Source organism: Pseudopipra pipra, chromosome 1 (genome assembly GCF_036250125.1).
Source record: "Pseudopipra pipra isolate bDixPip1 chromosome 1, bDixPip1.hap1, whole genome shotgun sequence".
Classification (NCBI taxonomy): domain Eukaryota; kingdom Metazoa; phylum Chordata; class Aves; order Passeriformes; family Pipridae; genus Pseudopipra; species Pseudopipra pipra.
Genome location: NC_087549.1, coordinates 10,882,390 through 10,954,478, shown reverse-complemented (window position 1 = coordinate 10,954,478; position 72,089 = coordinate 10,882,390). Strand labels below are relative to the sequence as shown.

General features: G+C 39.8%; 1 long non-coding RNA gene across 1 annotated transcript; it reads right to left on the bottom strand.

The window, feature by feature from the left end:
* Positions 1-14,309: 14,309 nt before the first annotated feature.
* LOC135415976 (uncharacterized) lies at positions 14,310-31,976 on the bottom strand. The gene is made up of 4 exons (XR_010431383.1): positions 31,820-31,976; positions 27,940-28,048; positions 15,454-15,540; positions 14,310-15,071 (listed from the first exon to the last, which is right to left on the bottom strand). It is a non-coding gene; the product is annotated as an uncharacterized LOC135415976 (long non-coding RNA).
* Between the last annotated feature and the right edge of the window lie 40,113 nt (positions 31,977-72,089).

Genomic DNA, 72,089 nt, shown 5'->3' with positions numbered 1-72,089 from the left:
AGTGTACTTGGGAAGCTCTATTTGGGCATCATCTATTGGCAAAAACTCTGATGAAACTGATGAGGATATTGACTACTTCAGGGCTGTAAATTCAGTCATTGCATTGCCAAAAGTGAGAAATGCTCAGAATTTTCAGACATTAATTGATAAAATATGTCCTTAGGATGGAAATTAAGTCTCTGCAGGCTCCCAGCCTCTTACCGATTGAAAATCTTCACTGTAACTAACAGAAGATTGTCTGCTTAAGGGCTGGTCTCAGTTTGACAGCTCAGGAAGGAAGCAGCTGAGATACACAGGGCCTGTCCCAGTGTTTGTGACTAAATTCCACAGCAGCTTTTGCCCCAGGCTAAAGCAAGAGCTGAAGGACTGTGAACTGGAAGGCAAGAGGCTTGGCTCACCACTGGCAACACCTCCTGCACTGGAGGTGCTCCTGGAACTGGAGCAGCTTTTCGTCTAGTTGATGCTGGCTACCAGTTATTATGGAAAATTTACCACTTCTTGTGGAACGACATGAGTGAACTAAGAGGGCTGCATGGGGAGTGGGCAGAAAAGGGATGTCTTGGTGCAAGAATGGTGTCAAAGTTCAAAACACCTGCAATAATAATAATAGCAATAGCAATAACAATAACAATAACAATAATAATAATAATAATAATAATAATATAGTGATTGCAAAACATTTCAGTCACAATAAATGCTCAAAAATACCTGGTCAACTGGCATGAGCAAATTCTTGGAAAAAGAGAATGAAATAAATTTTACTTAGTTATTAACGCCCCTAGACAGGTGTCAGACACACTCACAGGCCTTTTGCTCTCCCTGAATATAGAGCATTATGGTTTGACAATCCAGTATTGGTGCTCTCTGCAGCCATATTCTCAGCCATAGCTGTTTGCACTCTGGCTCCAAAGGCACTGTGCCTGTTGGAAAAAAAATGCTGACAGAGACTGAGGGAAGAGGCATTACACCAGCTGCTTGGCCCCATGGTACAAAACATGCCTTAAAGGATGACAAAAAAAAAAGTTAATTCTCCACTAACTTTTGAAATCAAGAGCTACAAGCTGAATTTTCCACTGCAAATCCATGTTTGCTTTTCAATTTTATTCACACATGGAACAAGTTTGGACCTGTTGCAATCACTTCTTTTCATATTAGTGGTGTAAGACCCCAAATCTTTAAAAAGAAAGCATTAGTTTGGAAATAAAACTCCAGTGTGTTACTTCTAAACTTAGGAATTTCTACCACTTGGTACGTAGGTTTAATTAAAGAGCAACTAACCTCCACAAACACTGCTTCACCTAAAATGGGAAGTTTAATTAATGGTTGTGAAGGAGTTGAAGGGAAAATCTAAGGGTACAGTTTACCTTGACTCATACCTGGTCTTTCTCAGTTATAGATCTAAACTCCTCCAGCTTGAATAAATTCTGATCAAGACTCTGAGTCTTGGGAAAGGATCATCTCTTAATACCCTTAGAAATTAGTGTATTTGTTCTTGGTTTTCAAAAGCGTTCTTGGGTTTCTTAGGCTTTAACTGCAAGGTGATTTATTCCAGTTCTAGCTACTGGTAGTCAAAGCTTGTTTTTTTTTCTCAATCCCTACAAAATTCCAGGAGTTCAAAACTCAGGAGGTAGGTTTCCACAGCCCTGAGATTCTTGAAATAAAGTGTTTCAATTTTCCATCTTGTTTCTGATGCCTTTAATTAAACTACATTTATTGCAAGGCACTGGGGTGCAGCTTGGCCAAGTTAATTGTACACTTCAGAAAGAGAAGAGACAAAAATTGAAATGATGCAGAAAGATGAGAATTTTTTTTTATTGTATCTCTTAGAGAAAAAAGAGGAGACCATAAGGAACAGAAATCCAAGAGGACATAATTTTGATCATAAGTTTCCTGCTTTATTTTGGGGGGGAAATGAGGCCTTGTTATCTGTACTGAAAGCAAAAACTTGGAGGGAAGCTGGTTTTTCATTTAAATTTTATTATATGAAAACACAAAGAATATAAAATGGCCAGAGATCTGTGGAATGAAGACTTATCCATTCCATTTCTGACTCAGTGGTTTTTCACTTGCAGGAATGGAGTTTGCCTGATAAAACTGGAGCCAGTCCAAAAAATAAAAAAGAGGTTGTTTCTTGTACTCACATCTAAGATTTATAATATTTTGGCTGCTCATTCTTGGTAAAAATCAGGGGACAGCTATCACATATCTTGCTATTACACATGCATAATTTACCTTAGGAGAGATAAGATTGGATGGAAGTTATTTTTATCTTTACATGGCAACAAACCCCCTTGCACCCACCCTGCCAATGCAATTTACAGAGAGTTAATAGGATTTTGATTCTTCGGGAAGGGAAGGGAATCAGCAAGGCAGAAATGCTTGAGAGATGAAGTGATCCTCACTTCTAATCAGAAGAACTTAGACTCTCCAGACCTCAGCATGGCGCCAGCTAGAGAATTTGACACTATCTGTGAAGAACATTAGAAGGGTATAAACTTGAAATGTGCACCAAGGAATCTTAAAACTTTCCTCTATGTGGTCTTGGGTGTAGCTTTTGGCATATAACAGAGATCTCTAACAGCTTCACCAAGTGCCACTGCCTGATGATTGCTCTGGAATGGATGTTACAGCTAACACTGCCAGAGTACAAGTTATTGTGGCTGTGTCTGATCTTGACTCCAGCTGCAGGGGGAGGAAGGGAAGTAGGTCAGCAAAAGACAGCTCAGATTTATTTGACACACTCAAAAGGGTGACAGCATCCCTCTGAGAGCACCCTTTTTATTACCTGATACGTTTTTTCTGGATTCACAGAATAATTTAGAAGAGACCTCTGCAGATCCTCTAGCTTCACCTCCCACTCCAAGCAGGACCAATTGGACCCAATAGCTCAGTGGAAATCTAACAGGTAATTTCCAATGTAGAGGATTGAAAGGACTGCTGAAAGTCTGAGTTGGTTGGTTTGTTTTTCAGTATTATTGCATCTCCTTGGGATTATTTTACTGGATTATGAGGTGCCGTTATTGAGACAGATGCTCGGCATTTACTTACCTAGGGTATGGACAAGTTCTCCTAAAAATCCTATTTAGGTCTTTTAGGAAGGGTTCTTTTTTGATCCAGCTGACAAATGGCAATAGAGGTGTAAAGATAAGGGTAACAGCATAACCTTTAGTTTCCTAGCAAGAAAAGGAAGCACACACTGGTTTTCAAAATATCATATTTTCTCAGATTTCCTGTTTTTTATCAGGTCAAATGCAGAGCATGAATCCTAAATTCAGGGACCCTGAGTTTTGATCTCCTAGGTGTTTGCACATATAGGAGAAGGGAAAAATAAACACAAAGGGACTGGAGTCCTCCATTTTAGTACTTTGCTTGCAGGTAGTCTTAAATTCCAGTTTTAGAGAAGGGTAAGAAAGGTGCTTCATATATTATTGAATCAGTTTACCCACTTTACACTTGAATTCAAAGAAATTACAAATACAGTGCTTAAAACCATCACTTCAACACCTATTTTAGCCATAGATGCTCACAGAATGTGTAAATGTGATCTGACAGCAGGTATAAAAGCCTCAGCACACGTGTGGTTGTAGGATAGAGTAGAAGCAACCTGGTCTAAGGGAAGTGAGAGAGAGACAGCCCTGCAGGCTTTCAGTCCTTACACAAACAGGCACAGAGACTAGGCAGAGATTTTTAACACTTTCTTTGCCTCTGTTTTCAACATGGATAACAGACCAAGGGAATTTCAGCGCCCTGAGCTGGAGGACCATGACTGTGAGAATGATCAACTCCCAGTAGACCTTGAAATTGTGTGGGATCTGCTCCTCCATCTGGATTTCTACAAATCTATGGGGCCTGATGGGATTCATCCCAGAATCCTCAAAAAGCTGGTTGATGGCATCTAAAACCTTTCTCAATGATTTTGGAGAGATCTTGGGAAATCAGAGATGTCCCAGCTGACTGGAAGGTGGTGAATATTATCCCGGTTTTCAAGAAGGGCAAGAAAGGAGAGCCTAGAAATTACAGGCCTGTCAGTCTCACATCAGTGCCTGATAAAGTTATGGAGAAGATTATTCTGGGAAGTATTGAAAAATGCCTGAAAGGCAACACAATCATTGGTCACAGCCAGCAGGGCTTCACAAGAGGAAAGCCCTGCTTTTTGGATAAGGATCAAGCACACAGTTGGATGAACACATCATGTGGTTGGTGAGCAATTGGCTCACAGGTTGAGCACAGAGGGTAATAGTGAATGGGGTAACACCAGACTGGTGACCTGCCATTAGTAGGGTTTCACAAGGCTCCATCTTGGGCCCTGTGCTCTTCAATATCTTCACAAATAACTTGGATGTAGGACTGGAAGTGATAGTGATCAAGTCTGCAGATAACACAAAAGTGGTAGGAGCTGTTGACTCCTTCAAAGGCAGGGAGACCCTGCAGAGAGACCTCAATAAATTAGACAACTGGGCCATCACCAACAAGGGTAAGTGTCAGATTCTGCCCCTGGAATGGGGCAACCTTGGATGTTCGTACAGACTGGGGAATGAGATACTGGAAAGCAGCGCTGTGGAACAGGACCCTGGGGGCCCTGGTTGACAGCAAGTTGAAATATGAGTCAGCAGTGCCCTGGCAGCCAGGAGGGCCAACCATGTCCTGGGGGGCATCAGGCAAAGCATTGCCAGCTGGGCGAGGAAGGTGATTGTCCTGCTCTGCTCTGCACTGGGGCAGCCTCACCTTGAATATTGTGGCAGTTTTGGGCATCACAATATAAGAAAGGTATTAAGTTCTTAGAGATTGTCCAAAGGAGGGCAACAAAGATGATGAAGGGCCTTGAGGGGAAGTGGTGTGAGGAGTAGCTGAGATCACTCAGTCTGTTCAGCCTGGAAAAGAGGAAACTGAGGGGAGACATCACTGCAGTTACGACTTCCTAGTGAGAGGAAGAGAAGGGGCAGGCACTGATCTCTTCTCTGTGGTGACCAGAGAGGAAATGGCCTGAAGTTGTGGCAGGGGAGGTTTAGGTTAGATATTAGAAAAAATTTCTTCACCCAGAGGGTGGTTGGGCACTGGAAGAGGCTCCCCAGATGGCCTGACAGAGTTCAAGGAGCATTTGGATAAGACTCCTGGGCACATGGTGTGACTCTTTGGGATGGTCCTGTGCAGGGCTCAGGGTTGGACTCAATCCTTTATTCTATGATCTGAATGGGTATTGAAATCCAACACCTGAACCCTGCTTTATCCAATCCAAGATATGTTTCAGCTGTAAGTACTTTGAATCCAAGCAATTCGTGCAAACACTGGTGCCTGTTGACACCCAGCATTGACCTTTCCCCACCCTCTATGTGCTTTATTATATAGCCACTACAGCATTAAAGATCAGTCTTTGTTTGACAGATGTTGCTCACGAATTTTGTCTGTCTTCATGATCAATGTGCAATGCCCTCCTGGCCCTGACTGCTTGGGATCATGAGCTGCTGGAAGGCATTTTTCTCTCCATGGTTGGCTGGATTCCCATTTAGCACTCAGGTCTCCAGTAGCAGCAGCTGGGACCTGCCTGGAGGGGAGAGGCTGTTGGTGCATGTTGATGATACTGTATCCCAGCTAAGAATCAGCATATTGACCTCCAGACCTGAAGGGTCCATACAGACAAATATTTTGTTTGAAGACACTCCAAAGCATGAGCCAATGTAATCTTGCATGGATTTTTTTTTTTTTTTTTTTTTTTTGTGGATCATTTTAAAGTCATGGATGGAATTACTACATACCAAAAGACATTTGATTTTTTTTCTTTTCCTACAGATGCATCATTTAACTTCCTTAGGAGAATCTGGAATTATTTTCTCTGAAACATACTGACTTAAGCACACCTATTTTGTATGGAAAGAAAGTTAATTAAATTTCCCGAACAAGAGCCTTCCGCTTGCTTTCATGCCTTGATTCAGAAATTCAAAGTCAGTGAGCAACTGTAATAGAAACAGTAGTCTTTATAGGGAGTTACACACATATAGTAGCTCTCTAATTTGTTTGACAAGAAGGGTTATATTTTTCATTCTAGTGTCAGCCTTGCTTTCTGCATTATAGCACCCATGCTATATAGCACCAATGCGTTATAGCACCATTCACAGGATGAATAATTTTATTCTGCAAATAATTGCAGGATGATTTATCCTACAAAATATCTGTTGTCTCCGTAAGGCAGAGTTGAATCAAAGAGGAGCTGAAGCCTCTTGCGATTCTTTACCATCAATACAGCACTAATTTGCCCTCCATTTGCCCTTGCTGCTGATTGCACAAGGTAGCCTGTGCCATCTGCACATGAATATATTTGGGAAATGGCTAAGACTGTATCGCTAGATAGGAAAGGAGGGAGGGCGGACACCGAGATGCCTGTAGGACATTCCTAGTGCTGTGCACAGGCCAAACCCCAGGATAGAGCTGGAAGGTAGATCGTCAAGTGTATGGGAAAACTGAAACTTTTGCACTTGGGAAAATGTTTCCAGATCTAGGAGAACTTGGAAAGACAGAGGTATGTGTTTGCCATAGTCATGATGATGCTCTCTGGGCATTTCTCTCCAATTTCATTTTTCTTTGCATCTCTCTCTGTGCTGTCTTTCTACATAAACATCTACATATGTCAGAGACCTCTTAAAGGTTAAAGAAGTCTATGCTGTGTTTATTCCACCTGTCAGTGCTACTTTAAATGTAAGATTTTCTGCCTCCAGTCCTGAATCATTCTCCCAATGAACAACTCGAGGAGCAAATGGACTCAACGTATCTGAGCAGGGGGGCTTAACAAAGGTCTTTGACTAAAAAACCTTTGAAACAGTCAAAGCAAGTATAACCAAGTGTTCCCCTATAGGCAGAAAACTACTGTAGCTTCATATAAACTGTAACTACTCTTCACTTATTTCATTTTACTCCCTGTTTGCACCCTACAACCTGTTTAAGGTCTGATTTAATTTCTGGAAAAAAATATAAGAGAGGTTATTTCACAACATTAGAGCAGCAATACCCAAATGCAGTCTTACGAGGGTAAAAGCAATCCACAATTGGAGGCATTGTGTAGGAATATTAAAACTGTATTTCTGTTAGGAGCATTGTGAAGAATGTGCAGCACATGTGACAAGTGTGGCTCTTACTGTGATAACAACGCTGTGAAGCCGGACTCAATGCAGTGTCACTCTGTCCTTAATCTCACATAAGCCTGCAAGGCCATTTTTATTATATTTGCCACACAACACTAATGAAATCAATTGCATAAATAACCCTTAATTTTCTGTGGGACTCTAGTCTTTATTAAAAACAAGGTTAATTACAGTGGTGAGTTTTTAATATGTTGGTGCTTACCTTCATTTACAATGTCAAGGTCTGGGATTCTACCGGTCAATTAAGCTGCATTTTCAAATCTGTGGCAGTCTCTTGATTGACTGATTAGAGTTTAGAAGTAGGTGTTTGTGTAGGTTTTTCTCTCTTTTCTGAATTTCAGCAGGTCCAAATTCCATAGCCAGCAGCTCTCACACAAGAAATTGTTGTTGGTTCATTTGGAGCTGTGAGCCTTGGATGTAGGGGGTGGGAAACAGCAGAGACTCTCACTCTGGTGTGAATCTTATTATGCCATTCAGTTACTCCACTTTACTCTGAAGCAATCAAATGCGGAATGTGATCCATGAACATCAATAGAAATTGGTCTATAAATAGTTCACCTTAAGCTACTGCAAGTACCTAAAGGACGTGACAGTTCCTTTCTCTGTTCCAAATGATGGAAACCCCAGTTGGTAAATTTTTACATGTTAGGTACTCACTGGGGTGTGTGTGTAGGGCACTCATGATATATGTTAAATAGACGACTTACATACTATTTCCTCTGCTTAGGGACCTACCTCTCCACTTGCTTTACAGAGAATTTGCATCCTTAACTTTGGTCGCAGTGATGTGACACCTTCACAGGTCTGCAAGGAGAAGTGTGAATTACTCTCCTCATTATGTCTGAGTGTGACTGAGGGACATTTGCACTGCATTATACAAACTGCCAGATGATCACTGTCCTACAACAAAGACATAGGATGGGAGTGAAGGACCAGTGTCCGACTTTATTTCCAGCTCAAAGCACTTGGGAGCCATTTTTCTGCCCTCCTCACTTCTCCAACATCACAAGATTGACCTTTCATCTGTAAGGTTGTTAATTATGGAATTGTTTAGATTGGAAAAGACCTTTAGGATCATCAAGTCCAACCATTAACTTAGCATTGCCACTAAACTATGTCCCTAAGCAACACATCTATGCCTAGACACATTCACAGATCTTTTAAATACTTCTAGAGAAGGTGACTCAACCATGTCCCTGGGCAGTCTGTTTCAGGGCTTCACAACCATTTTGGTGAAGATTTTTTCCTGCAGAAAACTGCAATTCTGCTGACATCCCTCCTTATTTCTCAAAGAACTGAAAATTCTATAATTTCATGATCATTTTGCCCAAGACAGTTTCCAGCCATTGCACCACCCACCTGTCCTTTTCTGTTCACAAACAGCAGGTCCAGAGGGGCACATCCTTTAGTTTCCTCCCTCTCTAGCTTTGTTAGGAAATTCTCTTTCACACACTCCGGGAACCTTCTGGACTGCTTGCTCTCTGTTGTGTTGTATTTTCAGCAGACATCTGGCAAGCCTAAGTCCCCCACAAGAAAAAGGGCCAGCGATTGTAACACTTCTTCCAGCTTCTAATAAAATATTTCATCTGTCTCTTCATCATGGTTAGGTGGCAGAATCCCCCTGTGATATCTGCTTTGTGATCATCCCCATCATCAAGCTCTAGACAGGCAAAACACTCTCTAACATACGGGGCTACACCATCGGCTCTCCTTCCTCGTCTGTCCATTCTAAAGAGTTTATACACATCCACTGAAGCACTCCAGTTGTGTGAGTTATCCCGACATGTTCCTGAGTTTAAAAAAATGGTAACCCCCGAGGGAGTGGTGTCTCTCTTGGTGTTGACCCAATCAGCACCCCTGCAAAATTTAAACATATCACACCAGACCAGAAAAGAAGGATGATGAGGTAGTTGGAGAAGAAGTGGCCATGTTCTGAGACCACAGGGAGTGAGAGTGGGGGCTAAGAGCCCCGCTGAGGGGCCACGGCCCCCCAGCCCCTGGCTGGGGTCATAGAAACTTGTAAACAGTGTTAAACTGGACTGAGTTCTGTGACTAGAAAAGCTGAGGGAATTTCTCCACTGTGAGTGGGCAGCAGAAGACAGAAAAGAGGCGGCAGAGGCAGTGCTGAGTGGAAGGCTATGGCTGAAAGCCAAAAGAGATAAGAGGGAAGCAGCAAAGAAGGCATACAGCAATGCAGAGAGATATCCTGCAAGGAGAGAGAGCCGGCAACAGAGCAGAGAAAGCTCAACAAAGACAGTTTTGGGGGTAAGAACTGAACCAAACCCCCCAAACCCTTTTGAGACCCCTCCTAAGAGAAGGAAGTGGACTCCTACTGGATGGAAGTCCTAAAATGCAACATGCAGCAGAGAGAAAGAGGAGCTAAGAAGCTCAGATGTCCTGGAAGCTGGACCGGGACGGCCAGATGGAATGTGGAGGAGGGCCTTGCCTCCCCCTGCTGCTGCCAAGCTGGCAGACTGAGACAGAGCAAAGGAGCTCTGATAGAACACTTAGGGCAAGGACTGAACTGAAAGCTGTCCTAAATGTTCTGACTTGAGGGAACTCAACCCCTCGAGGAAGGGACCCTCATGGGGGTCTTACACTCCATGATATGACGTGGTGAAGCGAGCCTGTCCCTGCCTTCGCAGTCCATGGGAGAGAGACCTTCGCTTGGAGTCGAAGGGCCGAGAGGGGTGAGAGGAGACCCCGTTGTGTGTAATGGAAAGAGAGATCCAGCTACAACACTCCAAGCTACAGCTGCTGCATTGAGGAGAAGAGACTGCTGCCCTAAAGGTGGAAAGTATCTTTCCTTCTTCCCTTCTGAACTTTTATTTGAGGGAAAAGAGATTTGATCCAATGTAAATACTGTTTTGTCATAGGAGAGATAGTTAAGATTATGTATATAATGTATTATAATATTTATTCGTGTAGTGATTGTAATACAATTCCCTTCCCCCCATATTGAGTCTTGTGTTGTGTCTGGAAAACCCCTCTCACACTGGGGTGAGTTGTGGGAGGGGAGCCTGGACCCAGGAACTGGATTTTTGGGGGTCTCAAACCACGACAGTTCCTGTGTTTGCAGTTATGTCATGGTTTTCCTGCTGCACAACTGCTTCCAACTCTTCTTGTTCGTTGACCATGCTGCAGTTGGGCTTTTGAGCCCACCATCTTTTTTATGCCCTGATTTGTATGAGACTGTTCCCAGGTTCTTCTTTATTTTCTGACATCAATAATAGAATGTCGTCACAGAGAAATGAGATGCTGATCTTGGTTGATATTTTGTGAGCCTTGTATTTTCTGCCTTTTCTGCCTGACCTTAAGCTCTAGAAACTTTCTCTTCTTAACGAGAAGAAAATATTTCTCATTTAGTCACAGGATGCTGGGAGCTGGATTTTGAGTGAAAATACTGCATAATAGTACACTGGTGACATAATGAGAAAACTCACTGAGTGTAGCATTCATCTCAGCCTTTCTCAAATCTGTTCATGAATCCTCAGCTGCTTTGAGCTTGAAACCACAGGCCTTGTGCTTTCTTCAGCTGTAGGCAGGAGAAGGGCTGAAGCCCAGCAATTAGCCTCCCCCTCTACCTTGCAGTTGCAATTAGGGAAAGCATTGGCTGTGGCACGGTACCCACCTGGAGAGAAGAAGGTCACTGCTGTAGCCCTTCCACATTCATTTGCACACCTGCCAAGGGCCAGTGACAGCGTGGTCCACTGGTCACAGGCATTACCCAGTGACAGAAGGCTGTAAGCTATGAAAAGTCTTTAGTTACAAGCCTTTTTGTGAATTAACCCCAACAGGCAACTAAGCACCACATAGCTGCTCCCTCCCTCCCTGTCTTCAAACCGAAGTCCCAGTGGGAAGGAAGGGAGAGAAAAGGAAGATAAAAAGTGAGAAAACTCATGGCTCAAGATTAAAAAAAAAAAGACAAAAAAAATACAAAAAAACCCAAACAAAAAAAACCACACAAAACCCCCCAACTTAAAAATCACAGGAGAAATGGAAGAAGAAAGCAAGCAAAACAAAACAAGCTATGCAGAGGCCATCACTCACCACCTCCCATGGGTAGCACGATGCACAGCTAATTCCTGAGCAAAAGAGCAAAAGATGTGTAACCTCCTTAAATCTCCTTCTCTCTCTTTTTTTTTTTTTTTTTAAGTTTCTGAGCATGACACATATAAGCCACGGATATCTCTTTGGCTAGTTTGGGTCATCTGCCTCGTTATGTCCCTGCCCAGCCTACTGTGCTGCCCCCACCAAGGGTGGGGAGCAGAGTAAGAAACAGCAATGTTCAGCAATGGATAAAACATTTGTCTGTTATTGGCATTGTTTTGGTCACAAATCTAAACCACAACACCATATAAGTTGCTATGAAGAAAATTAACCCCATCTCCCACTTAGGCCCAGTACAATCCCCTGTCTTTGAAAAGAACAGCTTAATACAGGACTGCTGTTAGGTAATGTTATCCATGCTTTCAATAGAATTTAGTACCTGTTCTTTATTCTTTTTCATTTGTAAAGCTCCTCTGAGCTGCAGAAAAAGATTTGAATAAAAGAAAAGGCAAAGTAACTCTCATCCTCTTGGGACAAAATGTTCCTGCTGGTTTCCTACTATTTTACTTCAAAGCAAGAGTATCAGGAACAGCAACAGCACTGAGTATGATGAACTACAGGTGTACCTAATGTTATTCAACATAAAACGTGTCAGGATAAAGTAATCCAGGAATATCAGTCACTGTTGTGCTGGGAAAGGTGAGTCAGACAGGTGCTCCATGGAATACATCACTCTCTGTACAAGTTGCAGGGAGGCTCAGAAGTGCACATGTCACTCCTGGCTCTGCCTGTGGTCGTGACTAAATATGAGCTCACACTGTTGTTGTTTGGTGGCATTGGGTTGTATTTCCCTGAAAATCCAGAGCCTTTGACAGAGATGCTTGAGTTTGGATGGACACCTGTGTTTCTCATTACTTCCCAAGGTGAGCACTGCATTTGCAGAGTCTTATCTTGACCTTGACTCAAGACAAGGCTGCCTGATTTGTGAGCAGGTGGGCTCTATGTTGGTCATTTTTCAGTTTTGTGTGGTCTTCTTCAGCAAGTCAGTTCCCAGAATCTTTTCTTTAACTGTTGTTGAAGGTTTTTAAACGACAGGAGTGTAGTGGAGGAGATACGTGAATATTTCCCAGAAATAGTGTTTGAGATTTTGTAAATGCATGCTGAGCATGTGTTTGTGTGTGTAGGATATGTACTGTATGATGTGAATATACTGTACAGTCAGTTGGTTGTAGTGACTGGGAGATTTGTCCCCTATGGCACTACAGTCCTAAGAACTGGGTCCTGGGATCCATTACAGAACTATGGTAGATTTGATGTGCTCTGGCATATGATAACCTCCTCTTTTGCAGCTGCTTGGCCCTCTGAAGAGCCATTGTTCACCACTGTTTTCAAACCTGAATAACCTTTTTGGTATTATAAGGCAGACAATGGACACTCTTCATGGCACAAGGATGAGCACCTGCTTTAATCGGAGTCAGGGCTGAAATAGGGCCTTGCAAAGGCATCTGTAAGCACATCCTGCAGGAGGGGGCAATTTTCATACCAGTCACATGAAGATATTTGGGTTTGCTTTTTACTATGGTTATACTGTGTTATGTGGGCTCTGTTATAAGCACTGACCATGGGGGCAACACTATGGACCTTACACAAACTAATGACCCATGATGAAGATGCTATAGACTTTTCTCTGCATAACATTTTTTGAAACTCATTCTTTTTGGTAATAATAATTGCAGACAAAAATAGTAATTATACTACAAAGAAGTCTGTGTTTTAGAGTGTATCCTCAAAAGGAGCAAACCCCATCAGGCAGACTGAATTCCTCATACCTGTCAGGAGGCTGCACTAACTGCATTTACACATGTCTGTGCTCTCCCCCATTTTTCACAGGCTACAAATCCACAGCTAGGGACACTCATCAAAAACAGTCTCTTCAAGGATCTGTTTCTCATAACAAAGAAAGAGATGGTATTTACTGCTTTTCTTAAAGAAAAGTGTTTTCTTTATATATACAATAAGGGATTGCCATTGCACCCTCTCTAAAGAGCATACACAACTTTTATGGTACTTAAAAGTGTTTCTGTCAGTGAACAGCTACAGAATTAATAAACCCTTCAAGGCCTAGTATGGCAAGATTTCTGTTACCACGCAGGTAGCACAGGAGTTGCCAGAAGCAGATGTTGTGAAAGCTGCAGAGAATAATTGATGTTTAGTACAGAAGGTAGAGAAAGACACTGATGAAAATAAATGGAAATATGTTTTTCTTAACAAATATTTGTCAAGAGCCTAATTTCTGTGGTATGGACCAAAATTGTTGCTGATATTTTCTGTAGTGAAGTTTCTTCTGATTTGCTCAAAGTCTCCATCTGCACTCTGAGTCATCCACTTTATTCCTGGAGTGGGTACGTAAGACAGACTTTCATATCCACAGGACCCTGGCATCCTCCTGCAAAATGCTCCATCTAGGAAAGGTTGAGGCAGATGGGTAATATAGGTCTGGGGCTACCTGCTTGCCACTGTATAAAAAGAGGCCTGAGAGAGAAAAATCAGCTTTGTATCTGGATCCTTCCCTCTGGCTTTTTTCTTTTCCTAACATTAAGTGTTTAAACTTTCTTCTAAATGCTTAAAACAGCAGTTATGTCTCATCTATCTTTTTACTTTCCTGGCTGGATCTATAGGCAATACAGTTTGGCATAGCTCTATTGAAATCAGAGGAACTATCCCAGTTTCCACCAAATGATGCGGATCTGGTGTTTAAAATGCATATTCAGAATAAAAGAGTCCTGTACAGAAAGTAGCTGTGGGTAATGAGGCAAGGATTTCAGCTAGAGGTTTCAGAAGTGTATTTATGAGCCTTAGAGCTGCATTTCTCATAGCTAGGAAAATAATATCTGTTCTGTCACTTGTTAATATAATTATCCTCTGTTTCAGGAGAATTAGCAAGTCACAGTGCATTTAGGAACTGCTGCATTGGTGTTTTACAAAATTGAAAGAAGATAACATATTTGACGCATTTAGTGGTCCAAAATATGTGTTATGTTTGTCTTTGGAAAAGATTCTGTTACCTGTCCTTCTCTACAGACAATCATTGGCCCGTCAGTGTGAATAATTTGTTTTGCTCTGGAAAATTTCAGCCCCTGCTAGGATTGACTAAGAGGAATTGTTGTTTCAGCAATAATCTCTGTTGATGTGCTGTGCATTAAGCAATAAGCGGCTGCTGAAATTGATTAATCATCGAAGTGGAGATGAGATTTTAAGGCAATTTCAAATTCTGTTCATTGCACTCATATTTTTTTATTAAATATCCCCTTGTTGTGCTGTTATGTACAAGATGAATAGAACTTGTTTTTATCAGACTTCTTGGTGTCATACATTACTTCCTAAACATTTGGGATGTTTGAAAATCCCAGATATAAGCAGCTCTATTTCCAAGCCTTCACTGAGGAAGGAGAAAAGGATAACCTTGTCTTTTAAAACATATTTGTCTGTGGTTTCTTGTGTGACAGCAGATTTTTTTTCCACTTGCAATATATACAACAAGGAGAATTGCCAAAGCAGGTCAAACCCAAGGTTGATGAAGGCCAGTCTTCTGCAGCTGGTAGCAGACAGCACCAGCTGCTTCAAAAGGGGAGACAAGAAGTTTCACAGCTAGTGGCAATTTGAAAATTAACCTTTGAGAAGTTTTCTCTCAGTTTCCATGGGTGGAAAATTCATTTACGCCTGGAGGTAGGAGGCTTTGCAGGTCTTCCTTTTCTTTCTTTTCTCTTTTTTTTTTTCTTTCTTTTCTTTTTCTTTAGGGTTTGCTACTATAATTCTGCCCATTCTTGATACTTGTATACGATCTTGCATCTTTTTGATTCCTGCGAAGCTCTCAACCTTGATGATATCCTGTGCCAAAGAGGTGAATTTAAATTGGTAAGAAACACTGTGTCCTTGTATCAGTACAAAATATGTCACCTTCCAGTCTCAAGAAGTCTATTGTGTTTCTAACAGTTTGTGTTATCAGTGCCTGGTTAGTTGCAAGTTTTAGGCCACAGTTATCATCATCATATCATGGCTAGGCTTTGCGAACGAAGATTTAGGAAGGCTCTATCCACATTTGTTACAGGCATGCTGGTGGCTTATGAGGCCAATACGAGACAGACATATCCGATTGCAAAAGGCACAGCAGAAAGACTCCTTAGATGGCATATTCTGCAAGACATGGTTCTTTCTGCTTAGGACACAGTAGTTTGTTGTTTACTTGCTGTTATCCCTTTCCTCTTTTTACCTCTCAAGTCCTTGGAGTGCAAGTTCTTCAGAGCAGGCAGATCTTCATATAGCTTTTATACAGCACTCAGTTCACTGCAGACATCAGCTGTTTGCAAAAGAAAAATATTTATCAAAATCTAGGGGAACTGAACATTAGTAACATATTATGACTCTTATTTGACTAAATGTGAGTAGAACAACAAAAAAACATTAACAAAATTAACACCTCTGCACATGAAATGTGTTAACTACATCACTTGCTAACAGTGTATACCAATGTACAAGGGGTCTTATGATCCACCAAAGACTTGAGGTATCTGTAGGAGTTGTGAGGTTGAAGTATTTTGATGGCCATGTGTCCTTCATTACTTCAGGCCTCTGCTCCCCCTTTTGCCAGGGTTTTTAATCTGTAATGATGACTGTGAAAATGATGGCATATTAGACTCTATGAGAGTGTTTTATGCTGACAGAGTCCATCCACTGAGTCTCCTTGAGCTGCTCCTGTTTGCACTATGCAAGGTGAGAACGGGGCACGCAGAAGTGCTATGTTGGCTGGGGAACACGAGCTGCTTCCCTGCTCTTCCTTATGGCTGATCTCTGAACCTTCCAAATTTAAAGACTCTAAGGCTTTGAGGAGCCACTAAGTTTGACATCGATTTATGCTTTCGCTCGAAGCCTTTCTTATGAATTTGACTTAGAGGCAATAGGCTTCACATTAAGACAAAACTGAATCTGTCTTTGTTGTCTCTTTGTAGGAGATAAGTTTGCAGCAGAGACTGCATAGGAAAGCATGGGTTTCCTTTACTTTTGTTTAACTCCAAGTGGAGTTGGACAGATTACTGAGAAAGATGAAAAATGCAAGCTCAGCATTAAGTGAAGCATTTTACTGTTTAATTTACTATTTCTCTCACTATGAAGGGATGCATTTTGATTGTTGCATGGTGCTTTCCTCAGATGGCATTTTACAGGAAGCCTAGACTGGATGTAGTGAGCTATGGGTGATAAAGGCTAATCTCTAAATCTGATGGAAACTTCTGTTTATATAATGTAGTCGTTATACACTCAGTGTTCAACTCTGTAGGTATCTGAAAGGATATCTTACCACTACTACAGTTTGGGAAGAAACTCGGATCCTAGAGCAGCTTGTTTTCATGCAGAGACGACTCATAACAACTTTTTACCTCATAACAACAACAGCACAGCTTGTCATTGTGTTTAGTTTTGCTGCAGTCCTAATTCTCAGGTGAATGTGGCACACACAGTAAATAAATATAATGTCTGACTGTGCATGTAGGGGGAAGAGATATGGGTATATGTCTCACCATACTTGTGAATTTGTGTGTGAGATTATAGAGTCCAATCAGGGTAACTGGGTTCCAGCTGATCTTTAAAAGTAGGTCTCAGGCTATATTAAAATTCAAGGTAAATCCATGCCTTTTCACTACATCTAATCCAATGTGATGTGAAGTTGGGGCATAGTTCTGTTGAAAGGAAGTAGCTGAGATTGTTTCCATTTGCTATTGGTAAAATGGCAGTGATTTATGCCAGCTGAAATCAAACTGGGTGACATACCTCACAGAAATATGGCATTTCTGGTTTCAAGAAGAGGTGAGTTTGTTTTGTGTTTGTGCCATACTTGCCTGCTTTCAGAGTGCTACTTTGTCAAACAATAGCCTTTTCAGTGCTGGTTTATCAAGTCTTCATGGATTTAATCAGTTTTTGTCAGAAGGTACCATATTTCTTTTCAGCCTAGGCAAATAATTCAATTGCAAAAAAAATCATTCAATTGCCATAGTTTATCTGCATGATATTTATCCTCAGCACATCGTAGTGGTATCTCAGGAGATCTCAAATGCAGAACTTGTACTAAGAAGAAAATACGAGAACTAATTTTTCTTGGTTTTTTTTCTTACATTTTTTCTTATTATTCCCATTCTCTGATGAGAATGAGCAACCTTTCTCTGCGCATGCCTGTGGGCTTTGTGCTTGCTGGTCTGGGTGGAGGTACCTGTGCTAGAAGCACTTTTCGTTCAGACTGAGTGGAAATCTTGGGCACCAGTCAGCCTTTCCAGCACTTCAGCCAAAAAGGAATTAGAGAAGACAGCACAAGGAAGCATAGATGGGGCCAGCATTCACAAAGAATGGGAGAAGAGGGGAAATATTTTGCTGAATATCATTAAAATTTGTCACCTCTTGTATGATGACGAAGTTCTGCCCTGCAAATCTGCCCTTGAATGATTCAAACAATGGGTGCAATTTCAAGTGAATCAGGTGATGGGATTAAGACCATTAACTTTCACACAAGCGATCTCCCTCATATTCCAGTAGATCTTTCTGGCCTTGAGGAACAAAAAGAAAGGCTTTCAGGGAGTGAAAATGTGATAGAGGTATTGACTGGGAAAATTCCTACATCTCGGGTCTATTTAATTTCTCTTTTGCCAGTCTATTTTATATTGTTAGGTCCTGCACAGTGCTTTGTCAGTTTCCTTGGCAGAGCTCTCTCATTTATGGTTATCTGACTCTGCTTCATTTTTATGCCCATATCGTAGGTTTATTGGATTGGAAAGTTGACTACAAGCCATCCAGGGAGGCTGTCAGCAGTAGAATATCACATTACTGAAGTGAACAGAAATTCAGCTCCTGTACATTTTGATGTTATTTGCTGAACTAAACAGAAACATTCCAAGGTATTTCCCAGGAGGAGACAATTTTTCACTCAGATATGGTCATGCTATCAACTGGCATGACTGGTCATTTCTAAAAAATGCCCTCAGCATCCTGTAAACTCACATCAAACGTGAGTTAAGAATGTGTGAAGCAGCTGGAATATGGCATAGCTCAATGTAGTTTATACCCTAGGTCCAAATCTGTCTTTGCTCATGAAAGAGAACATCAGCATGATCATAAAGGGAACATTATTACAGGATTTGGGGACCTTGAATTAACCACAGGCTGAAAGTGTACCTAACAACAATTAACCCCAAACCATACTCTAAAGTCTTACTCCGTTTCAAATCCTCCAAGGGATCTATGGTCCAAAAGGTCATTGCATCAAAACTAAAAACATTTCTGTTCAGTCCTGGCTTCTGACTACAAATCTGAGCTGAAGAAAAAGCAATAAAGCTTAACTGAAGCAGCCCTCCCTCTTTCAAAATCATTGCTCAATTTGAATATTACTTATTGGTGCAAAATTTCCTAATTTCATGACTGGGGAAAAGCTGTCTTGCTTTTTAAAGAGAAGGAGTCACATGCTAACCAGAAAGCAGCACAATATATTAAACTGACATTGATTTTGCAAACAATATTTTCTTCATATATTTAAAAAAACCAGCCACATTTTTATCATGAGAATAAGCTGGTACTGTATATGACATTAAATAAAACCTCCTGGATGGAATAGGTAGAGAGGTGGGGAAACTAATAACAATTATAGTTCTTTGTTTGGTGCAAAATCAGTTTATTGTTTTGACAGAAACACAAAGAAACAGGCTGCAGGATGCTGAAAAGGTAGTCAGGTAGATTGATATTAGAATACATAACTAGGAATAATGGGATAAGTTAAACAGAGACCCTCATAATATGAACATCTTGCACTGTAAAACAGTCTCCCCTAGGAAAAGAAGGAACAGTTAGCTTATTAAATGAGTAATTTAAAATGATCGGAAAAAAAGTTGGAAAATATGCTATAGGGAACAATCCTGGAGACAGACTACTAGAAATTACTCTTCATTGCCTGTGATTATCTGCATTCATATTTTTTTTCCTTGTGTTCAAAATGTGGGAGTGAGGTAAATGGAGGTTGTGCCTTTCAGTTGCTCAGCTACACAAGCTGAAAAAATGAGGTTTGATTTCTTAATGACATTACTTAAGTGAAAAGCACTGACCTTTTCTTTAAAAAGGAGAACAAGAGACACACTTATAAATTGAAAAGGCAAGGAATTGTCAGCATGTGAGTTTAAATTCAGGGAGGAAGATCAAACACTGGATTCAAGTGCTATGAAAGACCCCTCAGATACCTCCAGCAGTAATGTATGTTTAATCAAGGGGGAACAACTTTTTTCTTGTATGAGTGCTTGGAATTTCTAATTAATTTGTGCAATATTTATTAAAATCTTGACTAAGGAGTTTGCTTTGTCATCCTTTATATTGTCTCCCTGCTCTCAAGTATCCAAAGAGGCAACTGCTTTTTTGGATATCTTGGGTTTCTTTCTCCATTAAATGTTGCATACCATCGCCAGCATAGCTCGTAATCGCATAGGGGTACACAGGCTTCATTCCCATTAAAACAATTAGGGCAAGTCTTTCACTTCCTTCTTTTCTGCCACCTATCTCAATACCAAGGAAATACCCGGGAACAACCCTTTGTCCTGACCACCCTTTCAGGATGCAACAAATATATCCAGAACATACCAAACCTGGGCAGTAGCCGCAGGTGAGCCAAAACCAACCAACCAAACTGTTCCAGCCCCCGGACCCACCCAGGGCTCGGGTACCTTTCAAGGCCCCAGCCCGGCTGAGACCCCCATCACTCCACTTGAAGAAAAGTACAAAGATCAGTGTTTACAGAGCCACAGTGCTGTCTACTCTCTTATATGGATCTGAATCATGGGTCATCTACTGCCACCACTTGCGACTCCTAGAACGCTTCCATCAACGCTGCCTCTGTACAATCCTAAACATCCACTGGTCAGATTATGTGACCAATACATCTGTTCTTGAACAAGCAGCAATCACAAGTATTGAGGCCATGCTGCTGAGAACACAACTGCTCTGGGTAGGACACATATTAAGGATGAAGGACCACCGCATCCCTAAGATCTTGCTTTATGGTGAACTTGCCACTGGCTGCTGCAAGAGAGGAGCCCCAAAGAGAAGATACAAAGAGTCCCTGAAACAACATCTCAGCCTTGGCCATATTGATCAACATAACTGGTCTACTCTGGCCTCCAATCAGGAGGTCTGAAGACACACTATCTATAATGCTGCTGATGCTTTTGAGAAAGCACACAGGATCACTCTTGAGGAGAAAAGACAACGCAGAAAGAATTGTGTCTTGCAGAATATACCACCTAAGGAGTCTTTCTGCTGTGCCTTTTGCAACTGGACATGCCTATCTCGTATTGGTCTTTTTAGCCACCAACACGATTATAACAAATGTGGGTAGAGCCCTTCCCAAATCTTCGTTCGTGCAGCCTAGCCATGAGAAATGTTACATATCTCTAATGATGAGGAGTCATTTGTGCATGCAAACAGAATCAATTACACTTCTATCCACCTGATAGTCTGTTATGCTACTAGAATGCTCTACACGGTGGGAATATACTTGATAACTGAGGCACTTTGGATTTTTTGTGATTTCAATGCACGAGAATGGTTCTGCTCCTGAAATAAGTGGAATAGTTATTTACTTCAGTTAGGACACCTTTAGACCTTAAGTCAGGAGAAAGAAACTTAATGCTTCTCCTTTTCCTTGTCCCTTTGTGAGAGATTTCAAATTGCTTTGCTGAAAATTTCCTGTTTCCACTGAGTCCTATAGATTAAGCTCAACAGAAAAAAATCGAAGTGAGATATGACCCAAGCAGAAATTCCCTTGTTTACCTGTAGATCAAGATAGTTTTTCAGTCCACTCAACAGCTGTCTTACAATCTTTACTCTGTGGTTACTCAGTACACTTGTCATACAGTAACAGCAAAGTAATCCAAGAGTGCTGTAGGTCCATAGGGTTAAATGGGCTCACAGGACCCTTGAAGACAGCTAGTTCTGCTTAGTAGTTACTGACTCCTCCTTTGCACTTAGTGGGAAAGAGTGCCAGGCTGTGTGTATGCAGATTTGGTGGCTCAATGACCAGTGACAACAATAAATTGTTTCCTCATTAATTTTGAATTCAGGACCAGATAAGCTGTATGATAGACATAGTAGTCAGGTGCTTTTTCTTTCCTGTAAGACACTGAAAGACAAAGGAGCTTTAGTGTGTGCATATATGTGTATGTATGAATGTCCATATATACACATATACGTACAATTGCTGGTCTATCTGCTGGCATACCAAAGGCTTATGAAATAGAAGGCAGATGTCACAGGCAGATCAAAGATATTTAATTATCAAAGCTTTACCAATGTCCATTGTCTTTGGATGAAGAAGATGATTGAGTTTTAATGCTTCTAAGTATTCTTTTCCTAAGCCTGTGTGAATGGTGGAGACTAATATTGTTCAAATTACTGAAGAGAGCTCCTAGTCAAGCACATGTGTGATTACTCATGAGAGAAGTGGGTAGTCAAGTAGGGACTGCTCTAGGGTCAAACAAGATGGTATTGTGCCAGACACTGCTCTGCTGCATAACCCTCCTATCCATTAGCTTGGAAGGTCTTTGGAGCCAAAGTTAATCCCTCTGGTATATCAGAGACACTCCCCATCTGGGAAGCTCACTGGGGCCTCTCAACACTGCTGGGCTGCCAACAACATTAAGAACCCTCCGAATGGCATAAACTGAAATGTTGCTTAGACCCATCAAGAGATTAAATTCCTCTTACGCTGCTAATCCTGTGGGGTTTTAGGGATGGCCAAGTGCTATTGCCTTATCTTGCCACTTACAAAACTGTGCATGTGACTGAGAGGCACCAGATGTGTGAGAAATCTGGGCAATGTTGGCCTCCTGCACTCCCTCCTCCTCCTCAGCTCTCAGATAACACTGTCCACAACCCTACCCTCTGCTCCCAAAGCAAAACCCTAGGATCACTATCCCTACTCCTCCACACCACACCACTCCCAGCTCTGGTTCCACATCTAACCTACCAACCTTTGTTTTGCTGGGTGTGCAGATACAGTCTGACTAATTCTTACACTGTATGCTCTGAAACAGGAGTGCAGCAAACAAGGGAGCCCTAACATGCAGCTTGGATAGCAGGCAAGTTACTGTTTATAGCTCTCTGCTTTATTGCTACGTATTTCTCTCTTCAGAATCAGTTTGGCAATGTCCAGATGGTCTTGCTAAAACGCACATAGCTCAGAAGGAATCCAAACACCCAGTTGTGGGCATAATGCTTGTAAGTTGCACACAATTTATCTCTTCATAGGGTTTGATTTGATCATCACTGTTAGATCACAAAGGATTCTGAAGCATTTCAGATGTAAATGAGGCTTCCTAAACTTGTTATTCTTATGACGAAGAGTCTCCCTTGCACATCACAAATCCAATTAAAAATAATCTTTCCTTCTATTTAAAATGTACATTGCTTCTCTTTTAAAGAAATATGGGGAAAATGCTCACGTGCTGTCAATAAAAGCTGTATATAGGAAGCCACACCATTTTCTTTTATTTTCATGTTTTTTAAAGGTAAGCTTAACTGTTTTTTTTTTATTTATGAACTTTATTTAGAAGGATTGCAGACTGAAAGGAACATTATTTGATCAACTAATATCCCAAATTTTATTCAGCATTTTATCTGGACATTTGTCGTACCTAATCAAAATTGCGTTTTGACTCTGAGAAATAAGGGACTAATCTTGTTTTGATTTAAAATTATAAACTTATAACAATTGCAGTCTTGCATAGACCTATTTGAATACCATTGTAATTCTATGAGAGATACTTGGAAACGGGATAGCTGAGCTCTGTGGATAAAGCGCTATCATGCTGCAAGTGAAACTGAATATCCAGAGTACTCGGTCAGTCTTTTCAGTTTGAATGGGCAATAATCAGGCCAGAGAGTCTGTAAGACTCACCGTGAGGATTGGACTGCAGGACTGTTTTGAAAAGAAAGCCCAACTGTAGGGTTTAAAACAGGTCAGAGATCTGGTCTCTACACAGACTCTCTCCTGCTTCCTAATTTTTAATGTGGGCATTTGTCTACTACTTTGCTCCAATCACTTTGATTAATCATGATCAGGGTGAGTATCTCATCGTGGTGAACTGAAAGCTTTCAAGTCCTGACACTCTGATACATGGTCAGAGCCTAAAAGGGAGGGGAAACATCCCCTTGACAAACCACTTATCTTATCCCAGCATGGGCAGCCACAACACAAACTGCAGCTAAACCACTCCTATTCTCCCAGCACAGCTTTGGCAACTGGTACCGAGCAGGAGCTGTGCTGGGAGCTCGAGCACGTTGCTGAGAGTGGGCATGTGAGAGTCAGGACTGCAGGAGGGCAGAGGGTGTGGTGGGGTTGCTGTCTGAATCCTCTTGCTTTCTCATTCCTTGGCCCCAAAAACTTGTTTCTGTCCACATTCAACACTGAGGAGGAGAATGGGGGAATACTCTCTGGTTGCTTTAATTTATGTTGCATGCCTGTCCTATTACCTTAGTACATGTGTTGTTTTATAAAATTATCATCATCTTTCCTTAAGCCCATTTGTAGTTTTTGACTCATTTCCATCAGTAACAGCTGGCAAGGAAGGGATTTCTTCCTATATTTCAATTAAATATTTTGATGCTTTAATTTTTGATTAGAGGGTCATTTTTAAACTTAGTTAGTTTGAGTTGTTAAAAAGAAGAAAATCAGTTTAGCTCTTTCCATGAAAAAGAATTTGTATCAGGGGAGGTGTGAGCAGAGAGTGTCTATTTGCTAAAAAGCTGCATTGCATCAAACCCCAGGTATATTACATCAGTATGATGTTAGCACCCAGGAAGAGTTTGCAAACCTGTTTGTTTTTGTATGAAGCTGTTATCTTTCATAGCACAACAGGGAAAACAACAGCCTTGAAAAGATTTTTGTGCTGGATAGACATGAGAGGGTTCTCTGTTGGCCTCCCACTGAGCAGGCACAGAACAGTGTCTGTGCCATCATGTTTGAGGGATGGTGTTAGGTACGTTTCTGAGACAAATGACTGTGACTGCTGCCTGCAATGGTGATGGATGAGGCTATGTGGCCCAGGCTTGCCCTGTGATGTCCCCTGCTATTGCAGGACAGCCACCACCCTGCAAGGCTGGCTGCTGCAGCAGTGAGGCAGAGCCTTTCTGGGTTGCTCAGGCATGTATGTAAAACAAGAATTAAATAACATGTGCTTTCCTCATTTTAACAAAATGAGAATATGAGACCTCTGGGCAAGCATCTGAATTTCCTGTAGCAAGAGGGGTAATATGTAGGGTTTTGAATGATAAAAGCTTGTGCCTCTTTGCTTTTCCCAAGGCTATGCCTGTGACCCTGACAGGGTTCTTCTCCCAGTACCACTGAGCAAACATTCTCATACTGTATTCTGCAATGAGTGAGACAGGGATGAGCTGAGCCTGCAGGATGTGTGTAGGTTGTGGCTCTTTCACTCCCCACAGCAATGGAGAGGGTAGGAGACAGTCTTGCTGCACTACAGCTGACCCCTCATGCAGGACATGGCTGAAGGGGTCAGAGATAAAGTAGGGCAATGTGTGACATTTGGAGTCCTGACGTGGGAGAGGAGGGTGAAGTGGGACCTGGAAGGATGGACACTTCTGTCCCTCACTGACCAAGGGTCTTGGCTGGTCTGAGGAGTTACTCATGGTCTCTTTTACACGTGGCATTGTCTGTCTGCTGTGAGGTGTCCTTCTTACCCAGGGCAAAGCAGCTCACAAACTCCAAAGGCTGCTCCACCACAGCCCAGTTCATCTAATCCCTGCTGATGGTTACAGATGAATCCCCAGCAGTTTCATCCTGCAGGATACTGTGTCCTCTGTTCCAAAGGGAGTCACAGGGTTCAGTATATCACTGGTGAAGGTGCAATGATAAGAAATCTGGATGATTTGTCCCCTCTAGTGATGGTCTGTCCATTCAGACAGTGACACAACATGTTTGTGCTGGTGAGGCCTTTAGTTGGAAAATCAACAAGCATAGCCACCATCATCGAGAGGGGAAGGTGATATATCCATCTTTTAGCAGTGCCTAAAGTTAGGGTGTGGGCCAATTTTCATCATTTTTGTTTGATTTTTATTTTGTCTTTTCTAAATTCTTTTTGAGCAATGAAATAGCTCATGATTCCAGAAGCAGAAATTCTTCTACCTTGAATATTTAACCTGAAATATTAAAATAATCTTCTGGTTTAGCCTCTCTAGACCTCAGACAAAAATGGTTTTCATTTGGTGCCCAGCTTATTAGCTTGCTGAGAGATGTTAATAATTAAGCTAATAATTACTACACCTTTGCAATGGATCTTGAGGTAACTTTAATGCAGGTAATTTAAAGATAAAAACATTATTTCTGCATTTTTTTAATTAGAACAAAATTATTTTTATATTTATATTCTATCTCTGTTTCAGATTAAAAATATGAACCAAAACACATGAAAGTTCCATAATTATTGACCAGAAAGGAAAATTGCCATGCTTCAGTATGGCTCACAGAGAAGGTTGAGAAAATGATTTCATTTCTTAGTAAGGTCTTTTTTGAGTTATACTACTCCTTCAGTTGGGAACAAAGCACAGACAACTTCATTCACAGTTTATCCTCTTCTCCCCAAGTAGCATTTAGCCATTAGTGGCCAGCAGTTTTGGGATGTGCAGAATTGGCAAAATAAAATACAAAAATTAATTCTGTTAAAAGTACAGAAATAGTGAAACCCGAACTTCAACATATGCAGTTTTGCTCTTCATCATCACTTTCTTCACTCAGAGCTGCACACACTTTTAATGGGCCAGCAGAACCTTGGAACAACCCCTTTTTGCAGATGGGGACATTGGAGCAGAGTCATCAAGTTACTTCCCTAAACTTCACTGTGACCTGTCACGTGTGGATGGCAGAGCTGGGCACCAAGGGAACACCATTTATAAGAGTTCATGTCTCGCCCTTTCAAGCAACTGCAAGCAAAATGCAGAAGTAAATGACTTTGCTCTGTTTTGGAGCTGAGGGACATTCTTTCCCATCCCACTACTCTGGGGTTACTGCTGCGATGTGATTTATACAGTAATTAAATCTGCAGAATATAGTTGGGTGCCTAAATGCTTTTTAAAATGGTGTTTAAAAGATGAGTCGTTGAGGCCCAACATTCCAAGGCACTGACTCCCACTGGTACCCACACAGGCCAGTGGAGCATTGGTGCTTTAGCCACAGCATGGCCTTTAGCCAGAGCGCTCAGTGCTGTGTGGGAGAAAGCCCAGAAAGGCCTCTCTCAATGCACAGCAATCTATTTCCTGCTAATTTGTACAACTTTGAAGCAGGAACATAGCAGAGGACGGTCTATCCCCTTGCTGAATAGCACCCTGAAAATTATTGTTGCAGGTAGGTACAGGGAGACTGACAAGTGAAATGCTATTTTCTTAGGCCAGTCGGTGCCAGCTCACTGATTACTTGCTGTATTTGATCTGACGTCTATCTGGAGTGACTCATTCCCTACAGCCCCAGGAAAATGTGCTCTCTATAAGCATTTTAGAGGCTCTGTTGCTCAGTGTTAAGAAACAGAAGGAAATTCCTTCCAAATGTGTTTCACCAAAATGGTGAGCTAAATTTTCTGAAGACATCAAGCCTGTTAGGAAAAGGTCCATTGCAAAACAAGGCATACCTATATGACCATGAGAGAAGAGGAATTTAGTTTTCAAGCAAAGGCTGCAAAATGGCTAAACCATGTTGTAGTTAAAAGTAACATTTTTCTGTATATGACAGGGAGAAACGGATTTCATGCTGGCTCATTACCACCCTGTCTTGCTCCCCACCTTTTTCCTGCAAAGAATTAAGTGGAAATTTTTCCTGCCTTTCAAACCAGAGGTGTGTACTATGGTGACATTTTTGCCCATATTGTGTTACTATATACTTACCCATGCAGGACCTGGCATCCTGTGACAGGAGTTGAGGTGGTGTGTGGATGGGCTCCCTGCTCAGGTGTCAGAAAGGACATGACACATCGTAAAAAGGATCCACATGAACTGGGGGAGCTGAGCTCCCAAATACCACTCACATGTGGTCTTGATGGATCAGGGTTGAACAAGGTAGCAGAGCAAACACCTGAAAGCCAAACTGGCCTAATGAATGCTCCATATTATTCAAAACAGAGGTGATTATATTTTAATGTTAAAAAATGTGCATTATTTAAGCTTAATTAGGCAAATGGCTTTACTTTAGATTTGCAGTGGAGTGAGGCAAAGTAGAATTATAGCTTCCTTTTACCTTTCTTTGGACCGGAGCAGCGCTGAGTGTTCAAACCTGTAAAAGCATATGTCAGCAAAGACTCCGGGTGAACATTTTTTTGTCCTGGTACATGGGGAGCAGGGAGGAGCTGGTGGAGATACTTGGGCCAAACATACTCACTAAGCCCTTTTCTGTTTTCAGGTGTTGCTGACTGAGGTAAAAATTGGTACAGGTATGCAACAACTTAGCAAGTTTTTAAATAGCCCAGGATGCTGCAACGGGGCAGGCCCTCTTCCAGCAACCCCAATATTTTCCTGTGCCATCGCGACTTCCTGTGCTTCCTATCTCCCATTCACTTCAGTTCCTTTAAGGCATTGCCTTTCCCAGTCTAGCACAGAGGACTAGGCAGTGGTTAGACCAAGAAGGGTGGATCAAAGATTTAGCAAGATAGGAGATTTAACAAGTTTCACCTCTGCTGACCTCATTCCCAACTGGATTCTTTCCTCTGGAGCCAAGGCTCCATGCAGGGCAGCTGCTCCTGCTGCTGGTCACCTTCTTACAGAAAATCTGACCTTTTCTTTCTGCAATACTGATAACATAAAAAAATTATAGATTGGACAGCAAACAGTTTTTATTGAATGTTTAGAAGTATCCCACAAAAATGGGACCAGGGCAGTTTTGGGGAGGGTGGACAGCCAAGGGGCTGCTGCTGCTGAGGTATGGTGCCCACTCCTTCCCAGGACAGGTGGACATGGCTTCCCCAGCACTGTCACTGCAGAGCTGATGGAGGATCTCATCACGTGTACTCCTTGAGCCATGCAAATGGAGAGGATTTCGGCTAAGCTCCCCAACGGTACAAGCTGACCAGAAATAATTTTAGTATTCTGCAGGTTAAATCAGAGTTCCTTTCTTCCTTCTTTGTGTGTCGTGTTCTGATCAGTGCTCCTTTGTCTTGGCAGGCAATTGCTGTTCCTAATTTGTATAATAAAATCTGTTGTCTCCTTGGACCAGAAGTTTTTCTCTGAACTACATAGGCACCAATTGTTACTGAAATGTGTGACATTCATTTTGTGTGTTTGTTCTCAGGAAATGAAATGAGCAGATTTTTCATTTTGTTCCTGTGGTTTTGCTAAGCCAGCAGGCCATATTTTATCAGTACCAGACTTGTAAGCATCCACTCTTTTGAAAAATTTGAACAGAATTCCTGCTTTCCTCAGTGTAAATACAGGGGGAAAGCAGCAGGAACTGTGACTCTATATTTTATAATGTCTCATTCTCCCTATACAATGAGTTGCATCAAAGCAGTCCTGAGAAGGGGGCAGTGTGATTACACACATTTTTACGGGTGGGGCAGCTGAGGCATGGCTTAGTGGTAAAGCTGGAATAGAGCTGAGATGCTGGGACTCCAAAAGTTCAGTTTGTCATGTCACACAGCCTCCCTCACAGTGCTTGCATAACAGGGTCTGACAACCCCTTAAACACTGCTGAGTTTATCCTTGTAACACACTCATGAAGTACTTTGTTTATGCAGGTGGGATATTGAAGCAAGTATGTGTTCATGTACTTTAGGAGCAGAGAGAAAGAGGGAGAAACATTTTGCAAACCCTGATCTACTGGGGAATAAGAAAACTTGATTAATTTTAAACATTCACCTTCTTGCTCTGCTCAGTTGGGCCCAAAATGTTCCAGTCTTAGTATACCTGTTATTGACTTGAGGCCCTGGTCTTCAGTGAAATGTGTAGTTGCTCTTACTTGGGATTCCCAGGTAGAGCCCAACAGCAACCTCTGCCCAAGGCTGAACATGGGCTCAGAAGGTCTCAGCATACCAAGTTCTACAGAGCTGTGTCATTCTTCCCCAGTGCTGATGGGCCTCTTTTCTGGGGACAGGGGTCCTGCCACGTCCTGAATCCTCTTCAATAAAATTTTAGCCATGCAATCCTGGTGGCTCCCCAAAACAGCCCTCATTTTGTACTTTGGCCAATGAAGCAGCTGTCTTGGGGAAGGACTGCTCCAGAGAGTGGAAAACACAACAAACTTGCAGTGGAGAGTAAGTGTGAGAAAACCTTTGCTGGTGTCAAGGGGCTGTCCCAAAACTTTGTATGCCTTTATTACCTTCCTGGGGCAAAGAGGTCAGAAAACACCACTGAAATAGCAAAATACCTCAAGAACACTATGCAGAAGGGTCTCCTCCTTAAATTTGTTGCTAGAGTAAGGGAAGGGCACATGAAGCTATGGATTTATATTTGTAAGGATCCAGTAATCTCAGGGCTTTAAGAAGCTGATAAGGGAATGTGGTTGCTGCATTCAGGGAGAGAGTGAGAGAGCAAGCAGATCTGCAGTCTGGCTTCTGAACTTGTTTCACTTCTGCAAGTGTCCTCTCCCCTCACGCAGAACCTGATTATGAAAAGTTTGTATGGCTGCAGCAAATTTTAGCCTATAAATATATTAATTCTTTTTTTGTGCACTTTGTGCATCATTGCAGTGCTTCAAATGTTGTCTCAGTATGTTGTTAATTACTGAATCACTGAGAACATGCAGGAAGAAATAAGTGGGCTGAGAAACAGTTTTGGTTTTGTAATGCTTGACTTGAGTCTGTGCAGTATTTAACTTCCAGTCTATGAAGCATATAGGTTATAATAATGTTTAACATGGATGTCTAATCTGTTCATCTAGCTAGAATAGATCCTATTTCCCTTCTGCATTTGTCTTCATCTGTTCAAAACTATGGGAAGATTTCTGTCAAAAATGAAGAGAAGAAGGTTTCTCTTTTCAGAAAGGGTCAAAATAGAATATCAATTTATATATTCTAAGGTCAAAAGTACAAGAACAAATGCAGAGTTATCATAATTTTGACAGCTATGTTATCTTTCTAGTAAGAAAAAAAAATTCTCAGAGAATTTTCTCTATTCCTTTCACAGAATATATTAGAAATTAGGATACTAATGGGTTTTTAAAAAATATTACAGTCTCTCTTTTTCATGTTAATATGTCAAACCACTTTGAGCAAAAACAAAAAAGTAGAAACAATGAGAAATTAATGTATTAGAATTTGATTTTTAATTCTGAGTATTGCTAACATTTCTGAAATGTAGGTGTGCAAGTGTATAGGTTACAATCTATCTCCATATTTATGCTTGGGAATGTGAAAAAGAGAATGTAATAAGTGATGTTGGCAACAAAAAAGAGTGGGAGATGAAAAATTGTCAAAAGGCTGGTCATCAGCTATCCTTCAAGATGTCTTTATAATGAAAAATATGCTACTCTATTTTGTGATTTACACTTTTCAAATTATCTTGGAATGAAAAAGTGCTGTCAAAATATGTAAAATAGAAATACATTTTTTCAAACAATTCTTTTGTTCAGAGTCTTACCCCAAAATACCAAATAATCAATATTTGTCTAATCTTTAAAAGCTTCTCTTATTTATGTGGCTTCTGGTTATATTTTTCATATTTTTATGAGGTTCAATCAACAGAGAGGTAAGGTTCATAGGTTCACTGGCTGAACTGCCTCTCTGCAGGGACAGTTACCCAGAGAAATTCCAGCTCAGCTCATACAAGGAATAAAGGAGAATTTGTCTTGGCTTTAATCTGGACTGAGCTCCCTGGAATGTCAAATTGGAGCTGGCTGCAAAATGGAGACAAATTTTCATTTTAAAATTGGCAAGATAAAACTTGTCACCATTTCCCTCCTCCCTTGCCCTCAAATTTCAGCAGTGGTAATATGAACAGAGGTGTTGTCAAGCTGAGTAAATGTATTTAGAGACTTACTACAAATGTAGTCCTGGCTGTTTGCTTTTAAAGAGTGGAAAGACAGATTTATACACAAACTTCAAAAGACCTGAAAACTGCTCCTCTTTTTGTGGGTAAGAGCAGATGCCAACAATCAGCTCTAGTACTTAAGTTAATGACAACTTTGGACAGCTGCAATTTATACAATTATTCCTTTATACTTCCTAATGCTGGAGAGATTATTGCTTTCTTATGAAAAAGTGATTTTTTTCCCCCTCAATTTAAAGGTACAGCTCAATGCAAAAACACAGAATAGGGTTGCAGAGGCTTTCAAGCCATCAACCAGGGATAATGAAGTGACCCAGTTAAACAGGGGCATCTTTCCTGAAAGACAGGTAGGAAGTCTTAGCATTGACCTGACTGCACATGCTAAAGAAGTTACCACTGCTTTAGCAGTTAGATCAAGGTTAAGAGCTTTTGTAAATCATATTCTAGAAGTAGATGCTGTTTCTCACAGATCCTGTTTCACAAAGCCTCTTCCCCTTGGTCCCTTATCACCCAGATGAAAGAGATCTCAAGTTGTCCATTATTGTGATACTCTGCCAAAGCCACACTAAAACTGCACAGACCTTAATGCAAGAGTAGGATGTGAAATGGGGATGGTCCAGATGCATTGTAGGGTTTAGCAAAAGGAATAGAAGAGTTAGAACACCTGAACTCTGTTTTCCAATTGATTGTGACCTCTAATATCATAGAACTGTAGAATCATAAAATGACCCAGGTTGGAAGGGACCTCTGAAATCACCAAGTCCAACCACACTGCCGTGGTTACTAGGCCACGGCACTAGTGCCACATCCAGTCTCATCTTAAAAACCTCCAGGGATGGAGAATCCACCACTTCCCTGGGCAGCCCATTTCAATGTCTGATTACCCTCTCTGTAAAGGTCTTTGATAGGACATTTTGGGGTTTTGGGCTCTGTTCTGGAAACTTTTCATGTGAACTCAGCAAAAGTAAAGTCCTCACTGGGCTAATTAGAATCTTCTGGGACACAGACTATAATTTCTAATTAGTGTCAGTGGAACTGCTACATAAAAACTGAGGTCACAGGCTATTTTCAAGAGGTTCTTCATATCAAGGAAAATTATTTTTTTTTTTTCAGGGCCAAATAGAATGAATACCATTGCCTAGTAATCAAAGAAAGATTCTTGACTGAAATATCAAATATCCAAATACAGCAGATATAACTGATGATTTGAAAGGAAACCTTCCTTTATAGGATTGTACTGGGAAATCAGTGACTTCCAAAATCAACTTAGTTCTCAAATGCAGCAGTACAGGATCAATTACCCACCTGAACTTATTTTCTTCATTTGGGGCTTTAAACATTAATCCACGAAAAACTCAAAGTGCAGTGCCAGAATTACACTCAATTCTGACCTCTGAATGACAAATTATGAGTTCAGTGACAGCTGTCCAGCTGTTTTTCCTTCTTCAGATAAGCTCAACTGGATCTGTCAGAACATTAGAGAGCAAATCAGTGGTCAATGGACAAGAATTAACGGAAACATTTTTTTTTTTCTGTCTCTTGGAGCTACAATGGGGTCTTATGGGCTGAAAATAAAGAACAGCATCAAATTCTTGTTTTCATCTCTACAGATTTTAGAAGCAACCTTAAATGCATCTCTGGAGGTGTCAGAATGGTGCTATTTTTACATAATTGTTTGAAAGTAGCAGCGAAAATGTAGATAATTCATATTTATTTTACTTTTCTATAAATGGCAGATAAGAAGGATGACCTCAAGAACTTTATTTGGAAAGGAAAAGCAAAAGTCTGAGGTTGGAGTTTGGTTTTTTTTGCAGTTTTAGGGTGCATCTGGACTGAGGTGTCTGGGATACGAACTCCTTGGCTCAGGATTAAACAAACGGGTTCAAATCCTAACTGCAAGTTAGCTGAATCTGTATGAAGATGTCACATGATTTAATTTACTTTGCTGACATTCCTTTGCATGCTGGCAGACTACAGGTTGCTGCTACCAGTTTTTCCCAGTTTCTTGCTAGGTCATATAAAATAAGCTTGGTGTCTGCCCTGGGCTGTTTCTTGCCACCAAAGGCTCACATCCCCACTCTTCATCCGTGAGGTCTGGGAATCCACAGAAAGGTGACATCACTGACCCTCACATTCTGAAAGTCCAGAAAAACATGGGAGGTGCCACAAACCATGTTTTTGAAAATGGAGGAAACTTTAAAATAAGAGAACCTATTATACTTTCTTCACCACATTTTTTCAAACCTCTGTAGTTTATTCACATCAGAGTGTTCAGCTTTGCTCTGCAGCCATGAGAGTGGAACATTTTGCCTTCCTTTCTTTCCAGATGAGAGTTAAAATTTGTTCTTTATTCATTTGTACCCAAGAAGGTTCAGTTTTAGAGTGAAAATTTACCTTTCCTTGTCAGAATCTGGTTCTACGAGTTGTGGCCTATGGCAACAACTTATTTAGTACTTCTTATTTAATTTATGAAGTTTAAAATAGAGTTTTCCAAAGCCTTCCACTGAAGGTGTTTCCTCTTTTTGTTTCTGTTTCTCTTTTTGTCAATTTCTACATATGTAGTTTACTTCCTTTTTTTTTTTTTCCCAAGATGAAGCAAATACCTTTTCTCCTTGGTCTTGCTGTGTTTTCTCTATTACAAAATTTCTTGCCAGTATCTCAGGTTGGGAAGATGGTATTATAACCCTGATCAATAACTGAAGTCGCTGTGTCTGTTTCCTTTAGCTTTCCTCATTCATCATCTGAAGAATGATGACATTTTTTGTGTTATTTCTTTGGTAGACACTCTTCTGAAAGCTTTGTTAAAAATTGCACATTTCTTTTAACTTTGAATAAAGCTCTGACACTACAGGCGTTCTGGATGAATCACAGTGGAAATTAAAGTGGAATTTTGTTCATCTGTGCCTGGTTTGAGCCTTTCAGACATTGCTAAATTTCTTGGACAAGAGGTTGTTACTGTATTCGTTATGATATCAGCAAGGGTAGTTTTCTGGGATGAGGAAGTCATTCACAATTCAGACCCCCAAATCTCTGCCCCTTATATATTACTGTTTCCACATAAACCACAGTATATTTTTGAAAGTCCTTTTTTCATACTGGCTCACCATCTTATGCTTCTTTATGCAATTACAGTGCAAAGGACAAAGATTGGGAGTTTCCTTTTTCCTTTGCTGGCAACCCTAGGCCAAGGACACATTCAATGACACAATGAGATAATAAATTCAAAACTGCGTAAAGAACATATCTCTTCATGCAACTTGTAATTTGTGCTGGAACTCACAGCTTCACCATGGCATAGAGGCCAGAAATAGGTGAATAGGCCACAATAGCGATTGAAACTATATAGAGATAATAAAATACAGTGATATACAATTGTAAAAGCTAATATTTTGGAACACATTTAGCTTTGTTTTTCCCTCCTGCATTTCAGCCAATCAAATACTATTCGAGATTAGGGGACACCAGAGGTTGGAGGTATATTAAAAACCATCTGCCAAGTCTGGGATGCCTTGTGCCTTCTGAAACATGGGATACTGTCTCCTAACGGAAGCTGAATTAATAAACTGCAGCACATGGATTTCTTTTTTCCCATTCTGATATGAAGAAAATAACTGAAGACATTTGTATGTTTGAAAAAATGCATGCATATGGTCCTGGAAAATTTACTTTATTAATTTATTTTTGAACCTTAGAAGCTTGTATTTGGAGCCCAAGCACTAAAGTGGAGGGAAGATGGACAACTTATCACAAAGCAGCAAAGGAAGTAAGTTCACTTAATGACACTGCTGGCTGTTTAATTATGCAAAGAAATTATCTTCTCCACTTCACTGTTTTTAAAAATGAGCTTGCTACATTCAGATTTTAAGTGGCATATTCATAAATTTAGGTTTAATGCCACCGTACAGAGGCTTTCCCAGATAATTCAAAAGCTTATTTTCTTGAAGCCATAGAGACTGTCATTCTGACTAGACAAACTTTATGTTCTGTGTGTAATATCAGAGATGGATGATGTTGTATGAGAGTGCTCTGAAACTTTGGGGAGGTCTGTGTGGGTATCTGATTGTGGCTTTTGATTCTTTCCCTTTTTATACACTGGTACCTGAGGTTTAAGTGCAGCAATGTCATCTAACACCTTCTTCCTGCTGTGTTGAAACTAATACAGCATAATTACCTCAACTTCAATAGTCACAGTAGTTCATACTGCCTGAACGTGCTACGGTAGAATTAAAGGCAATTCCTTGAAAAACTAAGCTGAGCACTTTTCATTTGTTTGAGGTTTCATATCTGTCTAATTTAGTTATCTATTAATTCTACAAAGATCACAGCATGATGACTATTAAAAGTCTGAATTGCCCCACTCATCTTGATTAAAATTTCTCTGTCAGACACAGTAAGAAGTTGTTGCTCACCACTTCAGAGTGGGCAGCATTGCATCAGTGAAGTGACTCTCCTAGTTTTATTGGGACCCTTTGAGATGAAAACAATGGGACACTACTGGCCTTGGAAAGGCATGGGAAAGTACACATAGTATTTAGCATCTGGAGGAGGAAGAACTTATTCAAACATAAATATTTGTTTCAGCACCCTGTTGTAAATGTTCACCATAGTGCACAGGGATTTACTTGCTCAACTTTCATCAAATATATATTAATGGAAGTTGTGTAGATAAATCCCTAGGCTTCTCTAGGAACAGCTCTTCTGTATTTATTATTCCTCTTGAATTTCAATGCCCCTCAAAGATTAAGGAACCTCAGGTTTTATTTTGCTTTTCTGGGAGTTTCAGTAAGTTGTGATAACATCCTGGGAACATGACAAGTGTGAAAAAGACTGTGTTCTTTATTGTACCGATCACATCCCTTGCATGTTAAAGGAGAATATTTTTTGTTTCTCAGACTTCAGTATGTGCTGATGCAATATTTGCGTCAGCAGCTATCTGCAATTCCCTGGGAAAGGAAGAAACTGTGAGAAAGAATTCTTAGGTTGTTTGTTCTTAATGCTGAATTTTGCCAGTGTTGGTATGAATTCTCTTGTGAAATACAAATTTATCAATACGAAAAAATGAAGTACACTGAGTAATGTCATTAGGTCTAGGACTGTCAAAGGTTAGTGAGGTTAACTGCTGGTTTCTCCAGATAGTGTCCCCCAAATTCCTCTTGAGCTCATCCTGCAGTAATTGATTCCTCCTTCTATGCATTTGATGCGTTTCCCCTAAATGCAAAAAAAAACCCCAAACCCCTAGTGTTAAGGAAACCTCCTTTTCTGACCATTCAGGAAGCCCTCTGGCACACTCCCACCACTGGAGCCTTTCACTGATGGGATTGAAACCCCTTCACAGTGGCAGCTCCAGTGACCCGACGGGTCCTCACTTGACTCCCTACACACCCACCCAAACAGTCAGACTGGGTTTCCTCACCAGTTCGACCCTGGGTTTCCCACAGCATAATCTCACATGTCTTGTTCCAGAAAGCAATTTATTCACAGTGCAGTAACACAGAATCAGTTCGAGCTGGTGCCTGTCAGCAGTTCATGGCCTCTTGCCTTGGGCTCCCAGTGCCCAGAGCTCAGCCTGCAGCTCACACTGCAGCTGCTCACTGAGCTTGTATTCCTCAACACTAGCAGTGTTATTTTCTTCCAACTGATGACCTTTGAAGGAATAGAGTTATTTGTCAAATTAAAAGGCTGCTGCTAGTTTAGGAACAGGTCTTGCTCTACCTTAATATTGATCAAGGTTATACTTCTCCTTTCCACCAACTGCAGTGAAGAGACACAGTCTGTGGGCTTCTGACTGCTTTACTCCTTTATTGCTCTAGTACTTTGCCAGAGATGAAAAAAAAGGTATGTGTTCTTCATGTTCTTTATTCTCTTCCATGCTCAAACTTTCAATTCAATTTTCATGTCTGTAAAGAATTTCTCCCATTTTTCCCTGCTTTCTGTAACTCTGTATAAAAATATATGGTCTGACCTGTGCATTAAGACAAGCCAGATAAAGAAAATGGCCTCTCTAAACTGTTCATCTATCTATAGTACGTGTAGACTGAAGATGGAGTGCTTTTGACTCGTTTTGGTGTCTCTTCAGTTTAACCTACCAGGGACAGATTTCACTTGTTAAACCAAAACGGGATGACATCACATGACACTTCCACACTAAAATTGCAGCTCAGTTTACCAGCATTCAAAAGCCCTCTCCCTCTGAGAGCAGGAAATAACGTGTCACAGGAACAATTTTTTGGAAGCAAAGCATTCTTTGTTTGTCAAAAGGTATGTCATACAGAGCACAATGAGCAAAAGCAGCAAAGACTTGTCTGATGATTAATCTTTCTTCCAAATTGAAGTTTTTCTCTCAGATAGTGGACTATCTCCTTAAAAGCATGTAATGCTCACGATCAGACAACTGCCTTGAAACTGCCTAGTCCCTCTCTGACATCTGCTTGACTTGACTGAAAACCGTGTAAGCTGAAGATTACATCTACACTGCTAAGTGCATATCTTCATGGGAGTAAATCCTGGTTTCCAGGCTGGATGGTGTGAACTGTTTCTGGCTGCCTTGCTGTGAGCTCCTTTAGAAGCAGACTGGCTGCATTCACCCTACACAGTACTTGCCCTTGGATCTCTTCTATGCCCCTTGTAATGCCTCTGTGATTTTAAAATTTTTGGGTGGGATTCGTTCATTTTAGTGTTCAAAAACAATGACAAATGTCTGACTGCTAAAATATTTGCAAGCTTTGCCTAAAGACAAACCCCACTGTAAAGGGAAGCTTTTAAGGTGTTAGTTCTTCCTTCCTTTTTCACTGGTGCTAGATTTTCTTCCCCCCCACACTATTTGGCTTTTCTCCAGAATTACCTGTGTTTACTACGTTTTTATTTTACCTCCCTCTCTAAAGCAGAGGGAACCTAGGGAGAAGCAACATAGTAATTCAGGTGTAGGATAGGCTTGATTTTGTGGACACCTTTGCATGACATAAGACAAAGAAGGCTTTGTCAGCTTGAATCTGGATTCAGCTTAAATATGCTGGCATGGTGCTATGCCTGCCTAACACTCTGTTAGTGACAAAAGGCATTTCCACACCCAAGCCGTTGCGTAGAACCATGTGGAATGACTTACCCCTTAGGAATCCACTTGCTCAAAAATTTCTTTACCATTTTGCCTTTTTCAGGTAAGGCTTCCTGTTGACAATGCAGTGTGTTCTCTTGAACCATTACCACTGGCAAAGATACACAAGAAAGGGACATCTTAGTGTGAGCTCTCAGATTCCAAGTAGAGTTTGCATGGAGAGTTGTACAATATTCATGAAGTCAATGTGTTTGATCTGGAAATCATTGAGAAACAGAAAACACAGAACTCTGTCATACCATATTTTTTTCAAAGTCACACTCCCTAGTGCAAAATATCCCAAAATATGTTTAAAATTCTCGTTATTAGTATTACAAAATGAGAAATGCAGGAAAATAGCAGAGTCTGTTCAAATCACCAGAAAGCAAGAGCACACTGAATCTTCCTTTGAAAATAAAGAAGTAGTGTGGAATTTTTATTGGTTTCTTGCAAAGGCATCCTGGCAAAGAATTTTATTTTCTTAGCTGTGATGTAAATCAAGACTAACTTAGTTGTGCCTAACTAAGTCTAAAAAAAGAGATGGCCGCCCTTTTGTACGCTGTAGGGGATCTCAGAAAATGAATGGTCTTGGGAAAAATGTCAAGTGTGAAAATTTCCTTGTACAAGTCCCAAGCACTATAAAAAAATGCCACATTCTTCTTGCCAGCTCCAGCAGTTCAGAAGCTTGCAGGAAATGGACAGCCCAAAGTGTATTAGATGGTCTCTACTATTTTAACAGAGAGCTTTCAGAAAGCCTTGAATTTACTGACCGTCTCTTCCAATTTGAGCTAATTCATTAGCTTCATAAAAGCCTTTCACCACTTTCTCAATAATTATTTTGTTCCACATAGCTGAGTTCTGAATTATTATTCAGCTCTCTGAAGAGAAGAGAGAGTTATAAACACTCTTTCCAATGTATGGAGTTGAAAATCACTTCTCGTGATGGCTGCAATAGATCTGTGGGGAATTTTCTGTGATTCCTTTCTAGATCCTTTTATAGGACCTTTCCATGCTTTTATCTTCCCAAGTGTTCAATGAGGTAAGATTATTACAGCACCAGAATAGGTGGCCACTGCTGTACCATAGCTGCAGGTCTCCTTTTTGTCTTCAAGAAGTGGTATGCCAAATATTATGTGCATGGGGTTTCTTCTTTCCCTGAAGGCAACTTAGTGATACCCTTAGGATCCCCAGCTTGCCTTTATCCACAAAATAGGATCTATGATGACTGATATTTTCATACTCATGCACTTCTAAGCTTTCTTGAATGACCACTTGTACCGGAAGGTGACATATTTCAATCGGAGGTTGTGGAGTTCCCCATCTTTCTAATTACAAATATGCATTCCAGTCACTGGAAGTTAAACCATAGCTATCTTGTTTGCTACAAAGCCACCATATATTATGTCTATGGTATCTAAACTATTTGTTACTAGAATATCATTAAGGCCGCAAAGCTCCAGTGGAATCTGTTCACTTTAGATACATGAAAAATTAGATCTAAGCTCTATTACTTGCAGAAGGCTTTTACTGCCTGAGAGAAATAATCCAAGGCAGTAACAGAGCACACTGCCTGATAAGAAGGTATGTGAAACAGATGCAAGAACTAGAGATGCCTTCCTTATCTCCATGCTGCTAGGCTGGAAAAGGGTGCTATGGAGTGGTTTGTTGCTGAAATAAGCAAGTTTTTAGGTGCAAATGAAAAGCCTGACAGAAGAATCCTACATTTGCCTAAACTCCATGGGTCTGCTTTAGCTTCAGCCTGGTCTGCTGTCTAATGGCTATTCCTTATCCAGTTTTGGACACTGTTAGATGGCAAAATGCTGGGATTGGTCTAAAACTCTGTCAAGGCTAAAAATAAGCTCATTTTTTCAAACTCCTATTCCTTCTTTTTCAAATTATGAATGTTTTCAACACTACTGTAAATCTGATTTATTCCAAAAGTATATATTTGTAGTGCTTACAGTATAACCAAAGTAATTCACAAATCCTACTGGAAATCACTGACTCCTTTGGTTTAGAGCACTATTGCCTCAAAATAGAATAAAAACCTCAGGGTTTGGTCTATGGATCATCACCTTTCCTTCTGCCTTGAAAAAATAGTTTCTTGGACATGCATCAGTGAAAGATACTTTTGTGACTATGCCTGATTTTTGATCCTGCTGTGTTTGATCATTTGTATGTGCATGTGTCTGTGACTGCTTGCATGATTAATATGACACTGAATGTTAATGTTGTGGCTCAAGTGGAAAGATTGGTATAACCAACACTGATCCTAGTGATACAACTCCTGAACTGTGCTGTATTGAGAGGAGTGCATCAGGTAGCTCCTGGCTCACAAGACCAGTATAGACATATTTAAAGCCATATTTAGCCACAGACATATTTAAAGTCAAGTCTTTTTCAGCCTTCATTGGAGCTGATTGAAGGGAACCACATGAAGGTCGAGTACTGCAATGGTAAGAAAAGGCAAGAAAAACCTCCGCTCCAGGAATGGTGGCACCCAGTGATATGAAAGCAATAGTGAGAATGGGAGAGGGATCCCTGACAGTGGGTATGAATTCAAAGGCAAAGAAGTTGTTTGACAAATTGAATATGTGGGAGGAAGACAGGAGAAAAACATCAGAAGATGAGAGCAACAGATGTGAGTGTATCCCTGAGGAAAATCAACAGGTAGAGATTTTATAGAATATAACACACTGGAAAAGTAGGTTTGGAAATTCTGAGTGAGACAGTTGTGTGCTGTCACTTGTTTCTGTCTATTCAGAAGACAGAGCTTCGTTGATTTTTTGCAAAGAAAGAAGGTTACATCAACAGATATAAATGTTTCATACTAGACTTTAGTTACCTGTTTCATACTAGATTTTAGTTTAAGAAGAAATATTCCCACAAGTTCCTATCTACTTACTGACTTCTTTGGTCAAAGTGATAACAATATTTAACTCTTAAGAAAAAGTGCCAAAGTGACCTGGAGGAGAGACTATTCTTTCTCTTGATACTGCTCAGAAGCCTCTTGTGTGTGTGTGCTGGTAATTTACTGCAATGAGCATTACCACAATTGCTCAGTTGCCAGCTTTTGATAAAGGAGGGTTGGGAGCTTGTAGGGATGTTTTAAAAGAACAGTTCCTACAGGTAACACTTCCATATTTCAAGCTTTTGTGGGATGTCTGAACTACTTGGCAATGAGCACAATGGATTTGCAATAAAGCATAACTTAAGTCACTTCTTTTTACACAGATATCACTTTTAAGTAATCACATGCCTCTTATTTAATTGTACAGTTGTTCTCTAAAAAGAAAACTACCCTATTTGATTTACACCAGTGTCACTTAAACCATACTGACTGGGTTTTATTCCCATTGCATAATATATAGACTGAATGGGGCAAAGCAAAGCAGAGATTTTTATTTTTTCTAATTATGAACCTCCTCTAACAATGTGAGGAGGATCAAAAGGTCACCGTGAATGTGAATGTTACTGGGTAGGTAGAAAGGACTTGAAAAACAAGTGATAAAGAGGAAAAAATCATGATGATCTAATCAATATAGTTAATGGAGCATTCAGCACACCCTTCAGGAGGCAGCGGGAGCTCAATCCAGCTCACTAGATAGAATAGATGTCCAAGTGCCAACTTAAACGACATTTGTCAGCCCCTTAGGGCTTCCTGAAATAATAAAAGAGCTCTGGACACCTCTGTTAGGCAACAGATCTGGGCCTCATCTGAACTGCTGCAATGATGTATTGTGAAGAGAACTTGAATTTTGCTCTCCATCAGTACATATTTCTTACTATTTGAGATATGCTGTCTTGATCTGTCTTGTCTCCATCTAAGACTCTCAAAGAGGACATGTCTCCCATATGTCTCATACCACATCTACCAGCCCCGTGCAGGTATTTCAGGCAGCCTAAGCATATCCTATAGCTTTATACCTCTTTGCCTGACCAGCTGAATTGAGTGTCACTATAGATGTCCTAATTTCAGCTGTATCTCACCTCAAGTATCTCAGATCCTGATCACTCCATGGCAAACGAGGTGCCCAAAGCCATCACTGACAAATGCCTATTACTGGATTCTTCCTTTCTGATGTAAGGTTTGCACAGGAATGCTGAGGGTGAAGGAAAAGATGATCAGATCAATGTTCCTTGTGACATTCCTGAAAGAAGGCAAAGCAGTGAGGAGAGCTAATCATCAAAATGGAATCACATTTAATTGTACATCTCCAGAAACTAAGCTATGATTTCTGATTTACTGGGGTGGCACTTAAACAATACTGACTGGGTTTTATTCCCAGCACATGGATTAAGTACGGAAATATATTCTTTTGAATGCATTATGTATTGTTTTAGGTTTTATAAAAATTCTTTTTGTCTTCAAGTAAGTTCATGGTGTTATCATGATGAAATAACACATGTTAAGGCACGGTCCACTCCTATGATGATCATTACCACTGAACGTGAGGCATAACCATATGGGGCAAAGGCCAGGTCTAGATCCTCACTCCACCATGTTGGAAGCTCTCACTGGTGGTTAAAGCTGTAAGGAAAACGAAGAGAAGAAGTACACAGTAAGACTGCAGATCTGTCTGGGGGCCTTCCTCTTAACTGTGTTGCAAATTTTTTCTATATTGGTGATTTAAAACAGGTCTGTCAAAAAGAAATCGTGCTTTAAAAACGAAGGCAGTAAATAATAGATGAATTACTGGAAGAGTAAAAGTATGGAAGGACAGTGTGCCATTTATGTCCTGCAGCCATTTAAACAAAAGAAGCACAGTCCTAGACAAACTAGGGGCAGAGAATGTAACAGAAACCATTGCAATTAATACCACATCATTCTGATGGACAGGAAACATAAGACTAGGAAGAAAATGTGACATTTTGAACCACACTGAGAAATCTGGCTTAAACGAAGATGACTTTCTGGACTCCACTGATGTGGAGACACCCCTCTTTGAAGCTGATTTTTCCATTTGGCGTATTTATAGTTCAATCAAATATTCTTATTGATCCAAGAATGAGGTATTTTCCTTAGGAAAGGGATAATGAATGTCTACATGTCTAGTAAACCCTCTAGAGATGTGAGCTGCTGGGATGCTGATTGAGGTTGACACTGTTGGAATGCTGACTGTGTCGCTCTGCCTGGCTGCCCACTGTGCCATGCCTTTAAAGATCAGGTGGTAGACCAATTAGTTATTTTAATTATGCTTATATTAATTTCAATTACCCTGTCAGATGTCAGAGAAGCTAAGAGAGCTTCTTACTGTCATTCTAAAAATCAGTACATAAAAGAATTGAAGAATGTCTCATGAAGTGTTTCAGTGCTTTGGAAAGGACACAAAACATCAGTCTTCCTGATCCTAGTCAGAGTAGAAATGAGACTTTAATGGAATAAGTCTTTAAAAGACCCTATTTTTCTTGTCTGCAAGATGATAGTTCTTTTTTCTTCATTTTTATTCCATTGTAAATAAAATAATTGGAATTGTGCACGTGATTTAAGAACTTACATCTCATTTTCAAAAGCTGGCTTTGGCATGCTAGAGTGAATGTAACAATGACTTTTAGTGAAACTTTGGGTCCATATGATGCTGTTTTAGATGAGGACATTCATCATCTTTGCAACTCTGGTGTTTTCCTTCAAAGTCCCGACATTGTTGCCACGTTAAAAGAAACAGAAAAAAAGAACTTCCTGTCCAACTTGTATATTTTTTTTTTTTTGCTATCCGTGTCCCCCCCAGGAGATCAAAGCCTTTTAATGTCCAAAACAGTCTGTTAGTGTCTCCTTAGATGAGCCTCTTCGCTTAATAGATTCACTGAAATGACACAGGACATTTCATACCATTTATATAGGGACAAAATGGCAACAGGGAAACCCCTCAATCGGTTTCTCCTATGAGTTATTTCACTGTCGATGAAACTGTCAGCACCTAAAAACGGAGTCACTCCAGCAGTTCACGAAAAAACACATTTATTCATACAAATTTATGACAATTTATGGGGTTTGTATCGTCAGTGATAACATTTAACTGCAAAAATTAGACTGAAACCATGTAGCAACAACAAAGCCAGACATAAGCACACACTCTTAGGCAAAGCAACTTACAAAGAATACTAATACCACAAAACCTAAGCAAAAAACTCTAAAGCAAAGTCACTTACAAAGCACATGCTCTAAAGCAACTTAACTTACAAACTTAAAGCAAAAGCTTAAGTACACACTCTAAAGCAAAAGCAACTTGTAAATAAGTAAGACAATGTACAAAGAATAAGTAAAGCAAAAACTTAAGGACACACCCTAAAGCAAAAGCAACTTACAAATAAGTAAAAGATTTAACGTATTACGAAGCAAAAGGAAAATGAATATATATAGATATATATATGTATAAAATGATCGCTCACCCCAAGGCATCCTGAGAGAGTGGAGGGAGAAAAAAATAACCCTTTGGTTACCTCCCCAGAGTTGAAGGAACTTCTCCCCAGTTTTTGCTTGGGTCAAATCCCTTTTTATATTTTATTTTTCTTTAGGCAGTTTGAGTGGCTATAGTCAATAAATTAATTTTGGGGTGATAGACAGTTGACAGAAGCCCAAGGATCCCAGCAGGATGGTTGTGAGAAAAGGCAGTGTTATGTCCATATCACTCCTTTCTTTGTTTAATCCTTTTACCAGTTTCTGTGAATGTCTCCCCAGGTGTGGGTGTTTTTCCAGGAAACCATCAGGAGCCTTTATCTACTTCTATGTGGCCTTATCTATCACCTTACAACGTGTTGTGGTTTGGATTTTGTTTTCCCCCAGAGGCTAAGAAAAGTGGTAGACCCCAAGGGGTGGAAACCCCTGGAAGTTTTGAAGTTTCTGCCCAATGGGCGCTCCTGCAGAAATGTAAACATATCACAACCAGACCAGAAGAGATGAGTTGTAGTTTGGTTGTTGGAGAGATGGCCATGTTGTAGAGCCACGAGGAAGGGGCTCTAAGCCCCTGGGCCTTCTGGGGCCTCCCAGCCCTTGGCTGGGGGGGCTGTGGGGACCTGAAACAGCATAAGCTGGGCTAGGTGCCTGTAGTTATGCCGGGAGATGTTTTTCTCCATGGGCACAGAGCAGCAGCCGGGACTGACCAGAGAAACGGTGGCAGAGAGCCAGGAGATAAGGACCTGAACTGGAGGAGCAGCAGAAGCAACATGCAGCACCAGAGAAAGGACTCCTGGAAGGAGAGCCGGGAATAAAGAAAGCCAGCAGCTGAGAGACAGAGTTTGGGGTAAGACTGTACCAGATTCCCCAAAACTCCCTTGGAGACCCTCTTGGAGAAGAGGGACATGGACTCCTATTTAGGAGAAGAGTTTTAGACATGCAGCACTAGAGAGAGAGAGAGGAGCTAAGAAGCTCAAAAGACGTCCCGGAGCTGGACCGGGACGGCCAGATGGAATGCGGGGGGAGTTGACCTTGGCTCCCCCCCTCGCACTGCTGCCACGGTGGCAGCCTGAGAGACAGGGCACAGAGGCCCTGCAAGCTTAAATCTCTTGAGATACCAGACCGTCACAAAGACTCCCCTGTGTCTTCGTGATATGACGTGGTGATACGACCTTGTCTGGGGTTACGAAGCCCACAGAAGACCCCTCGGTTGTGAGGCGATGGGGCCGAGAGAGGCTTGGATACCTCTCTCGTGGATGCTGGCAGAAAGCCAGCCACAGCTGCTGCATGCATGAGATGAAAAGAACCTGCTACCTCAGAAGATGCTGCTGCTTAAGGACTGGAAGGGATCTATCCTTTTTTCCCTCCTGGACTTTTATTTGGAGGGGAGAAGAGACCTGATCCATTGTAAATACTATATGTCATGGTAGAGATAGTTTGTGATCGTGTGTATAATGGGATATGGTATTTATTTGTACAGTCATTGTAATATATTCCCTTTCCCCCACTTTGAGTCTGGTGTGTTTTGTCTAGAAAAACCCATCTCACATTAGGTTGAGATGTGGGAGGGGGGATGGAGCCAGGGAATTGGATTTTGGGACTATCAAACCATGATACAACGGTATTTGGAAGATTCCCCTGCCTCCCCAGTGCTCTGAGTCTGTATGCAGTGTCTTTCGAGTGTGACGCAGTGAGGAAGTCCATGCATTTCGGATGAAGTTCTCAGCTTCTCAGTATATTACTCTGGTTCAAACAGTTTATGTGGTAACATGGATGCTGCCAGAAAGTCAGCAGACAAAGTCTGCTTTTCTTTGTGAGAAGGGAGGCAGGTGCAAAACCAAGTTCATTTTGGTCCTGTAAAAAGTCCTCCCAGAATCAAATTCTATCTTCTTTAAAATATTGTTCCACTGGTTACTGACATACTTTATCCTTTGTTTTGCATATACTGTTTATCACTGGAAATCCCACAGTGAATGACATTGCTAATATCCCGTGGATGGAAAAAATCTCACCTACACCTGCTGAATACCATGCCCCTGTAGATGAGGGATAGCTAGTTTTCATTCTGTCCTAACTCCTTGGGTTCCCATGAGGTTAAGCCAGTAAAACTGTCTGTGATGCTTAGTTAATTAATGGTGATCAAAGGAATTGAGCTTGCTTTGAGATTCTTAGGTTATATTTTGTGATAAAATTTTGTAGTTTTCTCTGTCCAAACTCTGAAACATAAATCACAGCTTGAACCAAAAAGCAGTCTGTGACATTACAAAGGTACAAATTTCTCTCTTCCTCTGTGAAGAGAATAAAAATGGGTAGCAGTTATAATTTTTTTGCATACAAAGTGTCTGTTTGTGCTGACACAGATTATTCTCAGTGGAACTAGATAAATAAATTTAAAAAATAGAATTTTCTTCCTGGGAAGATATTCAGTTGCAAAATGCAGTAAATTATTTCACTTACATGGAGATATTTCATAAGTTGTTGTGAAAGCTAGACCCATAACTTGAAATGATGGGCAGAGCCACTAGAGGGTGTGTTGAAGACCGGTCTGTACCTGAATTTGACTCATAGGTAAGAGGCGTTTTAACTTTCAAATTACTGTTTAAAATACTAAGCAGAAGCTCTTTTGCTCAAGTGCTGATAAATCTCACTTATGACAATTTCATTTCAGAAGGTTTCTGTCTTGGAATTCAAAATAACAAGGGCCAAATCCATTAAAAATCCAAGAAGCCGTGGTACAGAAGCATCTCCATGATCAGAGCAGCTGGAAAACACCAACTTTCAGGGTCCCATATGGACCTAGAGGAAAGCTGAAGACAATGGCCCTGGGCACAGGCTGCAGTACACTTGTACTCGACATAGTCCAACCATGGGTAAATAAAGCTGCATTAAAATTCAGAATTGTTTTAATTTACACGGGTTTGTCAATAACCACTAGAGACAAAGAAAACCCAACAAGTGGAATTGTTGATGTCACACCCCCTTCATGGAAAGCATAAGTAATAGAAAAGCAAGAGGGTCATATGCCAGTTACATCTCCTGAAAGCCCCACAGCTCTGGACACTCTTCTGAGCCAGAGATAGTGCTGTGTAATTTGTTCTATGTCTGTTGTTAAAATGAGTTTACTTAAATTTTTCATTTCTCCACATTTATCTCTTTTAAAGCCTGTGCTAAACCTTGCCTGCTTACTGAACTGCTCTGCCAGTAAGGTGGCTTTACTGAGTATGGACAGTGTTTCACTAAATGACATTTGTGAGGTTCTAATAAGGAAAGTTTCAGCAGCTTGAGAGTATAAATGTTTCAGGATGATCGTGATAATAAGGTGTGACATAAGATACGCTCTAATACACTGGGAAATAGTGAGGAACATGTTTATGATTCCAGAAGGTGTTATTGAAGAGGGATCTAGTTCCCATATATCCTCTCCTTGTCTATGTAGCAGAATTATGTGAGGATGGATTAATGCCCAGACTGAACTCCTACCAGCATGAGTTGGCTATGGATACTTTCCCTCAAAGCAAGGGCAAATATATTCAGGAGATGGCATCTCACAGAGAGGCAGGCTGCCATTTGGACCAATATCCTGGGAAATGGGCCAAGGACCACAGCTTGGTCAGAAGAGAGCTCTGGCTTACCAGCAAACCAGACCACTGACAGCACCACAGCCTCTGTATACCCTGGAGATCCTGGATGGCTACTTAGCTCTGCAGAGTTTCTGGAGCAAACAACCTTTTTGGGATTGTTGCCTAATCCACAGAGCTAAAGCAACATGGAAAAAAAAAAGAGTAGGCAGAGAGGAGAAGTAAGTGATTTTCAGAGCCCTGCATGGGATACCTTTAGGGATATAATTTGGATGCCGGGTATAGGTTAGGTTTTGGCAGCTAAGATTTTCAAATAAACAAATTAAAACTACAGCAAAGTGGGTTGAGAGCCTTCTTCTTCCTCAAACCTTACTGTTGCTTTATTTATTTAGCCTTCTCTCTCCTTTCCAGCTATCATTGTGTCAGGTTCAAGAGGGCCTGAAAATAAGACATCAGAAAACACTAGTGGCAGATCCAATCTATGTGGGATTAGCCCTTGGCTACATTACCTCCAAACTGAAATATATAAACAACATATAGATGTTACATGAATGTTCTGACCATAGACACCTTCAAGTGCAGTAGCGTAAAACAAAGCTGGAAACCACCATATGGTTACAGACACAGCACTGTTTAAAAAAATCCCTGCATTTTGAAGTGTATTACCATGCACTAGGAAAAGAGGCTTAAAGCAACCTTTAGAATATCAACCTGAAGAGCAAATTATAAACATTTCACATGCCTTGAATAAAAAATGTTGTTCCTCTAAGCCATTTTTCACATACTAATTTCACATTAATCTCATTGTGTAACATTAGTAAGAGAAATATTTCACCAAAATCACTTGAATTCTAAAAGTCTACTGACAAACTATTCAGTTTGGCTAAAAAAGTAATTATTCTCATTACTTTTTTCTTTAAAATATACTATTTGCTTAGATTGGCTCTTACATTGTTAGCAGAAACATAAAGAAATAATGGGCCATTTAGTGGGCTAATGTATTTTTCATTTGCTTTTTATCAACTTCCTTTAAAAAAATAAAAATATCACTGCTGAGGGTGAAATCCTATAATAAGGTTAATGAGTAAAGAAATAACACAGAACTGCGTTTATCATACTTAGCAGGTCTAAATCACAAAACAGGAGAAACAGATGCTTTGGAATGCAGCCGAGGAGTTGATCAGTAGAAGCTGATTATCTATTAATGAGAGGTTTTTAGTGGTGTACCCTGGTGTAAAAATCACTAGACTCCATTCAGGCAGTCATCAGTTGCAAATGCCATGTATATGAATCACTTGATTGATGTACAAAATTCAAAACAGATTTCCCCTGGTGCCCTATGGGTTGTCACGCACTGATGCTCTCCTATCTGTGTATGTTAATGAAACAGGGTTTTTCAGTAAGTAAATATGTGTAGTATTTAATTAAACTCACTGCTGAGCTCTGTGTGAAAATGTAGCCACATTATTTAGAAGTAGTCTGACTGTAGTTCTTTGTTTTCTCCTCAGTTTTCCTTCCCAGTCACCTCAGTTCCCTGTATAAAGAGAAGCTGGGTCTGTCCCATGCCAAGACGTTGTGAGCACCAAGATCTTGCGCCTTTACTCTTAAGTGGAAGGTGCCTTTGACTTCAATAATGGCAGGAACAAACCCTCACGTTCTCATCACCAGCCCCACAATTAGCAGGATTGCAAAGAGGGACCTTCTGGAGACTGAACTGCACTGGCATTGAGCAAACTGCTCTGCTTTTGACCCCCTTTGGGGTCTACATGAGGGCTGGGCAAATGGTTTTTTATACGGTTTGTTGCCGTATTAGGAGGTAAAGACTTTATGAAGTATTTGGAGGCTGAATGGTTAAAACACTTTTATGAAAATATATATTATGATTAGAGTAGAAGTAAAAGCTCCTGGCTCCTACTTCAAGGCCCTACATGTGGGCAGGACAATGCAGAAAGAAGCATGAAAAGAATAAAAACCAGGCTTAAGGTAGAAGCCTGTAAAAATATTTCCCTCGGCTCAAACAAAGATCTTATACCTTTTGTTAAAGAGGAATCAAGGTTGTTATTAATATTATTATTATTATTATTTCATCTCAGTGCATTTTCTGCCTTTTTTTTTTTTTGTTACTGTCATCATTATTCTCCTGAAAGAAATAGAGCAGCTGCTCATATGCTTTGCAGCACTCATAGTAAGTCCTGGCATGATTTGTGGCTCTATTTATTGAAGAGCTGGTTAATAGTTTACATTTATTAGTGGCTGCTTGCCCTTTACTGTGGCATGTGTTTGCAATTTAATGCTGCCATGTGTCAATAGTATTTGCATGTTTGGTATTTTATTAGGCATCAGCAGTGCTCATGCATTTTACTTAGACCATCCTATAACTTTCCCTGGCTTTTTGTGGGACTGTACATCGGAAAGGGTCAGTGTAACAGTTCCCTTCTTCACATTTCCAAAAGCTGCAAAAGCCACACCCGTTCAGATCTCACCTCCTCTTCCTATCCGGTAAGATATCAAGGATCTTTTCTGGACTAATAGTGTTAGGAATACTTTGCTGAATATGATCTTTTCTCTTGTGGCATCATTAATCAACTGAGAAAGCAATTTAAAAGGAAAGCTGGACTCTGCTTTGGCTGTTTTGTCTGTTTTTTTTCCTGAGGTTCGATGCAGAGGGGGGCTCAGAATCCAATTAACTGAAGTTATTGTTATATTCATGAAGAGCTGCTCTTTCTACCATAGTCTCACTAACACACAAATATTTCAGAAATCCTACTTTCTCAGGTCTTTTTTTTTTAAAAACAACAAAAAACATTTTCAGTGTCATTCCAGATCAATGATACACAGCACATGACCGAGGGAAGCAGAAATGCCAGTTCCAGCCATGGCTGTGCCTACATTCTGTCAATATGTATGAGAATGATGGCTTTGTTCCTACAGACAGTAGACCTTTCCCCTAAATGAATAAACATGCTACCAACAGGTCCTTCTCTCATGCTGCAAAAGTTCTGCTTTGGCAGAAACAGAGAAAGATATTTCCAAAGGATATATATTCCTTTTCTGAAAGTACAGTAAAAGTGCCAAGTTCAATTCACTTGTTGAGTTACTGCCTTCCATCTGATTTGTGGGGACTTTGAAAGCTGCTTGGAGATGGATGAGCATAGCTGGTGAAAAACTGTGGAATATTACTTGCAAAGTAGTCTTCAAATTAAATTCCCCAAATTGCCTTTTGCTGTGTTTTTTTAATCACCTAGCGGTCTTGTTTACAAAACTTCATGCAAATGACATATCAAAACATGGTTATTTATGAAGAAAACAAATCATCCAGACCTACCCGTTCTTTCATTTAAAGTTGAATATTTTTTATGTACTGAATGCATTCTCTGTTGCCAAGCCCTGAGCTGTCATGAGACTGGCTTAACACTGTGGTGATATTTTGTTTGAAAGATCACACAAATAGTGTTCTTTAGTGTTCATTTATCTGGTTGCAGAGCTCTCTAGTATTCACATTTCTAAGCTTTACATGCATCTGTGTGTATTGCATGTGTACCAGAAAGAGAGACTCTCATACCTCTCCTGAGAGTTAAAACTCTAGCAGTACCAAAAATAGTGGGTTCTTAATGAGGAAATCATTGCATTTGGCAATTTCTGAAAACTCATGAGGTCTATAGTAAAACCTCCACTGACTTTCTTATACAGCTCAGATTTTGCCCCATGTGAAATCAAATATTTAATCAAATTCTGCATTACTGTAAAAAAATATGGCAAAATTAGGACAGCTGTGAGTATATCTATAAATTTTTTTGGCCACAGTCTGCATCTAAATCTGACACGTAGTTCTTCAAAAATCTTGTCCAACATCTAAGGTACGAAAGAGCTGAAATCATGCTTTTTTTTCCCCCTAACTCAATCTACATAGATTCACAGTCTAGATGATCTTACACTAAGATTCTTGAATATAGGGCTTGAACAAAGAGATAATAGTCTGATTTTCCAGTTTAGGCTGTAAAAAAAAGGATAACAGCAGGGGCACACTACATAGTCACACAACCATTAAGGTGCTTAAAAGCTTTGATTTAAATTCAGGTTCCACACGTGACATTTCTATGTTACTAACACCACAACCTTTCAGCTGAGTGCCCCAACCAGTTAGAGGTATTCTCAGGTGGCTGTCTTATGGTCTCTAATCTCAAGAATGTTTCCTATCTAACTAGTTTAATCATCACTGAATATGGCACAGGAATATGAACAACTGTGGGAATTATGATGTTTCTACTGGAAAAAAAACCCGACACCTATGGTGATGTTGGACAAGAGTGGCGGGATCAGTCCTTAGCAAACCCATCACCGGGAGAAACAGATTTTTTTCTTTTTTTTTTTTTTTATGAACTTTTTGGCTAACATTACACAGAGCTGAAATAAATTTAATTTGTCTTATGAGGAATAAAAGCTTTTGTTGCAGAAAAAAACAACTTGCTGCAAATGAATAAGAGTGATTTGTCCATTCCTCCAACAGGATCCTGCTCTTATGACAGTGGAAGACCTTCAGCACCGTCTTCTTTATCATTGCTTGTAATGGGGATAGGGCAATTTGAGGTAGATATTAAAAGTGCTGGGTCCTCCATGGGTGAAAGAAATACCACTGTGAAAAGACAGTAAGTCAGAACAAACTCCTCAATTTCTTACAAGCTGCCTTAATACGGTAATGGAACATAATTTTCCATGAATGCAAGAATAAAGTAATAAATAAATTGACTTCATCTTGATGTGCTTGTATATTATAGAATCCTCTTTTTTTTTAACAGGTCAAAGTATGTAAGAAGGTGAAATTAAATTAACAACCCCATAGATGTGTTCTTGTCTGACAGGGACAGGCTAGTCAGGAGATGGGATCAATTTCCACTTTTGTTCAGTATGTATTTATTGGAATTCTATATATACAAGCATAAAAGCATATATACACTCTGAAACTCTATGTCTTTAGGTTGGACCTTGAAGAATTTTTTTATGTCTAGGCACTCTTTGATTTGGAGTAGCATGGGTCACACACGAACACAGAAGGAAAGGGCAACTTGTGTGCCTTTAATCTCTATGCTCATACTGGTAAGGAAAGGTAAAAGGATTATTTGGAAAAATTGCATTTGTTGAAAAAGGGAGAGCAAGAGGAGACTGGTTTAGATCAGCAGAGAGATTCCTACGCAGTGCTGTCTGTGCCCTGAAGAGTTTGTTCTTAAGTAACTGAATAATTAAACCCCATCTCTAGCATTTAAGATCAGGAAGACAGGGATTGACATTGTCATATGTGTTCTGAGCTGTCTTTTGCAACCGGCCTTGCCTATCTCGTATTGGCCTTTTTAGCCACCAGCGCGCTTGTAACAAACGTGGGTAGAGCCCTCCCCAAATCTTTGTTTGCAAAGCCCAGCCATGATGATGATGATGTGTTCTGGGTATCCGCAGGACACGACTTTGGGTCTTTAGAGTGCCTGTCTAGCAGCTGCATCACAAAATGATGAAGAGGAGGACTTCCATGCTCTGACTTCTAGAAGCAGAGACATAAGCTGGCCCAGCTCTGTTAAGTGCTGCAGGCAACTTCGGAAGGCTCCTGGTGGCTTACAGAATCATGCTCACAGGCAGGTGGAAAGACAGTACAAGATTAAACATCAAAGACTAAATTGCCTTATTTTTCCTTAACAGAAAGATAATTCAATTGCTTTGGTTTCGTAAGTTTTAAAGGCAGTTGTGAAGCTTTAGAAAGAGAATCTGAGATGATGACCTGCTGAAATTCTTTATTTTGATTGAAAGAGTATTCTCTTAAATTCATAGTCCTCACTTAATCATTCTCCTAGGTTTTCTATAAAAGGTGCACCATAATGATCTTAATTTTTTAGTCTTTATTTCTTTGAGTGGTTTTTCATCCCACAGAGAAGCCACGGGGTTTTTTTTTTAAGGGCACGGTGAGAGAAATTATCTCTCAGACTGGCTGCATTAGAGGGTAGTCCCAAGGCACCAAGGAAAAGAGAGATGCTTTAACTGTTGCTGGTGGCTAAGGTTCAGCCTGCATCCATCTTTACGGAGAACAGATCATTAGGTTTGTGAGTCAGGGCAAGATCTGTGAGCGTGGATGTGTGCACGACCGAGAGCGAGGGACCAGAACGTGCACAGAATAGTTAACATCCTCCGTATAACAGGCAGCTGCCAAGCATCCTCTTGTGTATTGTAGAAACTATATCAAAAGACACATTTTCCACCTAAGTCTGGTGTACTGGCCTGTCCCCGCTGTGATGTTGCAGCTATTCCTGACCAAGAGAGTAGAAGTGAGAAGAAAACTAGTTTTTTGACTCAAAATGGATAGAGATTGGTAACATTGGAGGAATGCTTGATAAACAACCTGCTTCTAATAATTTTTTTAAAACCAAAACTGTTTTGTTGGGAGATATTAGAAGTATTTTAGATAAGTTCTCCATGCTCCAGATAATTTAAATCTTTTTTTTTTTTCTGTATGATATTCCAATTTGAAGAATGCAAATTGTTTCTTTCAAAAATTAATTTAATGGTAATAATTTAACAACATTAACAAAGAGAAGTCAAGGTGAAATCAAATTTTGAACTAAATCCAACAAAAATATTTTGGAACAAGTAGGATTTTGTTTTATCCTAAATTTTGGCATGTGCAGTAATTTGGGGAGATTATGATGTACAAAAGGAATATAAAATGCAGGAAAACTGGTTTTTGCCAAAATGTATGAATGTGTTTCTGTATATTTCTTGTGTAGTTTTTTATTTTGGGTCTTCCATTTCCCCCTAAACCATGCTGATTATAATGCAAATGGTACACAACTGGGATGCATTTCTCAGTGTCTCTTTCTCTGTATTTAATCTTTGTGACCCTTTTACCTTACTTGCTAGTATCTTTCTTCATATTTAGTACGACCATATCAACCAGGAAACTGTCTGACAGTGTCAAACTTTATTTTAATATGGGCTCCTTCTCATCCCAGGCAGACAGAATGTACACGGTGCAGCTCCAGATTTCCCCAAATATTGCTCAACTGCTTTCAATGATGCCAGACTCTTTTTGTAAGCCAAATGTTGGCTTGACAGTGACGTTATAACAGGAGAATAGAAGTTATGGAACCCTGTGGATCCATCTTATGGGATCGCAGGATCAAACTTCAAGGAAATGTCAAACTAAGGTATTTGTACAGAAATTCCCTTTCTAGGATGTTGGGCTGTAACCCTGATTCCTTTGATTCCCCACACAGAGCTGAGCTCTGTTAGGCTCAGGCATGAACTGTCTGTCTTATTAGGAACCATCCTTTGGCCTACTTCTCTGCAAGGCTGAGAGACACAGACAGGGTAAAATCCATTTCAATTAATGTTGGGTGTCTGGTGTAGATGTTCGTGTTAGAGCTAATCACTGGGTAACTTTCATAATCAATGCAGAGAAGTGGGTTCGTCAAGTGCATGGTCCATCTTATCCCAAGATAAATACGTAAAATAGACTAATTTCACCTTACAGATGCCTCTTTCTCCCCATTGACTGTAGGGAGAGGTTAGATGGCAAGATGTTCTAAAAGTAGATCAAATGGTTGTTGCTGAAGAAGTCTTCCAGCACCGCAGTGAAGACAGGGTTTTTTCCTTATCTTGCTTTGGCTGTACTCCAGATGTAGATTCATGCCTCACATTTGATGGTGGACTGCGCAGGGAGGTCTTCATAAAAGTCTTGCAGTAGGAGTGGCTTTTCCAGCAGAGATTGTAGTACATTTTCCTGGCCAGAGCGGAGACTTACGCTGTGCAGGTGGACTAGCTTATAAACCTAATCTGAATACATTATTATTAGGCCTTTGAATTTTAAGTCACTGATTTAATACCTTATTTTGTAAAGCTTATTGTCAAAAAAGTTGTAGAAGTTTGAAGCCTAAGTTGGGCTCAAAAGATTCCCTTAATAATAATATGTTTTTAAAAACCATAAAATTTGTGTGTGAACACATGTACACATAAATATATATTCTAAAGTAAAAGGGTTTTTTAGCATAGCCACTTCTATGAACTAGAACACAATGCCTGAGGAAATCTATAGTCATGAGTTATATTCTCTGAAGATACTTTTCCACTGAAGGCTCATTTATTATAAGACCTAATATAAAAAAATGAATATTTGTTTTAAGTCAAGTCAGGACCAGAATTTATCTCCCAGGGATGATGTGTAATCTTTGTGATAACCAGAAAAGACTGTCTTCCCCTGGAGTGAACTCCACTGGATTTAGTGCTACATTAGTACACTGAGCATCTGAACTGTGCTTATTGGTAATTTAGCTTGTCTTCAGCAGAGCACTAGGGTGTTTCTTTTCTTAAGCATGCATGTAGTCATAGAGATTGATTTCAATGGAACTACTCAGGAAATCAAGATGATTATTTCTGTTTATTTTGCAGATATAATACTTCTGATTTTAGAGGAATAGGCTTTTCTGAAAATTGGATTTTAAGGTCACAATAATAATTTTTGTTTCTAGACATCAATCTGAAAGTATTACAGAAATATTAATACTAATAGAATCAGTATTAGGAAAATTGTGTTGCCCATTAGAATTAATTTTATGAGAAAAAATTATGCCATTTACATTTGTATTAAGCTTGTAAATGTATAGAAGGCTTTTATATGCTCAAGATTTTGTATGCCTCAAATTACTTTCATTATGCTATTTTCTGTAGTGTAGCTACAAGTTAGAAAAAGCTTTCAGGTTTCAGTTTTGGTCTAGTTCAATAATTCACCATAAGTGCTCTAACCTTCTAGGATCTTTTTATGTATCTTGAAGAAGAGGAATTTCACACTACATGCTTAGCACCTGTCACTTGGAGAAAGGCTTTGAATGGAGGTCGCCTGTAGTCCTGATGAGTCCTTTACTGAAGATGCTCAATGGGAAAGACAAACTTCTGCTTCCTCCCCCATTGCTTCTACTTGGGGCTTGGTACTGGGGCTGAGATTGTAAAATGTTTTCATTACTGAGGGGAAAGATCAGACAGACAGCAGCTCAAGCAACGTGAGGGGTGATGCCAAACTGGGGGAGCAATCTGCATCTGAAGTCATCCCTTCTCTGAATATGGGGTGGACCCAGGCAACCTTCAGGGCTTCCACTCCATCTGATTCATTCAATGACTCTTATTTTTTGCAATTAACTGGAAAGTGTTGCACTTCAGGAAAAGTTCTGATGGCATTAATCTGTTTGACAGCAAAGCCCCTATGGGACTGAGTTTTATAATTTACTCACTTTCTATATCCTATAAAAACAAGGCAACATCTTCACGCCCTTGAGTTAATTATTTCTTTTTGCTCCATGGACCCTGAAGTCTTCCTACCATCTTCAATAGGACAGGTGTACCTACTCATTCACATTATCATGCTGTACTGGTGATTTTAGCCCCTGCCAGGATTTAATTGCCATAGAAGAAGACAAGCTTTGACTCCAGGTTGACTGAGCAGTCCAATGTGGGAATACTCTTCATGAGCTTGACCTGATGGAGCCCTAATTATTGATAATAAGATAATGATGAAAACTGTTCTTGATAACTTGGTATGCTGGGACCGCTGAGCTAAAGTGTGTGACACCATCAATTACCAGAACAGTGCACTTTGGAAGGGAGGTGGGAGGCAGACAACAGATCTACATATCTGACCATAAAAGAAGTGTGCCACACATCTAAATACACTGTGACAGCTGATAGGTGGGGGCTGGGCTGCAACTTCAGGCTTAATACCTAAACCTTTCATTTGAAGGGGAAGGGGAAAGGGAGGGGGAGGAGAAAGGGGTGGGATTTGACTGCAAAACCTGTTTCACAAAAGTGCAATAAAATTCTAAATCTCAGCTCTGCTGTAAAGTCACTGGGGCAAAGACTTTACCCAAAACAAGAACCTTCCAGTGACTTCTCATTTGCTGTCATGTTGCTTCAGAGCTAAAGGTCGATTAGCAGACACCTGAAAAACATAAGTAAAGAGGGTGGCTCAGCAACTTTCAGCTCCTCCTGCTTGTTGTCCACTGAAGGCATTGCTGTAGATGCACTTCAGTTGGGCTATTGATCTCGCCACTTTTTTGTCAGGAGAAATGCTAATTCCTACGTGACTGTTCTCAGGCACTTCTGTGTTGTCAAGAATCAATAACTCTTCTGTCTTTGCTCCCACATGGATCTCCATCCCTACCTTCACTGAGACTGAAGGACCATGCTAGCACACGGTTCCTCAAACACTGACATGTTGCCTTCAGGCTTTTCTCTAGCAAGCTTGATTTTTATCCCTTTAACCCTTCAATTCTAGTTTAAAGCTCTTTTAGTGAGCCCTGCTAACCACAGCTGATATCCCATACCATATGGTGTCATGCTCAGCATATAAAGCTAGGTGGCAGGAGAAGGAAGAGGGGGTATTTGGAATGGTGACATTTGTCTTTCCAAGTCGCCATTATGTGTGCTGAAGCCCTGCTTTCCTGGAGGTGCTGAACACTTGCCTGCCCATGGGAAGTGGTGAATGAATTCCTTGTTTTGCTTCGCTGGCATAATGGCTTTTGCCTTAAACTGCCTTTATCTCGAGCCACAAGTTTTCTCACTTTTACCCTTCCAATTCTCTTCCCCATGACACTGTGGGAGAGTGAGTGAGTGGCTGTGTGGGACTGAGTTGATGGGTGGGGTTAAACCATGACAATGAACAGGGTAGAGGAGTGTATGGATGTGAATTATATTCTACCTACAGCATTCAATGTATTTATTCCAAAATATTTTTATATTGTGAGAGCCTTTATTATTTGAAGAATTTAAAAAAGCTGGAATATATGCAAAAAGATACCCATGAAGCAGTGGCCTAAGGACCTGCAAAAGACCCCATGTGTAATAAGGTTGGGGGCTGGTTTGTTGAAAGGTCACTTGATCACAGCGTGCATGTAAAAAAATATCACAAGTTAAATGTGTGTTTGGTACCTCAAGGGGAAGGGTAACAGAATCTGATGCCTGAAACTTAAGTGAGAAGGAAGAGTAGGAGGCATGGTGTGCTGGAACATACCATTGCAGTACTTGTGAGTTTTTGTTTTGAAACTATTCAAATTTTTTGTATTCAGAAGTAGAATAAAGAACATTCATTTGAAGATGAAACTGAAATAGTGTTGCATATTAAATTTAAGGTTGTACATTTGAGTAGAGGATGTGAAAGAGGTCATACTAGGGCTTGAAGAATCTTATGTGGATCTGAACCGGTCATTGGTAAGTGCAGGCTACAGATGGGTGAAACATTTCCAATTATGATAGCAGAAAGGTCCTAAAATATCCTTTCATTAAAAGTAGCTGGGGTGTTCTGAGGAGACTGTTTAGTTTATTAGGACAATTTTGTGATACAGTGACCCATAATAATGCTCCCTGGGCTTACTTAAACATGGAGGTTCTTTTCACTTGTATGTTCTGATGAAGCAAACAGAAGAGGTCAGAGTGAATGGACCTTTTCATCTCTACATTATGCAACTTGGTAGGACAGAGTGTTTGTGGTGCATACACTTGCTGAGAAAGACAACTGGCTGTGCTACAGTCTTCCATTAATTTCTGTCAGCACAATACCTCTTTTTGTACTGTTTCATTGTTGTCTCTTTTGAAGACCAGACCATGAGAGGAGAGGGTATTCAAAACCCTGTAGTCTGAGATCAACATTGCTAAAATGCAAAGTATCGCAATGGTTCAGAAATTTTTAAAAACTGAAATGTAGTAAAAATGCACAGTCAGAAAGTATTATTGAAAATATCGTGGCAATCAAAAGATTTGGACAAAGGTAAATAACTGTAAATCTCTATGTGCACCTGAATGATCCACATCTCTAATGTCAAATAGAAAGGCTGGCACGCAAGTAAACATTTTCATGTGAACTCTACTTCTTTGTTTTCGTAGAGCTGAAATATCAACAGAAACTGCCCTCTTCCAGTATTTTGACGTTGCTATTTAAAGTCCATCTTGAAATCAAACTAGGAGATTATTATAGATGATATCAATTACCTGTGCCATCATTTAAACAGTTGGTCCAAATTTAAGCAAATGCTTAATTTAATTAAATTCTTTCCTGAAGTTCTCTCAAAACAAAATCTGTCTGTTTTTGTCTGTGACACAGGTTAAAATCTGCATCTTCTGAAAGACTTTAATGCTCCTTCTGCTACCTGGATATCTAGTTTAACACCATTGGCTTCTCAAATGTCATGCTTAAAATAGGCTTTAACTTTCTAATACTGAGTGAATACTGTTGGAGATAAGCCATGAGTGTAGCAACAACCATTGGTTTGAGTTAGCCACAGAACACATTCCTATATTCAGAACCTCCACCCCCAAGAATATGGTGATCATTTGTACCAGCCTATGCCTCTCATATAAGACTGAGAATTTATTTCCCATATTTCAAGTCCATAAATTGGTTGAAGAGTATTGTATCACTATAATGATCCCTAAAACTAAAATTATTTCACTGAAATGTAGTCACAAAAGAAAAACCACTTCACTATGTTGTTTTGGAAGCACAAGGTCTTGAGACCTTGGGCAGGATACATTGTTTAATGGGCAGATTAGGTAAAAAGAGGTAATCATGAGGATATGACAATGAATACAGAATTCTTGGGAAAAAACTGTTAAGATTTATCTCAAACAGAAGATACTTAAAATTTGTATTCTACAGATTCAGAAAATCCACAGTTTGAATGGATTTCTTGTTCATCTTATGGAACCTCAGGTTTAATTCAATGAAGCTGATGACCTGCTGACCTTTGTGGTGTCCTGATAGTCTCCAGAATGCAAACCTTCAAACAGAGATGCTGAAATTAAGTTCTCCTTTTTCTCAGCACTAATTCTAAAGCCCAGGTATGTAATTCAAACATTTATTTTACAATCACAATGGTAACTGTCCAATACTTTCACATGTTACAGGTAACAGACATGTTTTACTGTTCTATAGAGCTAAAAAAGTTTGACTGGCTTTTGAAAGCCAGTCTTTCGAATATTCAAAAACAGAGAAAAAGACTGGTAAGTGTAGAGTCATAGATTCCTCTGTTAGAAAATCTCTCAGTTTTTAATGTGTCACAACAACACTATGAGGAAGGTATTGGGGGAGCTTTCATTTCATTTTGAAGTAGATACTTAAATTCACAAAGGTGTCAAGTTGGTGAGTTCCATCTGAAACTGGATATAGCAAGAGCCTGAATATATTTGAAAGCTTGGAGAGAGACACCTCACACCTAATTGATTTGTCTTTTACTTTTGCTAGTAGTAGTAGAAAATAGCAGAAAATTGTGCTTAGTATGGTCAGTTTTCAAAATGCTTACTTGACTAAAATTAATTAGATATCACAGCATCCTCAAAATAACTTACTGTTTTCTGTTTATTAGCTAGTAAACTGAAAGGAGGGACTGAAATTACTTTGCTGAAGCCACACATCAAGTCAAGATTAGAACTTGTATTTCCACGTTCTCAATTTTGTGCTGTAACAGTCTGATTATACTGCCGGCAGTTTATCACCTTGCCAGAGCAGTAGTGCTCCCCTAGGCCTCCTTCTTCCTAATAGTGGTTAACTTTCAGACCACGTTAAATGCTCACTGGAAATGGGGATGAGGGGGATTGGCCAAAACTGCTACTCTCACTCTTTTTTACAGAGTTTTTAAAGCTAACATTAATTTTTTATTCCGTGAATGCCTAGAGCCATATTATACACCCAAATTAAGGTGGACCTGAATTCTTCTGAGTCGCTAAGTATCATAAGGCTTAATTAAATCAGTGGAGGTATTTATTGTTGTGAGCATCCCCGAAAAGCAAGAAACTTTTATTTAGCTCTCTGAAGGCAGGCACTTAAGTCTAAAACTCATGACCTGACTTTTAAGTGATAAGACTCATTAGGAAGTGAGAAAATAGTTTTCTATACAGTATGTTTCACAGTAATCCTGGGTGGTTTTCTTTTTTTAAAGAAAAGACAGATTTCCAGCATGTAGTGTCATGTTCTTAAATCAGTGAACTAAGAATAAATGTGAAGCTTTTCTTAGATGAATATAGTTTATCCCTAGACTTGGTAGGCAACACAAGATGCCTGTTCTTATGAGAACAAGGAATATATGTGAGATACATTGTTTTAGATGCAATGAGGCCATTTCTTAACAATTTCCTAGAAAACTGCTATAATCTTTATCAGTTATGGGGACTGGCTTTTGCTGTATTAGGCTGACCCACTCCTAGTAGAGCAGTTCAATAAAAAAAAAATTCATTACATGAATGCAATGGAAGCTCAAATACACAATTGTAACCCCTATGTGTTAATGAAGAAAAAAGATAATACTTAATGAAAAAACTGGATTATTTGCTTTCTGTCCCATACCTTCTTGAAAAAGCTGAGACTAGCAGCCCAAAACTTTAATGCAGAAGTGCTAGAATATCATAGGCAGGCCCTCAGATCTGATGGGCTGACAAGGAAAGAATAAGCACTCTTGAAGTCATTAAAGAAAATCCTAATAAAATTCTCACACACCTTAGGTCTGTAGGATGACAGTATTAAATGTCATCCCTCTGCCTCCTGCCATCAGATGTCCAGTTAAAGACCTGACAGATTGCCTTTCACAAAACAATAGATTAAGGATGCATTTTTTACGTGTCTTCCAGTTCTGTTCAAGAGGCAGTTATGAGTAAAGGAGATTTTTTTACATGTTTATCTGTCCCAACCACACTATTGCTAAAATAAACCCTCAAACAGGAAAAAACTAGTATAGATATAGTCATGCCCATCAGGAAATGAAAAAATCAGGGCCAGCACCCAGGAGCAATTACACAACAGTGCTGGTACAAGGGCACCAAGGAAGAACAGCCATGGGACTCAGACCTTAAGAAAAAAGGAACAGGTAACACCTTTTCCATTAGTGCATCCTTGGCATGGGTGCAAGTGAGGGAGACCTATCCACCACAGTCCAGCTTTTTCTGTCACTCTCTTGCAAGCAGCATTACAACTAGAGACACAGCTATAAGCAGAGCATATAAAGAAGCCATGTAATGACAGTGACTTAGTGGTCCTTTGCAGGATGAACATAATTAACTGTGGGCACACAGCAGCACATCCCCACTGCATGCAAAGTGTGGCATGTGACAGCGGACTGTGGCTGCCCCAAGGATACTTACTTCTGTTTCTCAAATCTTCTTCCTGCCCAGGATGATGGCTAGTGAGCTCTTTGCTCACTACAGAAATGACTCCATTACAGAAATGACTTATTTCTCAGCATTACTGAAATACTGGATAAAAAGAAAAGTTTAATTAGCTAAAGGTTCCTTCCTCTGCCCCATATTTTAAATAATCCTGCACAAAGGAATTTTATCTGTTTCCCCAACTCTTGTTAATATGGTCTGATTAGACATGAAAGCAGAAAATTCAGTGATTAGATATACCAGTACTTTAAATTAAATCACATCTGTATCTGTGCATCCCTTTTAGGCTTACTTACTGTCATGCCTAAATAAATGTAGCTGGACATTGCAGGCAAATGAATATTCAAATAATACGTTACATCCAAAGTCTCATTCTAAGGGGTCTGCTTATTCAATGAGGCATTAGAATTAGATATCTGACTTGTCAAGGCCTATCAAAATGCATCAGGATAAATTTTGAGCTAACCTAAATCAGTATAGTTCACCAAAACTGACTTCAACAAGTGGAGAATCTGTCCCACAGCTATTTCAGGCCTTGCAATAAGTTGCTTATGAAAAAGCTCATAGCCAAGAATTATAGATAGGAATAGGAAAATAACTTCAAACACAAGAGAAATCGGACAGAATAGAAATCTCTCTGCATTCACCCTGTGAACACAATGCAGACTTCATCATTTCTGAGGAAAACTTGCATTAGGCAGAAGTGTCTGCCAGAGAGCTATCTCTGACAGGTAGCAATATCATTGCCCCAGTACAATAGCTCCATGGTCAGGGCATTTTTCTAGGCACTCGAAAACTGGATTCAATTTCAAATACAATGGGGACCACAGTGACACAGTGTCACAGTTTCCCTGTGCCACAGCCAGCTGGAGCAGGCAGCAGTTGGACAGGTTCCCGTGGATCCCTCAGTATCCAATGGGTTGTTTTCAGTGTACTGTGTTAAAATGTTTAGGTGTGTTGTGTTTGACTTACAGCAAAAATGGGAACCTTTACTCTTTTACTGGGATGCTGGAGGATTTTGAAAAAAAATAAAATAAAATCAGAATTGTCTCTTATTTTGTCAGGACATTTGGCAAGTCTGCTTGCAGCAGCTGGCTCATTGGCTTTGGCCTTGAATAGGCTATCCAGAAGTGCCCAACTCCTACTAAAATCTAGGTCATCCATTCTTGCCATTGGCTTCTTCTCTCCAAACTGCCCTTCAAGGCCATTGTAGCATTATTTCCAGATTATAATTCAAAAAGTTTCCTTTTCTTAAAATTGCTATAAATACTTCAAAATAACTTCACCAGTGTAACAGGACTAAGACAATTTGAATAAGCGTGTTTCTCATTTGAAAACTAACTTCTCCTTCCTCTGACTATGACCTCAATGAAGTAAATCGATGACTTTTGACTTCTACCACCACAAATAATCCATTTTTAAGCCAACCACATTTATTATGTCTATTTAAACACCAAGCACACATTTATCTGGAGCCAATGGCACCTTCTCCTTATTGTGAATTCTAGTGTGCAGAGAAGAGGAAAAAAAAAAAAAAGAGACTGATCTCAAGCTTAGAAAATCCAAACACTGAAAAAACAAATCCTTCCATTGAGGCTTATCTGGTCTTTCAAGAAATAAATTCTGTATCTCTTCATTCTGCTTTTGTGCCTATGTCCAGTGCTCATGTAATTTATGCAGTGAACTCTCTATTTCTATACATGACTAGGCTTCTTCTTTATTCCTTTTTTTTCTGACATCTTATTACAAAGTTCCTGTTGAAATTCTCTTAAAAATCAGAAACTCATCCCATTTGTGACCTTTTGTTATATTCAGTAACAAAGACACCTGCCATTTGACCTTGTCATCCAGACATTTGTCACTGTCAGCTCGGGATTCCAAAAAGGTTTTCATTTTCTTTGAAACACTGTCCTTCTCACTTTGGCAGTAAACCAATTCTTGAGAGGTCAGCAGGAGCTATTGACATCTTCACAGTCATCACAGACCAAAATTGTAAATGTTTTTTGCAAATCAAATACTGAATCAGGTACTGCAGCTGTCTCATGATGTTCTGCCTCCTAGGGAGAGAATCTACTAATCTTTGAAAAAGTAGAGAGCCAAATCAAGTGAATCAAGAGATCTATCAGCTCAATGAGAGTTACTATATGGAAATTTCTGGTCTGTATTATGCAGGAAGCCAGACTAGGATGGTGTAATAGGTTTTTTTCACCTTAAAATGGATGTGTCTATCAGCCATTTCAGTGGAATCACTCAAAATGGCATCAGCGGAGGTTCTGACCTGTTTATTTCTTTCATCCTTTTTTCTGGGAAAGGAATTGTTTCTATGACTGTAACTCGACTTAGTAACTTTAATTTTTCTTCCTTCTTGGAGGAAAAAGGAAAGTTCCCCATACTCTGATATACTATGTTTAATTATTCTCCAAAGATCAGAAAGTTTTGTGTAAGGGGAAAGGAACATATAAATGAAAAGGCCACAGGTTTATCCTGTATTGCCTCTCATGAAGTGTGCCTAACAGCTTCTGGAAACTCTCATTGTATACTCAAGTTAGTATGTTACACATATTTTGTCTCAGCATTTTTTTTTCCCCAGATTATCATATTATTCTGTTCTCAGTTACAAAACTGTGATCTTGAAATGGTTTATAATGGGATATTTAGATTTATTTTTAACGTGCTTAAATATTTCAAATGCACTAAGAATTCTGAATCAAGCACTGGGTAGACTGACACAATTATTCACAAAATGTTTGAAAATAAATTCTTCACTCTGTAGACCTCCAGAGACAAACGCACACACACAAGGACCTATGTTACATACAGTAAAAATAACGGAATGAAATTGAAGTCATCATTTAAAAATACAACTTAAGATGAGAAAAAATGCTATGTTACAGTTGTCCCCTAAACAAAGTGCACAAATTCTGCGGTCAAAGTTAAATCTAAACGAAATGGAAGGTACAGAAATACACAGTTAAGGCATTCAGACAGTCTTAGTGTGTGTCAGTGTAATAACAAAAATATACATTAAAATCAAACTACTTGAATTTTGGTCCCAACTTGTATTAACTTGATTTAGCAGACCTAATTTCTGTGTTTTTTAATTTTCATGATGTCACTTGAGGATAGAATTGAAGCTATTTTATTATCTTATCTGTAAAAAGTCTAATTCACCATATTTAAATTTTTTTTCAGAGTAAAATTATTCATCAAATCTAAAGAGCAGATGAGAAGTCGCTTAAAGGAGAAGAAAATTGTATGGAGCAAAATGCAGACAATTGGAATGAATACATGATACTGTACACTGATCCACTTTCCTTTGTTTCCTCTTTCCATGATAACAAAATCAATCAGCCTTATGGACAATGGTCAGATATAACCAGGGAGCTCTCATTCCATTAATCCATCTTCCAGTGCCTAAAAAGGGTTTATAAGAGAGCTGGAGAGTGGCTTCCTTTAGAGGCATGTACAAATAGGACAAAGTAATGGCTCCAAACTGAAAGGGAGTAGGTTTAGGTCAGATATTGGGAAGAAATTCTTTACTGTGAGGGTGGCGAGGCTCTGGAACAGTTTTCTCAGAGAAGTTGTGGATGCCCCATCCCTGGAAGTGTTCAAGGCCAGGTTGGATGGGGTTGTGAGCAACCTGGTCCAGTGAAAGGTGTTCCTGTCCATGGCAGAGGGCAATTGTCATCATCACCAAGGAATTATGAAATTAATTCTTAGTATATAAGTATATATTTTATACTTATATATGTATGTAAAAAATTATTATTAAATTTAATTTTTTATTGTTTAAGTATTGACTAGGGCGTTGTGATTTAGATAGTTTGCAATTTCTGAATCAAAGTAAATAACTTAATTAAATATTACATTACAGCCTCTGGGAAACATTACCTACATTTTAAGTAGAAAGGGAAAAAAGTTTGAATATATTAATAAGGAGTTGCAAAGATTTATGCCTGCACTAAAAGAAACAGTAAACATAGCCATGATCAGATAAATTTTTTTATCTAGGAGCATAAAGAATAGGACATATGCATCCATTATATCTAAACTTATAATAAATCTTGGTATATTTCACCTTTACTCATGCAAATGCCTTGTCATCTTGCTGTATTGTAAACTTCAAGGTAGGTTTTTTATCTAGTTGTCACCTAGTTGAACACCAACACAAACCATTTATTTGGACTACATTACAAAAACATACTGCAGTTTAGCTCACAGATAAGTTAGAATTATGTTAAACAAATCATTTTTTCTTCCCTGGTTGCTTTTGCATCAGTGATTCAACAGCAATTTGCTCTTTTACTAGCTAAACAGAATTTTTGTCACAGGTGCAATCTTTCCTCTGTTATTTATGCTCATAAATAATAAGTTCCTGCACTGTAATATATATAATATTTTACCAATTAGTAAGCTGATTCTTCTTAAAGTAAGTTTTGGAATTAAGTTCCTAGCATTATCTATTATGAATAAATTCTCTGAGTATATCGACTGCTGTTCCGACTTCAGTGTTCTTATTAGAATGCATGGGGCTTCTTTCTTTCCAGGGGTAAAACAGAAGCTTAAACATTTGCATCATAAATCTCAACACTGTAGATGTAAACTTACTTTTTCCTTAAATCATATGAATGTGTAGGATGTCACATCTTATTCTAATTATATTTTAGTTCTTTGACTGAGTTAAGTGTTTCAGCTTGGTGAGTTCAACTTAAGCAACTACGCAATACCTTAATTCTCTTGATGATCAACTGTGTTGGTAATTTAGTTGCAACAACAGCAACTACCCCCAAAAAAGCAAGCTTAAATCATAATTCTTCTTTTTTTTCTTGATGTTTTTCTTTCATTTCTTCATTCAGTTTATAGTGTTTTCTTATGAAATATATACCCCCTGGCCTGAAAACCTATACTCTATGTCATCTGGTTTGAATATTGCAGGTCTATGAAAATATATTAGCACATGGATAAATAAATAAAAAAAAACACAACTCCAAAATCATTGATAGCACAGTCAAGCATATATTGCATATTTTACCTCAGAGACTCTTTTTAATTTTTAATAAGCTTACTGCTGTTCCTGGTCTTTAGGACTACAGTGCCATTAGTAAAGAAAAATGCCATTTGGCATTAAAGGAATGTAAGGAATAAACAAACAAAGAAAAAAAGCAGAAAAGTTTTATGAAAAAACTGTGAGCTTTCCAGAATAATACTGGAAAATAATTTGAAAAACCATTTTTCCTGCTCCTTAAAGAACCTAAATAAAAATGCACAGTGAATTCTGAATGCATATAAACAGATGTTTTTTTGTTTATAACTCTTCATTTGGATCTTATCTCCACTTTACAATAATAAAAAACTACTTAATTCTGGATAGGTAGCACTGAAAAAAAATTCTCTTGTTTTAGTTACAACTCAACTGGAAACATCTGTCATGAATAATGACCATGATATAGGGCTCCTCAAGATGTGAATTAACACTTTTGCTATTAATATTATAATGATTATCTTATGGATACTTCTTTGCATCCCTGATGATCTGCTATAACATCAGTAAACACAAGTTTGCAGTTTCACACATGGTTAATACCAAAATATGGGTGCATAATCCTGCATATGAGCCAAGAAAAAAACCTTTTTAGGAGCCCACAAAGGAGAACATTTATTCTTTCACCTCTGTGTAGTGCTTAGGCATCCCTTTTGTGACCAAGTATCTGACCATGATGTGCAAATGAAGAACAAAGACCTTTTATTTACACCAAAACACAGTCAAAGGACAGCCCTCACAGCCTTCACCAGCTTCCCTGTGGAAGGGAAAAGTTTACTCCTAAAACCCGAAAAGCTCAATATAAAATGTGAATATATCATCTTCCTCTGTTAATTCTGACTTATGAACATGCTATCTAAACCCCAATATTTTATTAATTCTTGTTGTCATTTAAGTACAGGTATTGCAAAACCTTTTATCTTGTTAAAGTAATTCTCTTTCTTCTGAATACTCTGATTTATCTAATGCACTCTGCTGCCAGCAGCACTGAGGGACTTAATGTAAAGGATATTTAGATATGAGATATAACTACAGTTAGGAACTTCAGCTCTGACACTGAAATAACCTTGGAAAGTCACCTTACCCATCAAGTTTTCTCACCCAAAGTCTATCTTTAGAAAGGAAAGGTTTGAGTTTCTTAGTGGTTGAGGGTGGTACGTGAAACTGGCAGGTAAAACTCTTAGCTCAGTGCAATCTTTGTCTTAGGTGTGATCAAAAATATCCATTATCATTCCACTTGTTACTGCTAAAACATGCAGAGAAAACTCTATATGAATACAGAGGCCAGGACTTTCACAGTGGTCTTAACATTATAGCAACAGCAGATTTATAGCAATCCATAAGCCAGGCATACCTAAAACATTGAAGCATCTTGAATTTCAAGAGTGCTATCATCTGCACTTGACACTCATTCAAATTTAAATCATGTTTAATTTCTTACATTGTTTCCCTCCGGTCTGGGTCCAAAAAACTTCCTCATCTGCAAGTACACAGTATGTGGCACAGCAGTAGTGAACTTGGATCCATCTAATAGATTTGTGAAGCACTTTGGGTTTGCCAGCCCAAATGCCAACGATATTTCATTGGAAGCCTTGAACTTGGACATCATACTTTTGTCATTTATTTGGGCTGTTGTGTGGGTTTCGTACTCACAACAGCCATTTCCTCACAGCTGGTATCTTGTGATCTGCAAATGTGACTTCACTAACCATCACTGACAGTATCTTTCTTTGTCTGCAAAGCCTCCTGTGTTCAGGTACCAGTTTTCTTTTGTTGTTGTTGAAACACGATTTGCTCCCACCTCCCTCACACTGACTATGTGGAGAGGCACATCTGCTTTTGTTTATTATGCCATTCATGTCAGCTGTGTTTGGCTGTTCACTTTCTTGCCTTGGCTACCTCCCAGCCTTTGTGTTCACAAAGGGGAGTGGAATGGAACCTGATATGCACTCAGCCAATTACTGGCCTGTCCTGGGGACTCAGCTGGCAGTTCAGCTGCAGTACATGGAGCACGGTATAACCCCGAGAAATGGCACCCATTCCTTCCCCAGGGCAGAAGGAATTGCCAGTGTGATGAAAAAGTGTCTTAGAAGACACCAGAATACTCTGAAGTAATTTTCTTAACTGACTTTTCCCAGTTCCTGCCATGAAGAGTAAAAAGATAAATTCCTATAAAATTATTCAAGCTCCTCCAGGTGGCTGTCAGTGGGATCAGCTCAGCACCTGTCCAAAGCAGGTAAGTTACAGGTCCACAGGAAACAAACATCAGTGCTACATCACTTGAGGTCATATTTACTGCTGAACCTGTTCACCACACAGTGGTCTTTCAATTTACTCAGTACAAAGGTAAAAGATATCTACTCCACAATACCTTCACCTGTCCCTGCTGTTAAGCATCATAAGTTTGTGGAATCAAGCCTGGTTTGCACCTAAATATCTCTCTGCAGAAAAAATGGTGGCAATGACTCACTGAACACTGACTTTGGTGCCCACAGCGTGTGTCATGGTCAAATGTGAATTCAGGTGAGAGCAGATGCTATTCAGACCAAGGAAGCAATGCCAGACCATCACACCAGCCTCATGACATCTCCCCAGCATGTGACAGGGCTGGCCATGAGGGTCCCACCGCCTGGGTACTGTGCCCAAGCCCTGAAGCATCACAGACAAGTTGTGTCACTGTAAAGTGTACTCATCCAAAACAAGCTTCTTCCAGGTAAATGGGGGAGAGACTTGATTTGTTTTTAGAAAAATCGTGTTCCAAGCACTGGTCTTAGCTGCAGGAAAGGGACAGTGGTACTGCAGACCCTACTGACCCTCTAATAGAGAGGGCCAAATAATTTTCCAAACATGAGCTTATGCAGTGCTGAAAGACCAAAGCATGCCTGGTTCTCAACTGATTTCAAACAGTGGAAGGAAAACTTCATCTGGTCACTTTTTATATTCCAAGTGTATTTTTAATGTATTTTAAATAGTTTACTAACTTCTTCACAGGGGTTAGCAGCCTTTTACATATGTGAACAAGTAAAATTATACCTGGATGATAAAATATGGAAAGGTCTAAGCTCTGATTACATCTGTAACCAGCTGGATCTGTAGCCGTGTTAAACCCCTGCATCCTCATTTCACACCATAAGTTTACAGGAAGCAGGTATGCATGCATTTGACTATGTGGCTGTTATATCTGTCTTTGAAAAGTGAAAGAGTCCTTTCCCAGCCATGGCTCACATCGTGGCCAGGTAGTTGTCTGGGTTACGTATCTGCCTGCAAAACATGCATCATGTTAATCAGCTTTGCCAACAAAAAGAAAATGTGGAGCTCACACCAGGGAGCACGAGAACTTCACACAAACCCACATTATTTTAGATTTCAGGTAGTTTGAATTTCATACTTATTGTAAAAAGAAAACCATATCATCTTCTAATACTTACTCAACAGTTTTATAAATGTCTTCCTACCAGAACAGTTTGAATTTTTGTGGCTACTGTTAGAGATGCTGATGTGTGTTTAACAACAAGTGTCCAGATATCAAAGATTTTAACAGCAATCAATCCCATGTCACGTAACTCTATTCATA